The sequence below is a fragment of the Bombina bombina genome, chromosome 7 (genome assembly GCF_027579735.1).
Source record: "Bombina bombina isolate aBomBom1 chromosome 7, aBomBom1.pri, whole genome shotgun sequence".
Lineage (NCBI taxonomy): Eukaryota > Metazoa > Chordata > Amphibia > Anura > Bombinatoridae > Bombina > Bombina bombina.
Window position 1 is genome coordinate 398,597,795 of NC_069505.1, and position 72,089 is coordinate 398,669,883.

Here is a 72,089-nt window from a genome sequence, read left to right on the forward strand (position 1 = left end):
TTTGCAGAGGAGGTAGGACTTACTTAGCAAATGTTTTTTATTTCTTTGTGTAATTTCGGATTGCAACTTCAGTGTGGTAGTAGTTGTTTGGTGGGGCCAGGGGTCCATAAAAACAATTTTTTTAGCAGCAGTGTATTTATGATTATTTGACAATGCTGTAGGAATTCTATATTTAAAACCATGCAGAAATGTTTCCTCCTCAATTCACAAATGGTTGGTGCCCTTTTGACAGATATGCATTTTATATATATATATATATATATATATATATATATATATATATTACATTCCAGTTTACTGCCCCTTTATGCAAGGACTTTCCAGATGCAAGGAGGCATTTTATCTAAGATTTTTTTTACATCTGCATAAAATGTTATACTCTCAGACTTAGATTGCTCAGTGTTTGAAATGAGACAGGTTAACTTAAAACTGTTCAGTTTACACTACAGCTGACTTAATTTTTAAATATATACCAACAAGCCTATATCCTGCATTTAACCAGATCTAATTATATGAGTACCACAGCTTATGGTTTCACCAAGACCATATAGAGTACAGCATTTTCAAAATCCATAAGTACAGCTGACAGATCATGGGAACATTTGTACACTATATTTGAAGTGGTGCTCTTGGTTGGGGAAAATGGGGAAAAACAAACAGACATATGTCAATCTTTTAAAAGTACTTTTCTTCATCTAGCCATCTACCCAGATCATTAATGTACAATTTTGAATTCACAGAATTATTTTGTTTGCACATTTACAAATATGATTTTTTAAAAAGTGATCTCTTAATTTCTGCAATTTTTTTTATCATGCATGTCACACACTGTTGATTTAGGGGATGCAAGGTGCATAAATGTTTCCCCCTGTGAGTGTTTCTGTGGGTGTCTGTGTTTATGTCTTTGGGCTTTGGTTTGTGTCTCTGAGTGTGTATGTATTTTTTTTCTGTGGGTCTCTCTGTGAGGGTGGGTGTGTATGTCTTTGTGCATTTTCTGTGGATGTCTGTGATGGTGTGTGCATATGTCTTTGAGCTTTTTCTATGGGTGTCTCTGTGAGGGTGTGTGTATGTTTGTCTTTGTGAATTTTCTCTGGATGCCTCTGTGAGGGTGGGTGTGTATGTCTGTGTTTTCTGTGGATGTCTCTGTGAGGGTGTGTGTTTTCTGTGGGTGTCTCTGTAAGGGTGTGTATATGTCTTTGTGTGTTTTCTGTGGATGTCTCAGTGAGGGTGTGTATGTATGTTTTTCTGTGTTTTCTGTGGATGTCTCAGTGAGGGTGTGTATGTATGTTTTTCTGTGTTTTCTGTGGGTGTCTCTTTGTGTGTGTGTGTGTCTTTGTGTGTTTTCTGAGGCTGTCTCTGTCGGTGTTTCCTTGGGTGTATGTGCAAGTTTGTGTGTGTGTGTGTCCATTGTCTGTTCCTTTTTAGGACATTTTGACCTTACTACTGATTATTCACATCTTTCTACAGACTTTGAGCTAACAAGACCTTTCCGGAAGTCACTAACTCACCATTTAACCTTTAAATCATTATTTAGGCAGTTCAGGGCCCTTCCTTTCAGCCACTGCATGCTGTTGTCATCATTTAGTTGTCATCTTCCTTTACAAAAAGATAATCAGAACTCCATATTTTGTTTTCTAAATCTCCTTTTTTTTTTACAAAACTGTAGTTTACCTCATTACTTGTCAGGTCAATGTAATCAAGTGCTGAGTGTCTGTTTGGGTGCCTGAGTGTGTTTCTTTGCGTGTCTGCTACTAGAGTGTCTATATGTGAATCCTTATGTGTGAGTGTGTGTGTGTTTCAGTGTATGAGTGTGTCTGTGTGTCTGTATGTTACTACCTTTACAACATTTCCAAGTTTAAATAGACACTTAAGAATAAAGTGCATATACGTTTTAGTCACTTGGTCAAAAATTGCACGTGTCAAAGTGGGGGGGGGGGCCCTGATCAATGGTTAAGTCAGGGGCCCCAAAATTTCTAGTGGCGGCCCTGGCTGTCTGACCGCAAATACTCACCGCTCATACGCTCCACTGCGTCATCTGCATCCTCTAAATCACTTACTAGTGTCTACTCATGCCCTTCTTTAACATGGATGCCCTGTAACGCAGCTTTGTCATTCCTGCATGCACTTTACAATCTACCCGTCAGATTGTTGGACACTTTTTTAATTTCTGACATGCTGGGATCGGAATGCAATGACGCGGTGGAGCGCATGTGCGGTGAGTATTTGTGGTCAGACAGCTGATGCAATGTCACTTCCATTAGCTGATCTGACAAGTTTGCTAATCTGACAAAACTTGTGCACACTCTCTTGCTTGCCCTGGGACAAGCATCCTGACTGGGTGTGAATACTAGGTAAAGTTAATCTTCCTTTTTTACACAGAGATATTCAGGTGATATTTTCTATTCAGCTTTTTACAGCTATGCTATATGTTCCTTTTAAAAAGTCTTATAAAATCCATAGCTTCTAACTGAGACTCTTTGTTGAGTAGCAAGTGTATGTTAGGGTTTCAAAATTCCCATTTTGACAGTTTCTTGTCACCACTTTAGTACATTTTATTTAATTACTAACATTATTGTCTAACAACATTTCTCTGTTACACTTACTAAACCCCCAGGCATTGTTTCTATATACACACAGGTGTGTCAGCACCCCACACTGTTTTCAGCACTATAAGCACACAAAAAAAGCAGTAGTGTTTTAAATAAAGATGAACATTTATTGCATACATTAAGAAAAGGTTTTGGTCAGTAAATATATGTTGTAATAATGAAGTAATATTTTTTGAGTGGGTTTAAATAATAAAAATAAACTTTGGTATTGTGGATATAAAAATGATACAAATATATGATAGTATAATGACTGTTTTTAGTTTAGAAAATCAAGTAGATTTACCAAAGAGTAATCCTTTTTTTGTTCTGTTTTTTTTTTTTTTAGATGGGAGGTTTATTTCCTTTGTGAATGTGGAAGTCCATTAGCAAATTAAGCTATTTTCTTTGGCTTTAATAGATAAGTGCATTGGAGTTAACCCATGTAGTGTATATGAATATATCTTCCTAATGGCCCGCAATAAATTGTATAAAGATTTGCTATTAAAAGGATATCAAACACTAAATAAATGCTAGATAGAATGATGCAGTCAAAGAAAAGATTAGTCTGAGAATAACAAGTAGATGTGTTTTTTTTTTTAAGTTTTATTAGGTGTTTAAATGTTGACAAAATAAGTGTATAGTTTTAGTGTCTATAAAACAATGGGAGCTGCCATGTTGTAACTTAGGTTACCTTCTCTGCTGTGGCCAATTAGGGACAGTTATAAATAGGTCACTAGAGTGTGCAGCCAATGGCTGTGTGGAATATAACAGTGTTCTGCACTTCCTTTTCTAACAGTAACTGAAAAGCTCATTTTTGGTTCAGCACCTGGGTAATGCTTCCTGATTGGTGGCTACATTTAGCTACCAATCAGCAAGTGCTACCCAGGTACTGAACCAAAAATTTGCCAGCTCTTAAGCTTACATTTCTGCTTTTTCAAATAAAAATAGCAAGAGAACGAAGAAAGATTGACAATAGGAGTCAATTAGAAAATTGCTTAAAATGCTGCTCTATCTGAATCATGAGGAAAAAATAATTGGTTTTAGTGTCCCTTTAATTAAAAGCATGTGTTTTTTTTATCAACTACTACACTTAGATGGTGTTCTCTGTATTTTCTGTTTTTCAGATTTGATTAATTCAAGACATTCTCGTATGTAGAATCCTCTTCTTGATGGTCAAACAAGTTATTTCTTTATGGGGGGAGCAAGTAACTGGGATGTAAGGAAAAAATATATCTCTGTACTGAAATTTATAGTAAGATGTCTTTTTAATCAGAAGAAAAGCAATAAGGATGGGGGAACGTGCTTCAGTAAGTGATGGTTCGACTAGACAGGTATGGAACAATCTGTTACTTGGTGAAGATCTTGGTGATATCAAGATGGAGGGGTCTTTTGGGAACATTCTCAGAGATATTGGTTTATAAGTGAGGTTGGAACAGGGTTGTTTACTAGTTGGAGGATTCTAATAAATAAGCATTTTGTGAAGCTGGGGCAGTTTTACATGTTCATGACATAATGTTACAGTAGTTAGATGTTCCCCTTAGTTACACAAGCAGCCTTTTCAGTTGGGGAGTAATAAAAGTGTTGACTAAGGTACTGCTCAATGATGGGGGGACTTGGGAAGTCAATGGACAGGACTTGTATAAGAGGTTTTGAGTGGAGTTTAAATGTAGGTTGAGATGTAAAGGGACATGAAACTCAAAATTGTTCTTTTATGATTCAGATAGACCATATGGTTTTACTTCTATTATCTAATTTGTTTTGTTCTCTTGGTGTCCTTTATTCAAATGGTGGCTGCACAAATATGACTAATGTTATTGGCTCACCCAATGTTTTCAGCTAGTTCCCAGTAGTGCTCTGCTGATTCTTCAACAAAGGATACCAAGAGAATGAATCCATTAAATAATAGAAGTACTTTGGAAAGTTATTTAAAATTGCTTTCTCTATCTGAATCATACGGGGGGAAAAATTGAGATTTCATGTCCCTTTAAGCCTTTGCAATAATGGTAGATGATGTATCTTCTTTATGGTTAAGGGGGAAATACTACCTAAGCAAACTTCTCATCACTAGTTTTGGGGCAGAGAACTTTCATTTTTTTAGTGGTTCTACTATTTCGCATGGAAGTAATGACTCACTCATGATGTGGTGATTATTTCAGTGTGTGTAGTTTTTCACCTATTGAGAGAAGATGTTTAGAAGGTAGAATATGAAGATATAGAGACTCTATTCAATGGTGTTAGGGAATAAACAGTGGTGGTTTTGCGGGAGGAGCAAGGGGTGCAAAGCAACCCCAATATTCTATTCTGCACCTCCATTGGGCTGAGGAGGCGTAAAAACATGGAATTGACTACTCCCTGCCCTTGTCCTTTAAGGAACGCCACGTCTAACAACTGCCTAAACCCACCCCCAGACCACCTGGCTCTGCCCTCAGAACACCTGTGACTGCACCTTCCCCAGCCCTGGCCCTGCACATGGAACACACGTAACTATACCTTCACCCACCCTCTCCCCATCTGTGAAACAACCGTATCTCCACCAAAAAGTGTTTGCCCCCCCCCCCATAATAAGGTTTCTAGAACTGCCACTGGGCACAAGGGGTCTAGTACTTTGATGATATAAAAGATTTTATTTAATCAGGACTCTCATATGTCACTGGACCACTAGTTAAGGATTCTAGTAAATTATATTGAAATAGGAGTTAAAAATAGAGGACCTTAAAGATTGGTTTGCTGTTACGTTAGAAGGGACTCTATTCATTAATGTTAGGGCAGTGGAATTTAGTAGGTGGGGGAACTTAGAATAAACAGCCGCTCCTCTTCCTTACGAATCCAGCGCAGGAGGCGGGAAATACCACTCACAGCTGATGATTTGGTTCCCAAAGGACTAAAACATACATAGAGTTCAAATGCTTCTGTGACCTGTGGAGAAGTAGGGTAGAGGTTAGAACCCCAATATCATTAGCTTGCTCACCCAATCATGACTCTGTATATTCTACATGCACCACAAGCCGCATAATACCAGACCCCACCTTTCTGCAAACCTATTAACAGTTTCTTAGCTATATGAAAGATCCTTTAATTCCGTAAACTTACCCAGGCCAAAATATTCTCCTGCAGTCCCATGTGATAGATGGTGGTGAGTGGACGGGAGCTGCAATGTGCCTTACTGTGTAGATACTGGTAGAGAGACACAAGTCGCCTCATCTCTTGATCTGTATCATAGGGGGCATCCATCGCTGGACTGTGGGAATATTAGCAAATTGTTATATATCCTTACTGCCAAAGTGCTTTACTTATATACAAAGCAATGCATAGTATGGTACTTTTATACAGAGCGAAGCATAGTATGGTAAATATGTACAGAGCTAAGCATAGTGCAGTACTTATGTACAGAACATAGTTGTACATTGACTGCACACATCAGAGGTGACCAATCAGTATTTCCTTGGTAACAAACAAACCATAATGTAATTATATCAATTTGACTGTCACCTGTGAGCTGTAGATTATAAAATCCTGATGTGAAATATGCATACATGGAAAACGCCCATTACATACAAAGATCTGTCTAGCCTGCATATAGTGTGCACTGTATGTAGTGTGCTTACAAGCAGCAGTGTACAACTGTATATAGTGAGCTTTTAATCAAACTGTGAGCATTTAGTCAATCAAGTAGTACAAATATGCATGTGACTGTTCTTTATAAGCCAACATATATATATATTATTTTTTTTGTCTCTTTCTCTTTCTTTCTCTCTCTTGTGTGTCTCACAGAAGAGTCCTCTATATCGGAGACCCTATTTTCTACCTCAGATAATCTAGAGGTAAAACCTTTCATTTCAGAAGAGATTTCTAACAATTCAGTTTTAATTTGATCAAACCGTGGAAGTAATATATTAGCCACTTGTTTTGAGATTTCTGATATATCGGAATTATTTATATTAATACTACCAACATCCATTTTAGCTTCAGAACTAGATTCAAAACTAGTCCTAGCTTTCCTCTCTCTATTTTTTACTGGCATTGCGAGTGTTTTAGGTGAGAGATATATTTCCATAAAAATAATAAGTGGAGATATAGAAACCGAAAAATGGTGTATGCGTGTAAAAGTGTAAGATTTTTAAAAAGAAAAATAGAGTGTGAAAGGATAATATGTGTTCATCGATTAGATGGTAGGGAAGTGAAATTAGTGAAAGATAAGTATGGTAGGGAAGTGAATAAGCAAGCCAGATATGCTAGATTCTATAGGTTTTAAACACTAAAGAGAGGCTTATATAGGAATGTGTCAATACAATTATGTAAGTACTCGTAAGAGGTCTTGTATTATATTATCTGAACAGACAAGGAACATGTGTGGCAATCTTAGAGTTTTTATTAATTACATCTAGGCCAGATGATGACTAAAACTATACCTTATCGATGCATATACAGTATATATATATATATATATATATATATACATACATAGTAAGAAAGACAGAAAGCTATTAGGATTAACCCCTCTAGCTAACCCTACAGCGCTCCTGAGGTCTAGAGACACGTATTTACAGTTCTTAAATACCCCTATATACGTAGAAATGCACCTGTATTCTCCCACTAGCTGCCAGTCTCCAAAAGGTCGGAGGAGTTCCCAAAACCTCCCAAAGAAATATGAATACACAAGATGTATAGAGATGGCGCAGTGTGAGCAAGGTGATGAGTATAATAGCCTATTTAAGGGCTATAAATATTGTATAGATCAATACTAAAGAATTACATTCTGATGAAGAAGGGAAGAACATTTATTGAACCCTTGGAAACGCGTCAGGTATTATACAGGGCGAGGATTGCCCTCTATGCACACCGGTACTTTGACTATTAACTCTTGATAAGGAGTGCAGACCTACAACTATTGGGATTGTAACAGTACCATCTAGACTTGGGACTATTTATTTATATGTCTTTGTCATACCTCATTTGCTGAGGTTTTTAAATGTGAGTTTGCATTTCTCTGTCTATACATATATATGTAATATTAATAAACTGTATTACGCTATATATTTCTCGCTGACTTTCTTACATGATATGGTGATTGAGAATCGAAAGTTTCCATATACCAGGACACCAAGAAGGGCACAAGCACCCAATATAGAAAGAAAGTTTCATCTGCCAGTGACTGTATATCCTAGAGGCGACATCCTTGTCCAGCATTTCTGAATCATCCTTACCTCATTCGATTGAGGGTTTTTAATGTAAGTGCACACCCTTAGGGGGATACATACAAGATTGGAAGAAGTTGAAATCTGAATTTTTCATTTGCCTGCTACTTTGGGACATTTTAAGGAACTTTTGATTACCTTATGAACATATAGGTCCTACCCTGGTGTACTTCCTTATCTGTGTTTTATATTGCTATAACCCTAGTACTTTATATTAATGTACAGTACTATTGTTGCATTAATTGTTTTAACATATGTAATTCTTTAGTATTGATCTATACAATATTTATAGCCCTTAAATAGGCTATTATACTTATCACCTTGCTCACACTGCACCATCTCTATACATATATATATATATATATATATATATATATATATATATATATATATATATATATATATATATATATATATAATCCATTATAGAAGAGGACTGCACTCACTGGATTTGGTATATAAAATAAAACATTTTTTTATTAAGGTGACGTTTCGGGGTACGCAGACCCCTTCCTCAGACCAGGTAGGTCTGAGGAAGGGGTCTGCGTACCCCGAAACGTCACCTTAATAAAAAAAAATTATTTTATATACCAAATCCAGTGAGTGCAGTACTCTTCTATAATGGATTATTGATATACCTGACTTGGCACCCTGGCTGATGTCCCTATTGCATTGTGAGTGCAGACACACATGGAAGTTATATATATATATATATATATATATATATATATATATATATATAAATATAACATCAGAAATTTCATGTATAAAAAGGCGTAAATGGGGAGGTAACAACAAAGAGAAATTTAAACTAACAAAACAGAGACCAACTTGCTGTATAACTTCTTATAGCTAGACTGTTAGCAAGCAATTATAACCAGGTCAATTAGTTTATCTCATTAAATTTAAAAGCACAATATATATATATATATATATATATATATATATATATATATATATATATATATATATATATATAGTATTCAAGAAAAAGTACCAGCGCTCAGTTGTTCTACAGACTAATAGGTCGACGTATTTATAAAGGTGGCAAGAGAATATTGTTAAATTACCACACTAGTTGAAAAAATATATATAGGTCTGGGATGTGTGTGTTCCCTGTAAGATCTTAATGTGCTCTTATTGAACTTATATGATTGAAGTATTAAGCTGCATGAATGTATACGATTCAGTGTACCCCTAACACTGTTGAAAAATTGTGTACAAGAGAAATATCGAAAAAATATTCAGCGCTATAAATACTCAGACTGTGTACAAGTTTGAACGGTTTTACCAAAAAGAAATGGTATGCAATGAAATGAAATAAAATAAAATAAAATAAAATAAAATAAAATAAAATGTCTCTTGATTGAAGTAGACAAATTTCCTTAGTCTTATAGAAAAAGGGTTTTTCAGATGATGGTTATGAACAAGTACGATGAATATTTATACGTTCAAGATGTATATTAATCAATTCGACTAAAACGTAACAGTAATACTGGTACTAGAAGACCAGTGGTGTGCCCTTACCAGAGGGTACCTCAATCATATGAGGTAATGTCTGAGTGTCTGGTCGGTGTATCTCCGGTATGTCTTGGCAGTCTTCCCTGTGTTGGAGGATTTTCTTATCCTTTGTTTCTTTTATTTCATGCCAGGCTTGTGTATGGTACTTTCAACCTTAGAGTCTCCTGGTCCCTGATATTGCTGCCTTGGTATCTCTCCGCAGTATGGTAATGCGATATGGGTCTTGGCTCTCACCGTGTAGGAAGAAATATGGCAAGGAAAGAAAAAGAGCACATAGCGTAATACTGTATAAAAAATATATATTTATTACATACAAGGCAGGTGTAAGAAATGCACTCACATTTATTACCCTCAATCCGTATGAGGTAAGCAATGGCGTGTAAGTATATATTTATACACCTTAGGCAGGTGTTGCTGAGGTAAGTGTCTGTGGGTAAATTAATTAGGTATGTCCTGGTAATAAAGTCACTTCACATAGTGTCCTCTGTGTCCCAAAACAGAAAGCTGTTAGGCTTCCCTGTTAGCAAAGGTTATGTCCGTGCAGGTGAAGGTTGGAATGCTGATATGTTAAAGCAGCCTAGGATGAGCTGCTGGTAGCCAGGATGAATACTATTAAATAATTCTACCTTCTTTGCTGAGTCTGTAGTGTAAAATTCGATAGGCCTATAGTCTTACTGACTGTATTGTGAGGCTGCTATCAGACTACTGTGTTTATGCAAATGCGGATATGTCAGGGCTGCATAGAAAATGCTGCCAAAAGAAATGATAAAGTACTTAGAAGTGCCGCGGTTGGCGGTCAAAAAAGTATGTCTGCACAAGTTTGCAAAGTGTCTTATTAGCCGCAGTTAAAAGGCTGATACTAGTTGCAGCCGCTAAGGTAAAAAAAGAGAGAGCTAAGCCACACTCTGTAAAGGTAAATCCTTACGCGTTTCGAAGCGTGGGGTTGCTTCTTCGTCAGAGGAGTTTGTCAGACACTTACCTCAGCAACACCTGCCTAAGGTGTATAAATATATACTTACACGCCATTGCTTACCTCATACGGATTGAGGGTAATAAATGTGAGTGCATTTCTTACACCTGCCTTGTATGTAATAAATATATATTTTTTATACAGTATTACGCTATGTGCTCTTTTTCTTTCCTTGCCATATTTCTTCCTACACGGTGAGAGCCAAGACCCATATCGCATTACCATACTGCGGAGAGATACCAAGGCAGCAATATCAGGGACCAGGAGACTCTAAGGTTGAAAGTACCATACACAAGCCTGGCATGAAATAAAAGAAACAAAGGATAAGAAAATCCTCCAACACAGGGAAGACTGCCAAGACATACCGGAGATACACCGACCAGACACTCAGACATTACCTCATATGATTGAGGTACCCTCTGGTAAGGGCACACCACTGGTCTTCTAGTACCAGTATTACTGTTACGTTTTAGTCGAATTGATTAATATACATCTTGAACGTATAAATATTCATCGTACTTGTTCATAACCATCATCTGAAAAACCCTTTTTCTATAAGACTAAGGAAATTTGTCTACTTCAATCAAGAGACATTTTATTTTATTTTATTTTATTTTATTTTATTTCATTTCATTGCATACCATTTCTTTTTGGTAAAACCGTTCAAACTTGTACACAGTCTGAGTATTTATAGCGCTGAATATTTTTTCGATATTTCTCTTGTACACAATATATATATATATATATATATATATATTGGTACAAAGATTTTACAGCGCCTGTATATCCACTATGGCAGAGGCTATGTATAAATGAAAAATAATAAACTGAACAGTTCATGTAAGTTCTTAGGGTGTATTCAATCCGTGGTGAATCTTCCAAAATACAGCTGATATAAAGTAATAGGTGGTATTCAATACCCTTACCAGATATTACCCCAATCTAATGAGGTAAGTATGCCGCACTGGGGGTATGTGTAGATAGTTGGATCACCTCCTTGCATCCGAATAAGATGGCTATTTCGGTTTCGTTAGCCTCCTGGAGTATGTAGGGATGTGCTTGCTGGTTTATACCAAGACAGAGAAGCACTCCAAGAGGCCAACCACAAATCTACACAGGAAGCTTAAGGGATACCTTCACCATCAGAAGCACATCCCTACATACTCCAGGAGGCTAACGAAACCTAAAAAAACCATCTTATTCGGATGCAAGGAGGAGATACAACTATCTACACATACCCCCAGTGCGGCATACTTACCTCATTAGATTGGGGTAATATCTGGTAAGGGTATTGAATACCACCTATTACTTTATATCAGCTGTATTTTGGAAGATTCACCACGGATTGAATACACCCTAAGAACTTACATGAACTGTTCAGTTTATTATTTTTCATTTATACATAGCCTCTGCCATAGTGGATATACAGGCGCTGTAAAATCTTTGTACCAATATTTACTCTTACTGACTGGGGTTACACATCTCATCCAGTATCTGTCTCATATAGCTGCCTTCAATATCCTACTCCTTTCAGACTAGCGCCAATTATAGAATAACGCTTGTGTCTACACAGAGTACTGAGTGGCCGCATTCTACTTGCACCTTATATATTATATATATATATATATATATATATATATATATATATATATATATATATATATATATATATATATAGTCTAAACATTATGTTTATATTGCATTAAATTGTTGGATAACTTTTGCATATGCTTCCTCTGTAATTCTTTACTATTGAGAACAATCAGGTAAAGTACTAAAAAATAACAAAAATCCTTCGCATTAGTATCACGCTAAAAGATTATCAATCTGAGTATTTTTAAAGAAGGTCAGCCAAATAAATATACTTAATCATGAAGCAGTGAGGCACATGACTATGCAGTTATCAGATAATTCACTCCATTAAGAAATAGGTAAACACTTGTTTTTATCTTCTACGCCCAGCACTTATTCAGTGTACCTTTACGTACATATGGAAAAATAAAGACATTATATATTATTCAGATAGGGAAGGAAATGTTCAGCTATAGAACATTGTATTCCACTTCTACAGAGAGTTCAGCTTTGTCACATATTGTAGTAAGGCTATTAGATCAATTAGCATCCACCGTTCAATTGTATAGACAGGTTACTGATGCAGGTACATAATACTAATATGATAATTCCTCTAGCGTGTCTGTTTATAGGGTATCCGAATATTTGAGAAATAAATGCTCGTTTTGTCTTCCCCGCAGAGCACTATTCAGTATGTTCTTACATATGTATTAGTAATTAGTGTATACATTGTATATCCTTCAGTCAGGGAAACAAATGTTGCATATTGTATCCAGAGAACTAATACACAGTTCAGCTTTGCAACACTGTATTCTGATTTTACACAGAAAGTCAGGCTTTATTACTGAGCATAATAGGGCTACTAGATCGATTATCAGCCACTATACAGCTATAAAAAAAGTTTGCTGATACAGGCATCGAATACAAATATAATAGTTCCGCTGAGGATTATGTTTATAGAGTATCGGGGTAAATAGTTAGGGATTTCCTACCTTCCAATCGTCTTATCAAACTTTAGGCAACTCCTTGCATCAGGCTCTATCCACTTTGTAGGCAAGGCTCACCGCTCCTATCCCGGAGACTGCACCGCTGATCCAGCTATCCCACCGAAACAGCCGATGATGTCTGTCTCTACAGGAACCACGGGGTCTGTGGGTTCAGCCACTCTGTTATGCTGTTTGATGCTTCAACCTGTTTAGCCAACAGTTAAGCTAGATATGGCATCTAGCAAACTCCTTCCACAATACTTTTGGCGTCCTTCGTCTCGAGCCGTACCAGTAAGTCTGCTTGAGGGGTATAAACACTGTCTTTACCAGGGACTCTGACGGAGTCAGCAAACAGAAGGCTTCTTCACGTCCTTAGATCGTGACCTTAACAAGCGAGTTCCCCTTTATCCTGGGAGATACAGATTTCAGTGCCTATGGATACACTCGGGTGGCGGGTTTAAACACGCTCCTTTTTCGCACACTTGCATCACGGGCTCTTGACTCCCAGCTCCTAGTGCCGTGATACCTCCCACCTGAAGCCCTCCAGAAGCGCTCCTATAAAATCGTCCCTTAACTGCAGCTGTGATTATGTGGTCTCTCTAGCCCAGTGCCTTTCCCTTAAAGGGACACTAAATACAGTAGAATTGCATAATTAGCAAGTGCATAATAAAAAGACAATGATTTAACACCTACTCAGAATTTTTTTTCTGAGAAATTTATTTTTTCTCCCATTTTCTGGGCCCCTGTGTATCATGTGACAGACATCAGCCAATCACAGACTAGTATACGTATATCCTGTGAGCTTCTGCACATGCTCAGTAGGATCTTGTTCCCCAGAAGTGTGAATATAAAAAGACTGTATACAATTTGATAATGGAAGTAAATTGGAAAGTGACATTAAAACTGCTGCTCTGAATCATAAACATTTATCTTTACTTGAGTGTCCCTTTAAAGAGAAACAGATTTAAAAATCGATGTGCATATCCAAACTGTATTAAATACCCACAAAGCTAACCAGATAAAGAACAGTTCAGGAGGTACTGCCTCCTAATAGCAGTGAACAAGCAAAAATAAATAAAAATAGCCCCAAATACCAAGCTCCCCACAGCACCCCCCTTTCCTGGCTGGGAGTCTATGACTTTCAGTGCATACAGGCGCCATTATCAAGTCTGGTCACAGGTGGTCTCTTAATTAAAGAGACAGTAAAGTCAAAATTAAACTTAAATGGATTGGAGAGAACATATAATTTAATCTACTTTCCAATTTACTTCTATTATCAATTTTGCTTAGTTCTCTCTTTTCCTTTGTTTATAAGTAATCCTCAGTGAGCTCAGTAGTGTGCACGTGGCTTTAGCCATCTGGCAGCAGTGTTTGCAACAATGTTTATATGAATGTTAAATATAGTTACATAAAAATAAGTAAAAAATGCTTAAACATACTGTAAAATATAAAGAAATATTCTATGGATTATTTAGGACTATTTTACAGTATTTGTATTAGTTTTTAATACATTTTTAAATATTTGATATCTAATATTTCAATAACACATCTTAAGATTACTAAATTCTCATGTGTGCTAATCAGACCACATTAAAATCTAAATCGCGAAACACAATGCACAAAAAGCATATTTTACATTCTTATATTTTTATCTTAGAAAATAATGTACTTTTTATTATTAAATGCATATATATATATATATATATATATATATATATATATATATATATATATATATATATATATATATATATATATATATATATACACACATACATATACATACACACACACACACACACACAGTATATATATATGATACTGGGCATGTAAAATACATATCTATACAAATATATATATATATATATATATATATATATATACCTACACACACAGAGACATACCTAGTTTTATTGCGCTTTGCAGATATTGCTCTTTTTACATATTGAAGGTTTGTGGCAACCCTGTGTGGAGCAAGTCTATCGGTGCGATTTTTCCATCACATATACACATATAAACACATAAATAAACATATAAACACATGAATATACATATACACACACCGATATATACACACGACCAGCAAAAGATTATAATTCACTGAAGGCTCAGATGATGGTTAGCATTTTTTTTTTTAGCAATAAAGTATTTTTTAATCAAAGTATGTAAATTGTTTTTTTTAGACATAATGCTATTGCCCACTTAAGTATATAGTGTAAATATAACTTTTATATGCACTGGAGAAAATTTTTTTATTGTGACTCACTGTATTGCGGTGGTCTTGAACCGAACCCGCAATATCTCCGAGGTACACCTGTATAGGTATATACAGATGTATATAAATATGTATTTAAAAAATAAATAGAACATATTTTGCTATGTGAAGAAAATTGGAATGTGAAATATTCATATTTCATGGCAGGTTCAGCGCTCTTGAATACACATGGTCTTGTTAGCGCGGTGTTAGTTTTTTTTAAGTTTTCATGCTCCAGACTTCTATGTGAGAAGTTAATGCGGTCGCAATATTTTTTTGCACACGTCGGGTTTACTCTTGCACACAAACTTTTTGCAACCTAATGCGCTTCCATCTTGTTAAGTTAACACGTGAGCGGGAGCGCTAATTGCTAATTTGTGTTCCACTCATAACCTAGCACTAAGTTGGATCTACAGGCGTTTTTGTGAGAGAGCGATTTGTCAAATGTAGTTATCAGTGTATGTGTTTGTGTAAATGTTTAATAGTGTTTAACACTTAGTTATTATTTTATTTACTATTCATATCATCTTACATTACCATTCATTGTAACAATGACTCCAGTCAACTCAAAGCAGAAGATCAAAATCTGAGAGCCCCCAAGGTGGAGACAGACTAAACTATACAAGAGAGATCCTTATTGGATACATTATCTTGATACATTACAGCCACAAGGCATGAAGACAGGCACATTTCTGGCAGACGTTTTTACATTTAAATTACTGCTGAGTAATCTGGAGAGACAATATAATCTCCTAATGTGTATCTTCACCCACAAACAAACAAAAGGTTATACATGGATTCATTTTAAATTGATCATAGCCATCTGCAGCTGTCACTGTACATCATTTTATTTAAAGGAAATTGTATTCACAGGGTTGTATCTAAATCACAACCCGATCGATAGCGCTGTTCACTTTAATGTAGCATGATCAGGTTCTGACTGTGTGACGGTTAAAATAAAATAAAAAATGCAGCACAGGTGGTCTATGAAGAATAAACCAAGGCTGTTTTTTTTGGGGGGGTATGATTTAATGCACCACACTCGCTGTCTAGCACTGTCATAAATGTAAAATTCAATAAAAGATAAAGGCTGGGGTCTCATAGTAGATAGCTTCTGACAAAAAATAGGTCCACACAACTACAACACAGAGCCCATTTTTGGGAACTTTAATCTGACAGATACTCTCACACACATCTACACACACAGGGGTAGATTTATCAGCATTTAACATTGCACAAGCAGTTCTGGTGAACTGCTTGTGCAATGCCGCCCCCCTAGAAGGATATTTTCTAAGTGTTCAAAAATATGTAAACCTATGGCTGAACATTTCTATTGGAGTGCTACAATTTAGCTTAATTTCAATTACAGTCTGGCATCAAAACTGTGACTACATACAGAAAGAGAAGCAGTCTGCCAGGAACAAACAACAGCTCAATACAGGTGGCCCTCGTTTTACAACGGTTCAATTTACACCGTTTCAGAATAACAACCTTTTTTCCAGTCATGTGACTGCTATTGAAAAGCATTGAGAAGCAGTGCATTTATTAAAATAGCCAGTAGGTGGAGCTGTCCGCTTGTGTCGCAGCAAAGCCAAACAAGCTGAAATTAATCCGTTTTTAATCAGCCATCGGGCAGCTTTCAAAGGAACAAGACCTTCCTGTCTATAAATCAGTCCAGATTAGAATGCATAGAACTCTTTGCAGAAAAATGCAAGTGAAGTATGTGTTGTGTGATTATTTTATTAGGTTTATAATGCTGTCTAGCAAAAGTTTTTGTTTATTTAACTTAAGTTTACTAATATATTCTGTGTTGTGTGATTATTTTATTAGGTTTATAATGCTGTTTAGCATTTAAAGTCTTCATTTCAAAGCTTTAAACATAATGTATTAGGTGTTACTTATGACAATTTTGAGAGGGGCCTGGAACCTAACTCCCTCACTTCCCATTGACTTACATTATAAACTGGGTTTCAATTTACAATGGTTTCGATTTACAACCATTCCATCTGGAACCTAACACCAGCGTAAACTGAGGGCTACCTGTAGTTTGTTCTATGGTCCGGTTGCCACCTGGGAGTAGCTTATTTTTGCCCAATTGTGCTTTTCACAGAGAAGAACTTTCCTGAAGTATATCACTCTGATCCCACTTAGCAAGTTCAGTCCAACCCAACCCAATTCTCCTCTGAACAAAGGAAATGACAACCCCAGACGATCGTTTCGGCCTGCTTTGGGCCTCATCAGTGAGGTGCAGCCATATCCCTCTAAGCACATTGGGCAAGGAGTCCACGTCTGGTTTCTTAATCACCATTAGGGAGAGTTTCCCCATATTACAATTACAAACAGAAAGCTAAGCAATCTTCCAGAAATGAACAGCTCAGTGGCTGGCATCAAAATCTGCCCAGCATATATCTGTCCTGGGGACGCAATAATCATATATATGACCCAACTCTGTAATTATTATTTATTTTTCATGTTTATGCAAGGCTAGACTATAAAATATTAAGGATTTCACTTATATCATTAGCTGTGAATATTTTTTTTATTCATCACCCAATAATCCTCTATTACTATTTGCACAGGTGATTTTCTATAGAATGTTATTAGTTTAAACTTTTTGGGCACTAATTTTTACTTTATTTACTATTAAAATGTAAATATATATATATATATATATATATATATATATATATATATATATATAAAATCCAAATTAAAAGAAAAAAGTAGTGAATAGTTATAGTGAATAAAGAAAAAGATAGAAAGAATATATTTATTATAGATAGAGGTTCATTGATTTTTGTTTTAATATAATAATTTATTGAAATTCTCTCAGTGTCGGTGTTCTGTCGACTTTTGCTCCCTTATAAAATTTTGATACCTCAATGTGTGCATGCGCACAATTACGTAATCGCACTCCACATATGCCACATCAATGTGCGCATATGCACAGTTACGTAATCGCACTCCACATAAGTTGCAAAATAATGCGTGGAATGCGATTATGTCATTAAAAACATGCGCACATCGTTTGGTTGCAAATTTCGACAGACAGCCTTATCTTCGCCTTCATTGTTAAAGCGGCGTCCACGGACATGCGCGCATGCTCAGTTCAAGGTAGCAAATTTCAAAATTTGCTACCAAATGATGTGCGCATGCTTTTAATTACATAATCGCATTCCACACATTCTTTTGAAACATATGTGGAGTGCGATTACCTAACTGTGCATATGCGCACATGGAGGTAGCAAAATTCGATAAGGGAGCAAAATCCGACAGGACACCGGTCTTTGTTTGGCCTATTTGTTTTTTTACCGGGTACTAAGGATGTTGCTTTTAATGAGAGAGGAGTGTGCCCCTATTGTTGGTGCTTTATCTATCTATCAATATATATTACAAGTATAGACACAGCTGGAAAATTCCACTAGTCCCAGACACGTAATAAACATTGAACAAACTAGTAACACTTTCCCTCTGGAATAGTAATTTTTCTCCTCTGACTTGTAAACTATAGTGATATTCTTTCAGCTCTGTATATGGATATTATATATGTATGGAACAGATGGTACAGCAGCTGATTGGCTGTAGAGCCTTTCAGTTCAAATGTAAAAAAAAATCTTTCTGTAGGGTGTGGCACGGACTAACACTGAGCATCTAGCAGGGTACAAATGTAGCCTTTTGGAGCCGATTCAGTACCCCTGGAAGTAAGCATTCAGTAGACTTTTAAAAAGGTTTCCGCATATTTTTAACCCTTTAAGGACAAGTCTTTCTATGGGGATTGTGTTATTAGCGCACTCTTTCCAATTTACTTCCATTATCAAAATGTGCACAATCTTTTTATATGCACACTTTCGGAAAACTTTTCTTCTACTGAGCATGGGCAAGATTTCACAGTATATACTTATATGCGTTTTGTGATTGGCTGATGGCTGTCACATGCTACAAAGAGAAAATAAAATGCAAGTAATGGTTTTATTGCATTGTCTTTTATTATGCATTTATTGGCTATGCAATTGTACTGTATTTAATGGTCCTTTAAGAACCACATGAACAATATATACTTAAATATAGTATATTTACACAGAGCTATTCATACCCTTCTATGGTGTGTGCCCAAACATGAATATCTGAATACACTATGTACTGCCTAATCTATTTATATCTATACATGTAGTTACAATGTCTGTACAAGCACCGATCACATGACATTTTGAAACAATATAATATGAAGATACCCTTCACCACCCAACTTACCTGGTATAGAGACCAGAGCTTTTAGATTTATATAAGAAATGCCTAAGCTCAGGTACTCCAACTTGGGCTACATTATAGAAAGGGCTCTCTAGTGCCTCCCGCAGGGGCCCCCAGCCCCCACGCTTTTCAAGCCGTTCCACTACACGTCTTTTGCAGTCAGAGACTGTGAAGAAGTCCTCCCGATCTGTTGAAACCAGCACAAGACAAAGCTCTGGGTTCTGGCTCAGGTAAGAGATGTGAGCATGAAAAAAGCCTGATGGATTGAATTTGGGGAGGCAGATGGGGGTCCAGGCCTCACCTTCCTTGAAAGAGCTTGAGGAAGTTACCAGGTTAAATAGTAGGTGAAGGTCAATAGGGTGTAGGAACTGCTCCTTTTGCCTAACCAGACTAACCAGCTGGTTCTTAGCCATCAGAATGGAAAATACCAAGCTTTTGGCCTTGGCCTGCTGAAGACAAGAGCTGATAGTGTCTCTCACCGCTGGGGCAAGAGGTAGGCACCGAACTGCTCCCAAGAGGAAGCTTGGGTCTGTGTCCATCAAGTCAAGCAGGCTATCAGTAATACGTTCTGAACCAGAGAGCAATCGCCGTAGATCGTAACTAGGCCTCTGCTGGAAAAGGTGATGAAGCTGCGTCCCTGTCAGAAGGCTGAGTATTTGGTAATAAACATAAAGAAGCTCCTGAGCGATCTCTTGTTCTGACTGTCTAGTGTGAGACACCGATACAAGCACCAAAGGGGTCCGTCTCACAAATACCACCTTGTATCCATCTAGAAGAGACAAATGGAATCCACAGTCAGCTCACTGTCTTCATGATCAGATGACTTACAGTAAACATTGTACAGGGTTTATTAATTGGTTACAGCATGTAGCTGTATCACTAACAACCATGCACCTCTTTGTAACAGGGTTAAACACATAATTAAATAGCACTGGTGGTCCCAAATGTAAACTGCAGCAGAGCCAATTAACAGAGCTAGACTCACAACACAGCTGTGCAATTCGTGCAGCATTTTTCTCCTGGGGCCAGCAGAACTTTAAACTATGTTTTTGAACATTAAAGGGACAGTCTAGACCAAAATAAACTTTCATGATTCAGATAGAGCATGTAATTTTAAACAATTTTCCAATTTACTTTTTATCACCAATTTTGCTTTGTTCTCTTGGTATTCTTAGTTGAAAGCTTAACCTAGGAGGTTCATATGCTAATTTCTTAGACCTTGAAGCCCACCTCTTTCAGATTGCATTTTAACAGTTTTTCACCACTAGAGGGTGTTAGTTCACGTATTTCATATAGATAACACTGTGCTCATGCATGAGAAGTTATCTGGGAGCAGGCACTGATTGGCTAGACTGCAAGTCTGTCAAAAGAACTGAAAAAAAGGGCAGTTTGCAGAGGCTTAGATACAAGATAATCACAGAGGTTAAAAGTATATTATTATAAATGTGTTAGTTATGCAAAACTGGGAAATTGGTAATAAAGGGATTATCTATCTTTTAAAACAATAAAAATTCTGGTGTAGACTGTCCCTTTAAACGTCATGAAATGTTTAATTTTCCATAGCAAATAAAAAAAAGAAAAAAGATGCAGTATACTTTCATTATTTAATTTTGCTCTATTTTCCAGTAATTAAATCATTTGGATCAGTAATCCTGACCCTACAATATGCTACAATGATCACTTTATCTGTGCAAAAACTCATTTTATATTAGTACCTAATTAATACAAATAGCAAACGTTTCAATGGATATATATTTACCCACTCTGAGGCAGTAGAACCATGCAAATTTCAGTTGTGTTCAAACATGTTAAAAAGTACAATATTTGGTGACACAGTAAAACCATTATCAAATGCACAAACACATTCTCTCATTCATGTACCGAAAAAACATGAAAACTGACCATGTCTCATCCATGAATGCCCCAGATCACTCAGCAATGCCTTGGACCAATCCAGATCGCTGAAATAACTAGCAACCCTGGTCACACCCATTATGACTGGTCCTGGGCTATAATATAGTTAAAAAAAAAAAAAAAAAAGGATGTATACACTAGTCGCAAGGGCATGCACAAAACGGTTATCGTAGTGCTGAGCACTTGCATCACTGAAATGAGCATAAAAAGTGTGCTTATGCACCAATATTATATGAGACTTAGCAATAATCATTCTTTGCATGCATTTACCAGTGTTGCGTATTTACCTTAGACCCATATCCAGCCTCTGATTGGACAATCAGCTGCATGTAATAGAGGGGTGTGGAAATCTCACTAAGAAGACATTTTTTTTTAAATAAATATATATCATTAACATGTACATCTATATACTGCCCTTTGCTTTTAATAGGATAATAAGGTCAAAATTGAAATTAAATGGGTGCATTTCAGTTTTAAATAGAAGCATTTTTTTGCAATATACTGAAGTTATCAAACATGCTTCTAGTAAAAGTTATTACTGATTTTCAGCGGCATAAGCACGTATGCTGTGAGGGCACGTGCACCAGTAATCAAGCTCAGAGAGCGTGTAGGTGTTAAACGCATAGAAGAAGAAAGGGACTTTGACAAAAATAGAGCATTTGATTTCTACACTATAATGTTCCTTTAAACAACAATGAATCTACATTGTTTAAGAACAGCATATGTAAATATACAGCATGAAAAAAAAAAAGTGATTTACTGTCTTTTGTAAGGGATATGAAAGTCAAAATTAAAATTAAATAATCCAGAGCAAGCAATTTTAATCAACTGTCTAGGTTACTTCTATTAGCAAATTTATTTTGCTATCTTGGTATCCTTTGTTGAAGAGTATACCCAGGTATTTTCAGAAGCGGGTATGTGTCCTGAGCACTATATGGCTGCAGTATTCAAAACAAAATTTGTAAGAACGTTATTTATTGTTGTAAACAATTCTACCCTCTAGTGATTAACAATGTATAATATTGTTAAAAAACATTGCTGCCATATAGTGCACACTCCCGAGCAAACCTCAGTATGCTCTTCAAGAAAGGTGACTAGAGTAACAAAGTAAATTTGATTATAAAAATACATTAGAAAATTGTTTAAAATTGTATGCTCTGTCTGATTCACAAACGTTTCAATTTGACTTCCATGTTTTAAAGTGTCTACTCATCAAAAGAAATACTTAATCACCTGCATGGATGGATCGTATTGCATTCTTGTCTGTCTCTAAGAAAGATACTAGCGCCATCATGACGCCGGCAGTGCTGGACAGGGCTTCCTCAGACTGGTAACGGGAGTACACAGGCTTCCCCGCTTCACTCAACACAAAGACGTGTTTCTGGTGCTGGTACCAGTCATCCAGGGCCCTTGTTCCCAAATCACTCTCATCCCCACAACTAAAGGAACGGGCAGAATCTCTCCGGCCCAGGTCAGAGACCGATTCCCTGCACTGTTCTTCACCCTGTGAAGAGGTGACACTCAGATGAGTGCTGAGGTTGCTGAAGTCTCGACTGATCTGCTCCATGCTGCAGGGTTCCACGTCATCCTCTGCCCCGGGGGTTCCAGGACCTGAGACATCCACTTCTCCTGTGAGATCCTCATAGGACTGGGCATGCACAAACATAGCTTCATCCTGACTGGCTCCTAGGGGTGCAGGTCAAAGAGGATGAGAGAGGATAAGAGAGCATGTCCAAAAAGAATCAGAAAAGCAGGGGAGGTACTGTAACTGAAGGAACAGCTTAAAAATGATCAAACAAACAAACACAGACAGAAGAAAATAAATGTAATCAGCAAAAAAAAAAAAAAAAGAAGAAGGATAAAAAGGGGACAAATAAAGAAACATACACTTGTGCAGGTAGGTTACTAATTTACTCTGGCGTACAAAACTGCCATCTCTTTTTTATTCAGACAGAAAAAATGCATTCCTAGTTTTTAGTTAAAGGGATCTTTTTATGTAAAAATAAAATTCTGTTTCATTAGAACATTGTATGTGTAATCAGGGTTTTACTTCCTTGCAGGAACTGTCTGACACCTATGTGTAATCAAACTTGTGCATGATATCTGCCAAATTTGAACATGGGTTTGTGTCCGTGTGTAGAATTAATGAGTGCGAGCCCACACAGTAGCAGACCTACTCAACAGAGGGCCCTGGTGCAACATTTTATTTGGGTCCACCAAAGGAAACTCAGTAAATAATAACAATGATAGATGATAGATAGATCAGCACTTATAAAAGGCTCCCTGCATTAGGCTTGTACATATTCTGCACACACCTATGCATAGACTGGCTGCTATGGACCCACCAGCACTTGGGCCCAAGGATTGCAGGTTTGATCCCTGGCAAGGTCCGCTCAGCCTTTCATTCTTCCGAGGTCGATAAAATGAGCAGCGCTTTGAGACCCTTATGGGTGACTAGCTGTGCTTTACAAGTACCCAATACAAACAATCTCTATTGTCACACAATTGTTTTTCCCCCCTAAGAAGAATTAAGACTGCTCTACAAAATAATAATAATCTTTTAATGCAATAATTTTAAGAAGACACAATATCATCCTTTTTTTTTAAAAAAAAACAAAAAAACTTTATTTCATGTTTAGCCTTATTTTTACTGTGTTTATATGCATATATCTCAGCTATATGATCCTTTACCACCCCTGCTGCTTACAAATATTATGTATCTACTACTCCTATAATAAGGAACAAATGGAAGATATGTCAGGGGATTTATACAAAAAGGATAAAACAGATTTTCTTTTTATGTAGAGAGAACGAAGGAAAGAGGAGAACTTTATCTTACCCGGTTCTGTCCCTTGAGTCAGTGTAGGTGCTGGACTCTCAGACCTCTGGGTGCTCAGATTGTCTGATGAGGATACAGCAGCTAGGGTGACTAGACCCTGGCATGGAGCTGTCTTTTGTACATCCGAAGCCATGTGCTCCATATGGGACGAAGATGCCCAGGTCATGTGCAGCTTTATTAGGACATCATCGCTCTGCAGAGACAAGGCAACCACTTAGCTAATGCTGACAGCCTGCGGCAACTCACCCTCCCCTCTCCCTAGGGAGAGAAAATGCTTTGTTAAATTTGCAACAATAAAATGCACTGGCTCAGAGTAGAAGTAACTACAGCAGTGAAAAGAATAATGCTGTCCTACAATACATGTTGTATTTTATGCCATCCTTGATGTGTTTTTCTTTCTTTATTTATGATTGTATTTTGATGTTCTTAAATTACCAGACTTTTGTAAATGTTTAATGTTGAATATCCACTTTATTTGTGTATTTTTAGTACCCAAGCTTCAAAAATACACGAGATAAGCATAAGACTGACCTTAAAACTCATTAAGTTACACTTTATATGAAATATATACAGACTAGTTGGCTTTGTGGTTCTTATTTGACATTAAAATCTCTGTTTCTATGTATCTTTAATTAGAATGAACACATATAAAGCCCCATTGACTTTGAAATGACCCCGCAGTATTTAACCCATGATTCAGATAGAGCCTGAAGTTTTAAGCAACTTTCTAATTTACTTCTATTATCTTCATTCTCTTGGTATCTTTATTTGAAATGCAAGAATGTAAGTTTAGATGCCGGCCTATTTTTGGTGAACAACCTGGGCTGTTCTTGCTGATTGGTGGATAAATTCACCCACCAATAAAAAAAAAAGTGCTGTTCAGAGTTTGAACCAAAAAAAAAAACTTAGATGCCTTCTTTTTCAAATAAAGATAGCAAGAGAACAAAGTAAAAATTGATAATAGGAATAAATTAGAAAGTTGCTTAAAATTGCTGCTCTATCTGAATCGTGAAAGAAAACATTTGGGTTCAGTGCCCCTTTAACCCCTTAAGGACCACCGCACTTTTCCATTTTCTGTCCGTTTGGGACCAAGGCTATTTTTACATTTCTGCTGTGTTTGTGTTTAGCTGTAATTTTCCTCTTACTCATTTACTTTACCCACACATATTATATACCGCTTTTCTCGCCATTAAATGGACTTTCTAAAGATACCATTATTTTCATCATATCTTATAATTATTTATTTAATAAAAATAAGATGAAAAAAAAAAACACTTTTTCTAACTTTGACCCCCAAAATCTGTTACACATCTACAACCACAAAAAAACACCCATGCTAAATAGTTTCTAAATTTTGTCCTGAGTTTAGAAATACCCCCTCCCCCAAAAAAATGTAATGTAGCTGCCCCCCCTCAATACCCTACCCCCCTCCCAGATCCCTTTCCCAACACTTATTCCCCCCTCTCCCTCTTTCCCTTACACTTATTTGCCTTAGTGTAGCGGTCCCACCCGCTCCAACCCCCTCATGCACACTCCAGGACCCATCATCCCCACTAACCGGATCTCCACCAGCGATGGTGGCCCACCTGCCTCCCTGCTATCCCTCCCACGCCACCATCGATCGGCACCATCGCTGGCCGATGCAGAGAGGGCCACAGAGTTGCTGTCTCTGCATCGGTTGCTTAAAAAAGGGTATTCCAGGATGCCTCAATATCAAGGCATCACTGCAATACCCTAAACGTGTCTGGAAGTGATCACGATCGCTTCCAGCGCTTGAAACCCCTGAGGCGTGCAGGGGTTAAAAAAAACCTTATATATATCCTACAAAATATTTAAAGGGACATGAAACCCAAATGTTTTCCTTTCATGGTTCAGATAAAGAATATAATTTTTAAAATGTTTCCAATTTACTTCTATTATCAAATTTGCTTTGTTCTTTTGATATTCTTTGTTGAAGAGATATCCAGATAGGTAGCGTGCACATGTCTAGAGAACTACATGACAGGAAACAGTGCTGCCCTCTAGTGCTCTTGCTAATGTATAACATTCTTGCAAAACTGCTGCAATATAGCGCTGTAGTCACGTGCACACTACCTATCTGGATATCTTTTCAACAAAGAAGAACAAGAGAATGAAGCATATTTGATAATAGAAGTAAATTGGAAAGTTGTTTAAAATTGTATTTTCTGTCTGAATCATGAAAGAAAATGTCCATGTCCCTTTAAATATGGTATATGAGAGTGAATGGATTAAACAAGAAAAGCAGACAGAGCGCAAGTGTTTGTTTACTGGACATTTTTTTCTACCCTGTTGGAAAAGATGGAAGTAGCCCCTAATTTCTGTTACTAGCCCACTACTGTGCAATACAGCTTTATCTTCTTTATATACAGGGCACATATAAAGGGATTTTGCTCCCCGCTGCACTTAATCAGGAGACCAGATTTACTAAGAGTAGAGATATCTCTTCCATAGGGAGGAGTAATGGAGCTCATTCAATTAACCTCTTCCTGTCTGGGAGTTAATGTGTTGCAAGAGCTCTCAAGCTTTTAGAAACAGCCCTCAATTCTTAGTGAATCAGTCAGTGATTTGTTTTATATTTTTTATTGCTTCCTGCTCTTAAACTTGGTCATCAACATAAACACATAAAGCTGCCGTCTGTTATGGTAACTAAACTATTATTTTTATTAAAAACTCTTGGCAAAAAAAACACACAAAGTATCAAATTACAAAAATAAATATTTTGTGCCATAATTTGACAATGTATTAAAAATAACTATGTAATACTCAGGAGCAATAATAACAAAGATTTTGGCTCTGTTTGAGCTGCCTTACCTTAAATCTTTACTTGTGTGATGTAAGTATCCCAAACCAAACCCTCATGCTAGGGGATCCACTCTGTTAATTGTCACCTACGTCCCATAAGAGTCTCCCTGTCTGCTCCAGCAGTACAATACCCTTTCACATTCTTCTGGCTTTGAAAGGTCAGCGGCTTTTCCTTTGCACTGAATTCTGGGAAATGTAGTTTCCTGTCAAAGTGGTCCTGGAAGCGTTTATTAACCACTTCTTTGTTTTCACTATTGTACAAATGTCTGTAAGTTATGTTCCTATCTATCTATTTCTCTCTATACATTAGATTATATAATATATATATACACACAAACACACGTGCTTTAAATCGCCACAAAAAAATATAAAAAAAGTAATTTAATATTCCAGCCAAATTTGGAATCCACATGAATGCATTTCAGTTTTGAATATAAGCATTTTTGTAATATACATGACATGCAATGCTTCTAATAAAAACCATAGATGTTTTAAAAGTGTATTCAAGTATGCACTGTCATTTTAAACACAGCACTTGCTCAGAGAGCATAAAGTGCTTGTACCCTCTGGTAATGAATAACTTGTTAATTTCTGACATGACACAAGCCCCACTGGTGCTCTGAGCAGCTGCAGTATTTAATATGCTGGTGCTATGCTTCACATGCATGTTCTGAGAAAAATGTTATTACTAAAACGGTGATAGTTCTTAACAGATATTTGTTTCTATAAAGTTGTAAAAATAAAATTAATCTTAACTTTTAAAATAACTTTATAGTTTTCATGTATTATATATATATATAATATAAGGGATGCGAGGATCCGGAGGCATGCTGGTCACGTATGTGCCTCTGGTCTGTATGGAACACAGAACCACGGCTAAATGTGTAGCCTATGCTGGATGTTGACACTGGCCGCGTTCGGCAAGCGCTCAGAGCCAGCGCCGGGCACTTCTGCTCCAGCAATGACATGGTGCTAGGAGACGTCACGAGTGAGGGAGCTTAGAAAAAAACGTTCCCATGCGCAAAGGGATCTGCTGCACAATATTGGAGTACTCAAATATAATTCATATGTGAGACGCTTCTATTTGCATGCAATATTTCTAATACCTTTAAAGTATTAGAAATATTGCATGCAAATAGAAACGTCTCACATATGAAATATATATATGTACTCCATTATTGTGCAGCAGATCCCTTTGCGCATTCGAACGTTTATTATAAGCTCCCTCACTTATTTATTACATTTATATAATTATTGTAAACATGGCAGCCTCCACGAGCAACACATGTGTGTGTATATATATATATATATATATATACACACATATACACACGCACACGTGTTGCTTGTGAAGGCTTCCATGTTTACAAGCGTCTGAGCTTGCTCTGAAAAGTCCCAGCTTTTCCAGCACGCTGGAAACGCTGGAACTTGCGTCATCAGAGCGCTGAGCGAACGCCCAGCGTTGAAATTAGAAGTCTACACAAAATGCTCCAAGTGAGCTCTGAGTTGCTTGGAGCGCTTGCCAAACACGGCCACTGTGAATCAGTCAGGAAGGGTGTTTGGAATTAATTTTAACCCTTAAATAGCTGTTGAAAACATATTTTGAAGGCTGCGAACTATCAGAATTGTTTTTTATGAGGCAGAAAGAGCCAGAGGAGTGAATACAGCCAGGATGGGCTATTGGGGAAGGCACGAGTGTGAATCAGTGGGGAAGTGTATTTAGAATTTTTTTTAACCCTTAAATAGCTGTCGAAAAACAATTCTGAAGGCAATTAACTATCAGAATTGGGTTTTCTTGTGCTGCAAGAGGCCAAGGAGTGAATATACAGCTAGGATGGGCTAGTGAGGAAGGGACGGGCGGCAACCCTACACACATATGTGTGCACATATATACATTAGGGTTGCCACCTCAGCCATGTTTTCCTGGACACTTATGAGTTACACATGCTGCAGGGTGTGCAGGGAGGAACATGTATTGTGTTTCTGGACAGCACTATTCATATTCCTCCCTACACACCCAGCAGCATGTGTAACTTATAAGTTTTCTGTATTTTAAGGGATGGGTGGCAACCCTAACTTACTAGTTTATTAGCAATATAAGTATTGCACGTGTAGTTCCTATCACCCTGCATTAGTTTCGCTGTATCACTCAGTAGAATACTATTCATTCTCTGTTAATCAGTACTGAACCTACTACTACTAGTATGTTCAGTACTGGTTAACAGAGTTGTAGGTACAGTATTGGTTAACAGAGTTACGACTGAGTGATACAACAAAACCAATTCAGGGTGATAGGAATGATACAAGCTTTGCATTTAATATTGGGGTGATGTGATGATGAAGCAGATCCATAGGCAAGGCAAACCTAGTGCCAAGCTGTTTCTGTGACCCACCTGATGACAACCAATCAGTGCCAGTGCTAGGATTTTTGGATACACAGGCAAATACATTTTACCCTTCCCCCCCAAAAAGAAAAGAGTTAAGCAGCTTTAGATATCAATATTCTCTATCATTTCAGATAAAATAGCTATCTGTTACCACATTAATCTGATTTATTATATCTGTAATATCTATAATGGTTAATTTCCGCATGGCGTAATAAGAGAGAAGGGGGCAGGGCAGAGAGACAGAGAGAGAAAGGGGGGGAGGCCAGACAGAGAGAGGAGGGTAGAGCAGAGAGAGAAAGACGGGAGGGCAGAGAGAGAAAGGGGGGAGACCAGAAAGAGAGAGAGAAGGGGGCAGAGCAGAGAGAGAAAGACGGGAGGGCAGAGAGAGAAAGGGGGGAAACCAGAAAGAGAGAGAGAAGGGGGCAGAGCAGAGAGAGAAAGACGGGAGGGCAGAGAGAGAAAGGGGGGAGACCAGAAAGAGAGAGAGAAGGGGGCAGAGCAGAGAGAGAAAGACGGGAGGGCAGAGAGAGAAAGGGGGGAGACCAGAAAGAGAGAGAGAAGGGGGCAGAGCAGAGAGAGAAAGAGGGCAGGGCAGAGAGAGAAAGGGGGGAGGGCAGAGAGAGAAAGGGGGGAGGGCAGAGAGAGAAGGGGGGAGGGCAGAGAGAGAAGGGGGGCAGAGAAAGGGGGGAGGGCGGAGAGAGAAAGGGGGAGGGCAGAGAGAGAAAGGCGGAGGGCAGAGAGAGAAAGGGGGAGGGCAGAGAAAGAAAGGCGGAGGGCAGAGAGAGAGAGGGGGAAAGACAAAGGGTAAGACAGGCAGAGGGGAAGGTGAGACAGCCAGGCAGAGGGGAGGGGGAGACAGAGGAGGAGAGAGAGGGGGAGAGAGACTACTAAAAAGGACGGGGGAGAGATCACTGAAAGGAAAGGGGGGAGACCACAGAAAGGGAAGGGGAGACCACTGAAAGGAAAGGGGAGAGACCACTGAAAGGGAAGGGGAGAGACCACTGAAAGGGAAGAGGAGACCACTGAAAGGGAAGGTGGGGAGAGAACACTGAAAGGGAAGGTGGCGAGAGAATACTGAAAGGAAAGTGGGGTGAGACCACTGAAAGGGAAGTGGGGAGACCACTGAAAGGGAAGGGGGGAGACCACTGAAAGGGAAGGGGGAGAGACCACTGAAAGGGAAGGGGGGAGACCACTTAAAAGGGAAGGGGGAAACCACTAAAAGAAAAGGGGGGAAAGAACACTAAAAGGGAAGGGGGAGAACTGAAAGGGGTATATATCCTTGGGGTCAGTTTCCCTCTGTCTCTCCCTCATATCCATGGTTGATGGGTCACTTTCACTGCTCTATCCCCTATAACCCTGCCAGTCTTGCAGACAGCCCCTCCTCCAGCTATAAACCTTACCTTATATGTGCTCTTTGAGACTCACTTTTGGTATTCCCCTACTAGAGCCCTAACTGCCTCCCTTGTCTGTCACACAGCACGGTACCCAGCTCACCCTCCTTCCTACCTGCAGGTGAACTGTTGGATCCAGCCTCTAATTGGGGGAATTTTCATAAACATGGGCAGTGCTGCTCTGAGAGCCCTCTTTCTTCTTCACTCACTTTCAATATTTAGCTCCAGGTGAGAGCTCCTCCCTCCATCTCTGATTTAAAGTACGGCAGAGTGTTCCCACCAATGTGCTCCCCCCCTGCTCAAACTTTCCAGATTAGTCCTTTCTTACTTCTAAGACCTCCATCCTGTTCCCTCTCACCCTGATGGCCTGGCCTCATTAGTGACAGTGATAGAGAGAGGTTGAGCAGAGAATAGGGACAGTGGTAGAGGAAACAGGAAGAATGACATTCAGTCCGTCTGAATGGGGAGGTATGGCCTGTTCAGATATTCGCCTGACCCACGGCGTCAACAGAGCAAAGGTTTTTTGCCTATAACCCATCACGCTTCCTCCTGGCCCCTGGGTCCTAATCACTGTGCTGCCACCTACAAAAGACACAACACACTCTTCTGCCTGCAGCAGCACTGCTTGGGCGGTAAGGGTCCGTGACTACAGTTACCCCTGATGGCGGCCCTGGTGATATACGGTGAGTTGACAGCAATCAACCCCACTGCATGTTAATAAAATTAACAATTGTGCTTTTTTTTTTTTTTTAGCCGTCCTGCCCATGCATTAAATTTGAAGTGTCACATGTCGTGTCTGTAACACCACACGGCATGTTATGCTTTAGGCAACACACATGACATGGGCACAGCAGCTAAAGAAACAAAAGCATCACAATTGGTAATTTTATTCTTTCCTCCAAGACTCCATTTAACCACTATAATTACGGCTATAATTATGGGCCCAACCCAAGCCTCGGACCCCGGTGCAGTGGCACCGTCTGCTCCTCAGGTAGTTCCACCCCTGATTATAACACATCACCAAATGTTTATCAGATCTCTTTTCGCTTGATATATCTAAGACTCTTTATCACGGCTTTTACCCCATAGAGAACCTATTCTGACCCCTATAGTGCTGATCGTGTAGACTTCTCTTGTGTTGCTGACAATCTCACGTATCTTCAGGTCACACTGTAACAAATGCGCTGATTTCATCATTTTATTAAATGCTAAAAACATAATTTATGTAAGAACTTACCTGATAAATTCATTTCTTTCATATTAGCAAGAGTCCATGAGCTAGTGACGTATGGGATATACATTCCTACCAGGAGGGGCAAAGTTTCCCAAACCTTAAAATGCCTATAAATACACCCCTCACCACACCCACAATTCAGTTTAACGAATAGCCAAGAAGTGGGGTGATAAGAAAAAAGTGCGAAAGCATATAAAATAAGGAATTGGAATAATTGTGCTTTATACAAAAAAATCATAACCACCACAAAAAAGGGCGGGCCTCATGGACTCTTGCTAATATGAAAGAAATGAATTTATCAGGTAAGTTCTTACATAAATTATGTTTTCTTTCATGTAATTAGCAAGAGTCCATGAGCTAGTGACGTATGGGATAATGACTACCCAAGATGTGGATCTCTCCACACAAGAGTCACTAGAGAGGGAGGGATAAAATAAAGACAGCCAATTCCTGCTGAAAATAATCCACACCCAAAATAAAGTTTAATGAAAAACATAAGCAGAAGATTCAAACTGAAACCGCTGCCTGAAGTACTTTTCTACCAAAAACTGCTTCAGAAGAAGAAAATACAACAAAATGGTAGAATTTGGTAAAAGTATGCAAAGAGGACCAAGTTGCCACTTTGCAAATCTGATCAACCGAAGCTTCATTCCTAAACGCCCAGGAAGTAGAAACTGACCTAGTAGAATGAGCTGTAATCCTATGAGGCGGAGTCTTACCCGACTCAACATAGGCAAGATGAATTAAAGATTTCAACCAAGATGCCAAAGAAATGGCAGAAGTTTTCTGGCCTTTCTAAAACCGGAAAAGATAACAAATAAACTAGAAGTCTTTCGGAAAGACTTAGTAGCTTCAACATAATATTTCAAAGCTCTAATAACATCCAAAGAATGCAACGATTTCTCCTTAGAATTCTTAGGATTAGGACATAATGAAGGAACCACAATGTCTCTACTAATGTTGTTGGAATTCATAACTTAGGTAAAAATTCAAAAGAAGTTCGCAACACCGCCTTATCCTGATGAAAAATCAGAAAAGGAGACTCACAAGAAAGAGCAGATAATTCAGAAACTCTTCTGGCAGAAGAGATGGCCAAAAGGAACAAAACTTTCCAAGAAAGTAATTTAATATCCAATGAATGCATAGGTTCAAATGGAGGAGCTTGAAGAGCCCCCAGAACCAAATTCAAACTCCAAGGAGGAGAAATTGACTTAATGACAGGCTTTATACGAACCAAAGCTTGTACAAAACAATGAATATCAGGAAGAATAGCAATCTTTCTGTGAAAAAGAACAGAAAGAGCAGAGATTTGACCTTTCAAGGAACTTGCGGACAAACCCTTATCTAAACCATCCTGAAGAAACTGTAATATTCTCGGTATTCTAAAAGAATGCCAAGAAAAAATGATGAGAAAGACACCAAGAAATACAAGTCTTCCAGACTCTATAATATATCTCTCTGGATACAGATTTACGAGCCTGTAACATAGTATTAATCACGAAGTCAGAGAAACCTCTTTGACCAAGAATCAAGCGTTCAATCTCCATACCTTTAAATTGAAGGATTTCAGATCCTGATGGAAAAAAGGACCTTGAGACACAAGGTCTGGTCTTAACGGAAGAGTCCACGGTCGGCAAGAGGCCATCCGGACAAGATCCGCATACCAAAACCTGTGAGGCCATGCCGGAGCTACCAGCAGAACAAACGAGCATTCCTTCAGAATCTTGGAGATTACTCTTGGAAGAAGAACTAGAGGCGGAAAGATATAGGCAGGATGATACTTCCAAGGAAGAGATAATGCATCCACTGCCTCCGCCTGAGGATCCCGGGATCTGGACAGATACCTGGGAAGTTTCTTGTTTAGATGAGAAGCCATCAGATCTATTTCTGGAAGTTCCCACATTTGAACAATCTGAAGAAATACCTCTGGGTGAAGAGACCATTCGCCCGGATGCAACGTTTGGCGACTGAGATAATCCGCTTTCCAATTGTCCATACCTGGGATATGAACCGCAGAGATTAGACAGGAGCTGGATTCCGCCCAAACCAAAATTCGAGATACTTCTTTCATAGCCAGAGGACTGTGAGTCCCTCCTTGATGATTGATGTATGCCACAGTTGTGACATTGTCTATCTGAAAACAAATGAACAACTCTCTCTTCAGAAGAGGCCAAGACTGAAGAGCTCTGAAAATTGCACGGAGTTCCAAAATATTGATCGGAAATCTCACCTCCTGAGATTCCCAAACCCCTTGTGCCGTCAGATACCCCCACACGGCTCCCCAACCTGTAAGACTTGCATCTGTTGAGATTATAGTCCAGGTCGGACGAACAAAGAAGCCCCCTGAACTAAACGATGGTGATCTGTCCACCATGTCAGAGAGTGTCGTAAAATCGGTTTAAAGATATTAATAGAGATATCTTTGAGTAATCCCTGCACCATTGGTTCAGCATACAGAGCTGAAGAGGTCGCATGTGAAAACAAGCAAAGGAGATCGCATCTGATGCGGCAGTCCTAAGACCCAACATTTCCATGCATAAGGCTACCAAAGGGAATGATTGTGACTGAAGGTTTTGACAAGCTGATATCAATGTTAAACTTCTCCTGTCTGACAAGGACAGAGTCATAGACACTGAATTTATCTAGAACCCAAAAAAGGTTACCCTTGTCTGAGGAATCAATGAACTGATTGGTAAATTGATCCTCCAACCATGAACTTGAAGAAACAACACAAGTCGATTCGTATGAGATTCTTCGAAAATGAGAAGACTGAGCAAGTACCAAGATATCGTCCAAATAAGGAAATACCAAAACCCTATTCTCTGATTACAGAAAGAAGGGCACCGAGAACCTTTGAAAAAAATTCTTGGAACTGAGGCTAGGCCAAACGGTAGAGCCACAAAACTGGTAATGCTTGTCTAAAAAGAGAATCTCAGACACTAAAAGTGATCTGGATGAATCGGAATATGCAGATACACATCCTGTAAATCTATTGTAGACATATAATGCCCTTGCTAAACAAAAGGCAGGATAGTCCTACAGTAACCATCTTGAATGTTGGTATCCTAACATAACGATTCAATAATGATAGATCCGGAACTGGTCTGAAGGAATTGACCTTCTTTGGTACAATGAAGAGATAAAATAAAACCCCAGCCCCTGTTCCAGAACTGGAACTGGCATAAATACTCCAGCCAACTCTAGATCTGAAACACATTTCAGAAATGCTGAGCCTTTGCTGTGTTAACTGGGACACGGGAAAGAAAAGAATCTCTTAGCAGGAGGCCTTAACTTGAAGCCAATTCTGTACCTTTCTGAAACAATGTTTCTGAAACCAGAGATTAAGAACGGAATTGATCCAAACTTCTTTGAAGAAAACGAAATCTGCCCCATACCAGCTGAGCTGGAATAAGGGCCGCACCTTCATAGGTACTTAGGAGCTGGCTATAGGTTCTATAAGGCTTGGATATATTCCAAACTGGAAATAGTTTCCAAACTGATACCGCTCCTGAGGATGAAGGATCAGGCTTTTGTTCCTTGTTGTGAGGAAAGGAACGAAAATGATTATTTACCCTGGAAAGAAAGGGAAAGCAAAGTTGACTTAGAAGACATGTCAGTATTCCAAGTTTAATCCATAAAGCTTTTCTAGCTAAAATAGCTAGAGACATATACCTGACATCAACTCTAATGATATCAAAAGATGGTATCATCAATAAAATTATTAGCATGTTATAGAATAATAATAATGCTATAAAATTATGATCTGTTACTTGTTGCGCTAAAGCTTCTAACCAAAAAGTTGAAGCTGCAGCAACATCCGCTAAAAATATAGCAGGTCTAAGAAGATTACCTGAACATAAGGAAGCTTTTCTTAGAAAGGATTCAATTTTCCTATCTAAAGGATCCTTAAATTAAGTACTATCTGCCGTAGGAATAGTAGTACATTAGCAGGAGTAGAGACAGCCCCATAACCTTAGGGATTTTTGTCCCAAAAAACTCTAATCTGTCAGATGGCACAGGATATAATTTGCTTAAACGTCTAGAAGGAGTAAATAAATTACCCAAATTATTCCATTCCCTGGAAATTACTTCAGAAATAGCATCAGGGAGATAAAATACTTCTGGAATAACTACAGGAGATTTAAAAACCTTATTTAAACGTTTACATTTAGTATCAAGAGGACCAGAATCCTCTATTTCTAATGCAAATAACACTTCTTTAAGTAAAGAACGAATAAATTCCATCTTGAACAAATACAAAGATTTATCAGCATCAACCTCTGAGACAGAAACCTCTGAACCAGAAGAACCATTATCAGTATCAGAATGATGATGTTCATTTAAAAATTCATCTGAAAAAAGAGAAGTTTTAAAAGACTTTTATGCATACTAGAAGGAGAAATAACAGACATAGCCTTCTTAATGGATTTAAAAAATAAAATCTCTTATGTTATCAGGAACACTCTGAAAATTAGATGTTGACGGAACAGCAACAGGTAATGTAACAGTACTAAAGGAAATTTTATCTGCATTAATAAGTTTGACATGACATGCAATACAAATAACAGCTGGAGAAACAGATACCAAAAGTTTATAGCAGATACACTTAGCTTGGTAGCTCCAGCACTGTGCAGTGATTTTCCTGAAGTATCTTCTGACTCAGTTGCAACGTGGAACATCTTGCAATATGTAAAAGAAAAAAACAACATATAAAGCAAAATTGATCAAATTCCTTAAATGACAGTTTCAGGAATGGGAAAAAAATGCCAGTGAACAAGCTTCTAGCAACCAGAAGCAATAAATAATGAGACTTAAATAATGTGGAGACAAAAATGACGCCCATATTTTTTAGCGCCAAAAAAGACGCCCACATTATTTGGCGCCTAAAAGCTTTTGGCGCCAAAAATGACGCCACATCCGGAATGCCGACATTTTTGACGCAAAAAAACGTCAAAAAATGACGCAACTTCCGGCGACACGTATGACGCCGGAAACAGAAAAAAATTTTTGCGCCAAAAAAGTCCGCGCCAAGAATGACGCAATAAAATGAAGCATTTTCTGCCCCCGCGAGCCTAACAGCCCACAGGGAAAAAGTCAAAAAAATTTTAAGGTAAGAAAAAATGATGGAAACAAATGCATTTATCCCAAATATGAAACTGACTGTCTGAAAAATAAGGAAAGTTTAACATTCTGAGTCAAGGCAAATAAATGTTTGAATACATATATTTAGAACTTTATAAATAAAGTGCCCAACCATAGCTTAGAGTGTCACAGAAAATAAGATTTACTTACCCCAGGACACTCATCTACATGTTTGTAGAAAGCCAAACCAGTACTGAAACGAGAATCAGCAGAGGTAATGGTATATATAAGAGTATATCGTCGATCTGAAAAGGGAGGTAAGAGATGAATCTCTACGACCGATAACAGAGAACCTATGAAATAGACCCCGTAGAAGGAGATCACTGCATTCAAATAGGCAATACTCTCCTCACATCCCTCTGACATTCACTGCACGCTGAGAGGAAAACCGGGCTCCAACTTGCTGCGGAGCGCATATCAACGTAGAATCTAGCACAAACTTACTTCACCACCTCCATCGGAGGCAAAGTTTGTAAAACTGAATTGTGGGTGTGGTGAGGGGTGTATTTATAGGCATTTTAAGGTTTGGGAAACTTTGCCCCTCCTGGTAGGAATGTATATCCCATACGTCACTAGCTCATGGACTCTTGCTAATTACATGAAAGAAATACTCATTTAAACCATGAAAATGTTCACAAATAAAATATTAACCATTAAATGACTGTTCTTTACTGCAATTAGGTGTTACATGTTATAGGATTTTATTAATATAGTAAAACCAAAAAGACAAGGAAATGTTTATTGGTTATTGGTTGTTAATGTGATGTTCATATGTCTGTGAGGTTCCTCTCCAATTTATCAGTCACAGTAATGGCCGCTGTAGGTAATTTACATGATGATTTGATAGCGGTGGTGTTCTTCACCAATTTATCAGTCACAGTGATGGCCGCTGTAGGTAATTTATATGATGATTTGATAGCGGTGGTGTTCCTCACCCATTTATCAGTCACAGTGATGGACGCTGTAGATAATTTATATTATGTTTTGATGGCGGTGGTGTTCCTCACCAATTTATCAGTCACAGTGATGGCCGCTGTTGGTAATTTATATTATGTTTTGATGGCGATAATGTTCTTCACCAATTTATTAGTCACAGTGATGGCTGTTGTTGTTGGTAATTTTTATGATGTTCCGATGGCTGTGATGTTAAAAGCCAATATATATCAGAGTGATGTTCTGTCTCTGATATGTGCGCGGATGTTATTAGTTTGCGCTGGTGCAGCAACATAGTCTTTTTAAGACTTTACACATTCGTTGCCTCCTAGTTAGTTTGTTTTGTGGGTCTTTCCGTGGAATGGGGTGGTTCTGACGCCTGTTGCTGTTAATGACAAAATAAAATCTTATTGTAACCAATCCTGGTTCCTTTATTTATAAACTAGACCTAACGAAACAAGTATAACATTTGCTAAAATTCACTAATTGTCATTAACAAAATAAGAAATATTTTGGAATTGGCTTTTTCTGACACCATCTGACCAATCGACTGAATTAACAATACAATGACATTCAATCCTTACAAGAAGCCATAAAGGGCTCAGTTTATTTTATAAACGTGACCTACGCCTGGGAAGGTTATAGCAAATCTAACAGGACAAAATGCATTTGCCCATTTATATGAGGTCTGTAACTTGCTTTATGTCATTAGCCTTTACAGGGCTGGTTAAAGGGACATAAAACTCAACATATTTATAAAATAAAATAAAAAACTTTAGAATTTGAAGCATATGAAATTGATGCAGCATAACTGTAAAAATCTGACAAGTAAACCTGAGTATCTATGGAAAAAAGGAAGTATTTTTTACCTCAATATTTCCTAAGTAGCCACTTCCCATTGTAATAGGACTTTAAGCAGCCAATCAGGATGCTAGTCCCTGTACTTGCAAAGGAGCATGCCCCTGGCATGTCCAGACGCTGTCATGTTATATCCCTTCTCAGTTTAAGGAAGTTTACTATGAAATATCACAAGTTTTCATTGAAATCTCACCAGATCACAGTAAAACCAATTGTTACATGAGCACTGGTTAAGCTGATTCTCTGGATTTTGCTAACAGTAGCTGAAGTATAACTGATCACAGAGCACTTACTATGGTGAGCTGAATACATTTTGAGGTACAATTGTTAGTTGAACAGCATACCTATGTATGCTCAGACACATGCACATCTCTAGAGCCCTATATGGTATTATTTTACAATGGTTTTAACAGTCTTATACACTTTTACTAACTAGAGTGTCAATCACATTACTTTAGAAAAACGTATCTAATGATTATCACCAGTAAATCACCATTAAAGTCTATGGGAATTTTTGCAAATATATAATTTGACAATTTGTTCTAAAGAATTGTGATCAACCCCTAGATAGCAGCAATGTCTGCAAAATGTATAACATTGCTAAAAGCATTGTTGTAAAACTGATACAATCTAGTGCAACAAACTCGTGGACGCCCCACAGGCTATCTAGGTATGCTCCTCAACAAAGGATACCAAGAGATATTCACAAGGTTTTGCTTTAGTCCTGAGAATATTTTCTTTTATATCCAGAAGGAAAAATGCATTTTATTTTCTTATTTTACGGTATAATACAGTGAATTGTTTTATTGATCAAATCAGTGATTAAAGGGACTGAATCAGTGATTAAAGGGACCTTAAACTGCTGGGTACAACTACAGTATCAGGTTAGTACTCTCTATGCTATACAGTAATGTCACTGATCTGTGCTTCTGTCACAGGATGCAACAATACGCGTGTATCAAGATGGCAGCAGCTAGTAGAAAGATGCAGTAATGTCACTGATCTGTGTTTCTGTCACAGGATACAACAATACGCGTGTACCAAGATGGCAGCACCTAGTAAAAAGATGCAGTAATGTCACTGATCTGTGCTTCTGTCACAGGATACAACAAAACGTATGTACCAAGATGGCGGCACCTAGTAGAAGGATACAGTAATGTCACTGACTTGTGCTTCTGTCACAGGATACAACAATACGCGTGTACCAAGATGGCAGCACCTAGTAGAAAGATACAGTAATGTCACTGATCTGTGCTTCTGTCACAGGATACAACAATACGTATGTACCAAGATAGCAGCACCTAGTAGAAAGATACAGTAATGCTACTGATCTGTGCTTCTGTCACAGGATGCAACAATACGTGTGTACCAAGATGGTGGCACCTAGTAAAAAGATGCAGTAATGTTACTGATCTGTGCTTCTGTCACAGGATACAACAATACGTGTGTACCAAGATGGCAGCACCTAGTAGAAAGATACAGTAATGTAACTGATCTGTGCTTCTGTCACAGGATGCAACAATACGCGTGTACCAAGATGGCAGCACCTAGTAGAAAGATACAGTAATGTCACTGATCTGTGCTTCTGTCACAGGATACAACAATACGTGTGTACCAAGATGGCGGTGCCTAGTAGAAAGATGCAGTAATGTAACTGAGCTGTGCTTCTGTCACAGGATGCAACAATACATGTGTACCAAGATGGCGGCACCTAGTAGAAAGATGCAGTAATGTCACTGATCTGTGCTTCTGTCACAGGATACAATACATGTGTACCAAGATGGCAGCACCTAGTAGAAAGATGCAGTAATGTCACTGATCTGTGCTTCTGTCACAGGATACAACAATACGCGTGTACCAAGATGGTGGCACCTAGTAAAAAGATGCAGTAATGTCACTAAACTGTGCTTTTGTCACAGGATGCAACAATACGCGTGTACCAAGATGGCAGCACCTACTAGAAAGATACAGTAATGTCACTGATCTGTGTTTCTGTCACAGGATACAACAATACGCGTGTACCAAGATGGCGCCGCCTAGAAGAAAGATGTAGTAATATCACTGCTCTGTGCTTCTGTCACAGGATGCAACAATACGTGTGTACCAAGATGGCGGCACCTAGTAAAAAGATGCAGTAATGCTACTGATCTGTGCTTCTGTCACAGGATACAACAATACGTGTGTACCAAGATGGCGGCACCTAGTAGAAAGATGCAGTAATGTAACAGATCTGTGCTTCTGTCACAGGATACAACAATACGTGTGTACCAAGATGGTGGCACCTAGTAGAAAGATGCAGTAATGTCACTGATCTGTGCTTCTGTCACAGGATACAACAATACGCGTGTACCAAGATGGCGGTGCCTAGTAGAAAGATACAGTAATGTTACTGATCTGTGCTTCTGTCACAGGATACAACAATACGTGTGTACCAAGATGGCAGCACCTAGTAGAAAGATGCAGTAATGCAACTGAGCTGTGCTTCTGTCACAGGATGCAACAATACGTGTGTACCAAGATGGTGGCACCTAGTAGAAAGATGCAGTAATGTCACTGATCTGTGCTTCTGTCACAGGATGCAACAATACGTGTGTACCAAGATGGCGGTGCCTAGTAGAAAGATGCAGTAATGTCACTGATCTGTGCTTCTGTCACAGGATACAACAATACATGTGTACCAAGATGGCAGCACCTAGTATAAAGATGCAGTAATGTAACTGATCTGTGCTTCTGTCACAGGATGCAACAATACGTGTGTACCAAGATGGCGGTGCCTAGTAGAAAGATACAGTAATGTCACTGATCTGTGCTTCTGTCACAGGATACAACAATATGTGTGTACCAAGATGGCAGCACCTAGTAGAAAGATGCAGTAATGTCACTGATCTGTGCTTCTGTCACAGGATGCAACAATACGTGTGTACCAAGATGGCGGTGCCTAGTAGAAAGATACAGTTATGTCACTGATCAGTGCTTCTGTCACAGGATACAACAATATGTGTGTACCAAGATGGCGGCACCTAGTAGAAAGATACAGTAATGCTACTGAACTGTGCTTCTGTCACAGGATGCAACAATACGTGTGTACCAAGATGGCGGCACCTAGTAGAAAGATGCAGTAATGTCACTAAACTGTGCTTTTGTCACAGGATGCAACAATACGTGTGTACCAAGATGGCGGTGCCTAGTAGAAAGATACAGTAATGCTACTGATCTGTGCTTCTGTCACAGGATGCAACAATACGCGTGTACCAAGATGGCAGCACCTAGTAGAAAGATGCAGTAATGTCACTAAACTGTGCTTTTGTCACAGGATGCAACAATACGTGTGTACCAAGATGGCAGCACCTAGTAGAAAGATACAGTAATGCTACTGATCTGTGCTTCTGTCACAGGATGCAACAATACGCGTGTACCAAGATGGCAGCACCTAGTAGAAAGATGCAGTAATGTCACTAAACTGTGCTTTTGTCACAGGATGCAACAATACGTGTGTACCAAGATGGCGGCACCTAGTAGAAAGATGCAGTAATGTCACTGATCTGTGCTTCTGTCTCAGGATGCAACAATACGCGTGTACCAAGATGGCGGCACCTAGTCTAAAGATCCAGTAATGTTACTGATCTGTGCTTCTGTCACAGGATGCAACAATATGCGTGTACCAAGATGGCGGCACCTAGTAGAAAGATACAGTAATGTTACTGATCTGTGCTTCTGTCACAGGATACAACAATACGCGTGTACCAAGATGGCAGAACCTAGTAGAAAGATACAGTAATGTCACTGATCTGTGCTTCTGTCACAGGATGCAACAATACGTGTGTACCAAGATGGCGGTGCCTAGTAGAAAGATACAGTAATGCTACTGATCTGTGCTTCTGTCACAGGATACAACAATATGTGTGTACCAAGATGGCAGAATCTAGTAGAAAGATACAGTAATGCTACTGATCTGTGCTTCTGTCACAGGATGCAACAATACGTGTGTACCAAGATGGCAGCACCTAGTAGAAAGATACAGTAATATTACTGATCTGTGCTTCTGTCACAGGATACAACAATACGTGTGTACCAAGATGGCGGCACCTAGTAGAAAGATACAGTAATGTCACTGATCTGTGCTTCTGTCACAGGATACAACAATACGTGTGTACCAAGATGGCAGCACCTAGTAGAAAGATACAGTAATGCTACTGATCTGTGCTTCTGTCACAATATGCAACAATACGCGTGTACCAAGATGGCAGCACCTAGTAGAAAGATGCAGTAATGTCACTGATCTGTGCTTCTCTCACAGGATGCAACAATAAGCTTGTACCAAGATGGCAGAACCTAGTAGAAAGATACAGTAATGCTACTGATCTGTGCTTCTGTCACAGGATGCAACAATAAGCTTGTACCAAGATGGCGGTGCCTAGTAGAAAGATACAGTAATGCTACTGATCTGTGCTTCTGTCACAGGATGCAACAATACGCGTGTACCAAGATGGCAGCACCTAGTAGAAAGATGCAGTAATGTCACTAAACTGTGCTTTTGTCACAGGATGCAACAATACGCGTGTACCAAGATGGCAGCACCTAGTCTAAAGATCCAGTAATGTTACTGATCTGTGCTTCTGTCACAGGATGCAACAATACATGTGTACCAAGATGGTGGCACCTAGTAGAAATATGCAGTAATGTCACTGATCTGTGCTTCTCTCACAGGATGCAACAATAAGCTTGTACCAAGATGGCAGAACCTAGTAGAAAGATACAGTAATGCTACTGATCTGTGCTTCTGTCACAGGATGCAACAATACATGTGTACCAAGATGGTGGCACCTAGTAGAAATATGCAGTAATGTCACTGATCTGTGCTTTTGTCACAGGATGCAAAAAACATAATTTATGTAAGAATTTACCTGATAAATTAATTTCTTTCATATTGGCAAGAGTCCATGAGCTAGTGACGTATGGGATATACATTCCTACCAGGAGGGGCAAAGTTTCCCAAACCTCAAAATGCCTATAAATACACCCCCTACCACACCCACAATTCAGTTTAACGAATAGCCAAGAAGTGGGGTGATAAGAAAGGAGCGAAAGCATCAACAAGGAATTGGAATAATTGTGCTTTATACAAAAAAATCATAACCACCATAAAAAATGGTGGGCCTCATGGACTCTTGCCAATATGAAAGAAATGAATTTATCAGGTAAATTCTTACATAAATTATGTTTTCTTTCATGTAATTGGCAAGAGTCCATGAGCTAGTGACGTATGGGATAGCAAAGACCCAAGATGTGGAACTCCACGCAAGAGTCACTAGAGAGGGAGGGATAAAAATAAAGACAGCCAATTCCGCTGAAAAATAAATCCACAACCCAAATCAAAAGTTTTAATCTTTATAATGAAAAAAACTGAAATTATAAGTAGAAGAATCAAACTGAAACAGCTGCCTGAAGTACTTTTCTACCAAAAAATGCTTCTGAAGAAGAGAAAACATCAAAATGGTAGAATTTAGTAAAAGTATGCAAAGAAGACAAAGTTGCTGCTTTGCAAATCTGATCAACAGAAGCTTCATTCTTAAAAGCCCAGGAAGTAGAAACTGACCTAGTAGAATGAGCCGTAATCCTTTGAGGCGGGGATTTACCCGACTCCAAATAAGCATGATGAATTAAAAGCTTTAACCAAGATGCCAAAGAAATGGCAGAAGCCTTCTGACCTTTCCTAGAACCAGAAAAGATAACAAATAGACTAGAAATCTTTAGTAGCTTCAACATAATATTTCAAAGCTCTAACCACATCCAAAGAATGTAAAAAATCTCTCCAGAGAATTCTTTGGATTAGGACACAACGAAGGGACAACAATTTCTATACTAATGTTGTTAGCATTCACAACTTTAGGTAAAATTTAAATGAAGTCCGGAAAACCGCCTTATCCTGATGAAAAATCAGAAAAGGAGACTCACAAGAAAGAGCAGATAATTCAGAAACTCTTCTAGCAGAAGAGATGGCCAAAAGGAACAATACTTTCCAAGAAAGTAATTTAATGTCCAGAGAATGCATAGGCTCAAATGGAGGAGCCTGTAAAGCCCTCAAAACCAAATTAAGATTCCAAGGAGGAGAGATTGACTTAATGACAGACTTGATACGAACCAAAGCCTGTACAAAACAATGAATATCAGGAAGATTAGCAATTTTTCTGTGGAACAGAACAGAAAGAGCAGAGATTTGTCCTTTCAAGGAACTTGCAGACAAACCCTTATCTAAACCATCCTGAAGAAACTGTAAAATTCTAGGAATTCTAAAAGAATGCCAAGAGAATTTATGAGAAGAACACCAAGAAATGTAAGTCTTCCAAACTCTGTAATTAATCTTTCTAGATACAGATTTACGAGCCTGCAACATAGTATTAATCACAGAGTCAGAGAAACCTCTATGACTAAGCACTAAGCGTTCAATCTCTATACCTTCAAATTTAATGATTTGAGATCCTGATGGAAAAATGGGACTTGAGATAGAAGATCTTGCCTTAACGGAAGTGGCCAAGGTTGGCAACTGGACATCCGAACAAGATCCGCATACCAAAACCTGTGAGGCCATGCTGGAGCCACCAGCAGTACAAATGAACGCTCCATTATGATTTTGGAAATCACTCTTGGAAGAAGAACTAGAGGCGGAAAGATATAAGCAGGTTGAAAACTCCAAGGAAGTGTCAACGCATCCACTGCTTCTGCCTGAGGATCCCTGGACCTGGACAGATACCTGGGAAGTTTCCTGTTTAGATTAGAAGCCATCAGATCTATTTCTGGAAGCCCCCACATCTGAACAATCTGAAAAAACACATCTGGGTGAAGAGACCACTCTCCTGGATGTAAAGTCTGGCGACTGAGATAATCCGCTTCCCAATTGTCTATACCTGGGATATGGACCGCAGAAATTAGACAGGAGCTGGATTCCGCCCATGCAAGTATCCAAGATACTTCTTTCATAGCTTGAGGACTGTGAGTCCCACCTTGATGATTGACATATGCCACAGTTGTGACATTGTCTGTTTGAAAACAAATAAACGGTTCTTTCTTCAGAAGAGGCCAAAACTGAAGAGCTCTGAGAATCGCACGGAGTTCCACAATATTGATTGGTAATCTCGCCTCTTGAGATTTCCAAACCCCCTGCGCTGTCAGAGATCCCCAGACAGCTCCCCAACCTGAAAGACTCGCATCTGTTGTGATCACAGTCCAAGCTGGACGAACAAAAGAAGCCCCTTGAACTAAACAATGGTGATCTAACCACCAAGTCAGAGATAGTCGAACATTGGGATTTAAGGATATTAATTGTGATATCTTTGTATAATCCCTGCACCATTGGCTCAGCATACAAAGCTGAAGAGGTCTCATGTGAAAAGGAGCAAAGGGGATCGCGTTCGATGCTGCAGTCATGAGACCTAAAACCTCCATGCACATAGCTAATGAAGGGAATGATTGAAACTGAAGGTTCCAACAAGCTGAAATCAATTTCAGACGTCTTTTGTCTGTTAGAGACAAAGTCATGGATACTGAATCTATTTGGAATCCTAAAAAGGTTACCCTTGTCTGAGGAATCAAGGAACTTTTTGGTAAATTGATCCTACAACCATGTCTTTGAAGAAACAACACTAGTTGATTCGTGTGAGATTCTGCAGAATGTAAAGACTGAGCAAGTACCAAGATATCGTCCAAATAAGGAAACACCGCAATACCCCGCTCTCTGATTACAGAGAGTAGGGCACCGAGAACCTTTGAAAAGATCCTTGGAGCTGTTGCTAGGCCAAAAGGAAGAGCAACAAATTGGTAATGCTTGTCTAGAAAAGAGAATCTCAGGAACTGATAGTGATCTGGATGAATCGGAATATGAAGATATGCATCCTGTAAGTCTATTGTAGACATATAATGCCCTTGCTGAACAAAAGGCAGAATAGTCCTTTTAGTCACCATCTTGAATGTTGGTATTCTTACATAACGATTCAAAAGTTTTAGATCCAGAACTGGTCTGAAAGAATTCTCCTTCTTTGGAACAATGAAAAGATTTGAATAAAACCCCAGACCCTGTTCCTGAAAAGGAACTGGCACAATTACCCCAGATAACTCTAGGTCTGAAACACACTTCAGGAAAGCCTGAGCCTTTACTGGGTTCACTGGAATGCGTGAGAGAAAAAAAATTCTCACAGGCGGTCTTACTTTGAAACCTATTCTGTACCCTTGAGAAATAATGTTCTGAATCCAATGATTTTGGATTCAATTGATCCAAACATCCTTGTAAAATCTTAGTCTGCCCCCTACCAGCTGCGCTGGAATGAGGGCCGCACCTTCATGTGAACTTGGGGGCTGATTATGATTTTTTAAATAGCTTGGATTTATTCCAGACTGGAGAAGGCTTCCAATTGGAAACCGTTCCCTTAGGGGAAGGGTCAGTTTTCTGTTCTGTTAGGAACGAAAACGGTTAGCAGCCCTAAATTTACCCTTAGATTTTTTATCCTGAGGCAAAAAAGCTCCCTTCCCTCCAGTGACAGTTGAAATAATAGAATCCAACTGAGAACCAAATAATTTATTACCTTGGAAAGAGAGAGATAGCAACGTTGATTTAGAAGTCATATCAGCATTCCAAGATTTAAGCCATAAAGCTCTTCTAGCTAATATAGCTAAAGACATATATCTGACATCAATTCTAATGATATCAAAAATGGCATCACAAATGAAATTATTAGCAAGTTGAATTAACTTAACAATGCTATACACATTATGATCTGGTACTTGTTGTGCTAAAGTTTCCAACCAAAAGGTTGAAGCAGCAGCAACATCAGCCAAAGAAATAGCAGGCCTAAGAAGATGACCTGAACATAAATAAGCCTTCCTTAGAAAAGATTCAAGTTTCCTATCTAAAGGATCTTTAAAAGAAGTCCTATCTGCCGTAGGAATAGTAGTACGTTTAGCAAGAGTAGAGATGGCGCCATCAACTTTGGGGATCTTTTCCCAAAACTCCAATCTATCAGTCGGCAAAGGATACAGTTTCTTAAACCTTGAAGAAGGAGTAAAAGAAGGACCCAGTCTATTCCATTCCATTGAAATTACATCCGAAATAGCATCAGGAACTGGAAAAACCTCTGGAATAACTACATGAGGTTTAAAAACCGAATTTAAACGTTTACTGGTTTTAATATCAAGAGGACTAGTCTCCTCCATATCTAATGCAATCAACAGCTCTTTTAATAAGGAACAAATATACTCCATTTTAAATAAATATGAGGATTTGTCAGTGTCAATATCTGAGGTAGAATCTTCTGAACCAGATAGATCCTCATCAGAGATAGATAAATCAGAATGCTGTTGGTCATTTAAAAATTCATCAAATTTATGAGAAGACCTTTTACGAAGACTAGAAGGTGGTATGACAGACAAAGCCTTCTGAATGGAATTAGAAACAAATTAACAGGAATATCCTGAACATTAGATGTTGAAGGAACAACAACAGGTAATGGATTACTACTAATGGAAATATTGTCTGCTTTTGAAAGTTTATCATGTCAACTAGCACAAACTACAGTTTAAAACAAATGCACTTAGCTTTGGTAGAACCGACATCAGGTAGCAGGTTTCCAGTAGTAGATTCTGATACAGGGTCAGCTTGAGACATCTTGCAATATGTAATAGAAAAAATAACATATAAAGCAAAATTATCAATTTCCTTAAATGACAGTTTCAGGAATGGGTAAAAATGCAAACAAAATAAGCCTCTGGAAACCAGAAGCAAAATGAAATAAGGACTTAAATAATGTCAAAAATCTGGCATCAAGTATGACGCCCACAAGTGACAAAATATTTTTTGGCGCCAAGAACGTCTGCAACAAACACAAGCGTTATTGATGACGCAACTACGTGAAAACTCTCGGCGACAACTAAGACGCCAGAAATTACGAAATTGTGTCAACAAACGTAATTCTCACGCCAAAAAAGTCTTGCACCAAGAATGACGCAATAAATTATAGCATTTTGCTCTCCCGCGAGCCTAACAGCCAGCAATTTAGAAAAGAAAGTCAATTTGAAAAAATCTTCAGGTAAGAATTTTTTTTGAATATATATATATATATATATATATATATATATATATATATATATATATATTTATAAATGCATTTCCCAAAAAATGAAACTGACAGTCTGTAAGAAGGAAATATACTGATTAACCTGAATCATGGCAAATATAATTACAAACATTATATTTAGAACTTTACATATAAAGTGCCAAACCATAGCTGAGAGTGTCTTAAATAAAAGGAAAACATACTTACCAAAGACCCTCATCTACATAAAGTAGATAGCCAAACCAGTATTGAAACGAGAATCAGTAGAGGTAATGGTATATAAGAGTATATCGTCGATCTGAAAAGGGAGGTAGGAGATGAATCTCTACGACCGATAACAGAGAACCTATGAAATAGATCCCCGTTAGGATGACCATTGTATTCAATAGGTAATACTCCCTTCACATCCCTCTGTTATTCACTGCACTCTGAGAGGAACCGGGCTTCAGCACGCTGAGAAGCGCATGTCAACGTAGAAATGTAGCACAAACTTACTTCACCACCTCCATAGGAGGCAAAGTTTGTAAAAACTGAATTGTGGGTGTGGTGGGGGGTGTATTTATAGGCATTTTGAGGTTTGGGAAACTTTGCCCCTCCTGGTAGGAATGTATATCCCATACGTCACTAGCTCATGGACTCTTGCCAATTACATGAAAGAAATATGTGTGTACCAAGATGGCGGCACCTAGTAGAAAGATACAGTAATGTCACTGATCTGTGTTTCTGTCACAGGATGCAACAATAGGTGTGTACCAAGATGGCGGTGCCTAGTAGAAAGATGCAATAATGTCACTGATCTGTGCTTCTGTCATAGGATACAACAATACGTGTGTACCAAGATGGCGGTGCCTAGTAGACAGATACAGTAATGTCCCTGATCTGTGCTTCTATCATAGGATACAACAATATGTGTGTACCAAGATGGCGGTGCCTAGTAGAAAGATACAGTAATGTCACTGATTTGTGCTTCTGTCACAGGATGCAACAATAGGTGTGTACCAAGATGGTGGCACCTAGTCTAAAGATCCAGTAATGTTACTGATCTGTGCTTCTGTCACAGGATGCAACAATACGCATATACCAAGATGGCGGCTTCTAGTATAAAGATGTAGTAATATCACTGATCTGTGCTTCTGTCACAGGATGCAACAATACACGTGTACCAAGATGGTGGCAGCTAGTAGAAAGATACAGTATTGTAACTGATCTGTGCTTCTGTCACAGGATGCAACAATACGTGTGTACCAAGATGGCGGTGTCTAGTAGAAAGAGGCAGTAATGTCACTGATCTGTACTTCTGTCACAGGATGCAACAATAAATGTGCACCAAGATAGCGGCACCTAGTAGAAAGATACAGTAATGTCACTGCTCTGTGCTTCTGTCACAGGATGCAACAATACGCGTGTACCAAGATGGCGGCACCTAATAGAAAGATGCAGTAATATCACTGATCTGTGCGTCTGTCACAGGATGCAACAATACGTATGTACCAAGATGGCAGCGCCTAGTAGAAAGATACAGTAATGTAACTGAGCTGTGCTTCTGTCACAGGATGCAACAATATGTGTGTACCAAGATGGCGCCGCCTAGAAGAAAGATGTAGTAATATCACTGCTCTGTGCTTCTGTCACAGGATGCAACAATACACGTGTACCAAGATAGTGGCAGCTAGTAGAAAGATACAGTAATGTCACTGCTCTGTGCTTCTCTCACAGGATGCAACAATAAGCTTGTACCAAGATGGCGGCACCTAGTATAAAGATGCAGTAATGTCAGTGATCTGTGCTTCTGTCACAGGATGCAACAATACGTGTGTACCAAGATGGCGGTGCCTTGTAGAAAGAGGCAGTAATGTCACTGATCTGTGCTTCTGTCACAGGATGCAACAATAAATGTGCACCAAGATGGCGGCACCTAGTAGAAATATACAGTCATGTCACTGCTCTGTGCTTCTCTCACAGGATGCAACAATAAGCTTTTACCAAGATGGCAGAACCTAGTAGAAAGATGCAGTATTGTCAGTGATCTGTGCTTCTGTCACAGGTTGCAACAATACGTGTGTACCAAGATGGGGGCATCTAGTCTAAAGATCCAGTAATGTTACTGATCTGTGCTTCTGTCACAGGATGCAACAATACGTGTGTACCAAGATGCCAGCACCTAGTAGAAAGATGCAGTATTGTCAGTGATCTGTGCTTCTGTCACAGGATACAACAATACGTGTGTACCAAGATGGCGGCACCTAGTATAAAGATCCAGTAATGTAACTGATCTGGGCTTCTCTCACAGGATGCAACAATACGTGTATACGAAGATGGCAGAACCTAGTAGAAAGATGCAGTAATGTCACTAATCTGTGCTTCTCTCACAGGATGCAACAATACGTGTGTACCAAGATGGTGGCACCTAATAAAAAGATGCAGTAATGTCACTGATCTGTGCTTCTGTCGCAGGATGCAACAATATGCGTGTACCAAGATGGCGCCACCAAGTAGAAAGATGCAGTAATGTCATTGATCTGTGCTTCTGTCACAGGATACAACAATATGTGTGTACCAAGATGGCAGAACCTAGTAGAAAGATACAGTAATGTTAATGATCTGTGCTTCTGTCACAGGATACAGCAATACGCGTGTACCAAGATGGCGGCACCTAGTATAAAGATCCAGTAATGTTACTGATCTGTGCTTCTGTCACAGGATGCAACAATACATGTGTACCAAGATGGTGGCACCTAGTAGAAAGATGCAGTAATGTCACTGATCTGTGCTTTTGTCACAGGATGCAAAAATATGTGTGTACCAAGATGGCGGCACCTAGTAGAAAGATACAGTAATGTCACTGATCTGTGTTTCTGTCACAGGATGCAACAATAGGTGTGTACCAAGATGGCGGTGCCTAGTAGAAATATGCAGTAATGTCACTGATCTGTGCTTCTGCCATAGGATACAACAATACGTGTGTTTCAAGATGGCGGCACCTAGTATAAAGATACAGTAATGTCCCTGATCTGTGCTTCTGTCATAAGATGCAACAATACGTGTGTATCAAGATGACGGTGCCTAGTACAAAGATACAGTAATGTCACTGACTTGTGTTTCTGTCACAGGATGCAACAATAGGTGTGTACCAAGATGGCGGTGCCTAGTAGAAAGATGCAGTAATGTCACTGATCAGTGCTTCTGTCACAGGATACAACAATACGTGTGTACCAAGATGGCGGTGCCTAGTAGAAAGATACAGTAATGTCCCTGATCTGTGATTCTGTCACAGGATACAGCATTACGTGTGTACCAAGATGGCGGCACCTAGTGGAAAGATACAGTAATTTCACTAATCTGTGCTCCTGTCACAGGATGCAACAATACGTGTGCACCAAGATGGTGGTGCCTAGTAGAAAGAGGCAGAGCTTTGTCAACTAGCTTCTGTAATAGGTGAAAATAAGAAAAACGGCTTTAAAGAGAGCTGCAGATATAGCAATAAAGCGATACCATGGTGACTAGTAATTCAATAGCTGTACCCAGTGGTTTAATGTCCCTTTAAGCATCAGAAGAGGGGACTACATTTTGACAGTGAATCCTCCTATTGCATTTTTATTGGTTAAACTGATATCCAATCAGAATTGCTATAAAAGTATATAGGGGGTGTAGGGTTGAGGGTATCTGATATCTTACCTGGGTGACACAAAGCTCCCTGTGATGTCAGCTAAGAGGGAACAGAAGAGATTATAGATGATTAGTGCATGAACTTACAGTGATAATATACAACTACTGCACATGCACCACACTTTAGTACAATTACTTCACATACACCACACTTTAGTACCATCATGAGAGACACAAAAACCTCAGGGTATTTTATTTGTCATTTCTATTTAGTAAAAGTACTAAAATCTACTGCACATCTGTCTCACATGAACAGAACAATGCACACACAAACACACACATATATATATATATATATATATATATTCAAGAAAGGAAGAAACAGTATCTGTACTAAGTGAACAGAAGTATCTTCCAAACATAAAACAGAATTTATGCTTACCTGATAAATTACTTTCTCCAACGGTGTGTCCGGTCCACGGCGTCATCCATAACTTGTGGGAATATTCTCTTCCCCAACAGGAAATGGCAAAGAGCACAGCAAAAGCTGTCCATATAGTCCCTCCTAGTCTCCGCCCACCCCAGTCATTCGACCGACGGACAGGAGAAAAAACAGGAAAAACCATAAGGTGCCGTGGTGACTGTAGTTAAAAAAAGAAATTCATCAAACCTGATTAAAAAAACCAGGGCGGGCCGTGGACCGGACACACCGTTGGAGAAAGTAATTTATCAGGTAAGCATAAATTCTGTTTTCTCCAACATTGGTGTGTCCGGTCCACGGCGTCATCCATAACTTGTGGGAACCAATACCAAAGCTTTAGGACACGGATGAAGGGAGGGAGCCAATCAGGTTACCTAAACAGAAGGCACCACGGCTTGCAAAACCTTTCTTCCAAAAACAGCCTCCGAAGAAGCAAAAGTATCAAATTTGTAGAATTTGGCAAAAGTGTGCAGGGAAGACCAAGTCGCTGCCTTACATATCTGATCAACAGAAGCCTCGTTCTTGAAGGCCCATGTGGAAGCCACAGCCCTAGTAGAGTGAGCTGTGATGCGTTCAGGAGGCTGCCGTCCGGCAGTCTCGTAAGCCAATCGGATGATGCTTTTCAGCCAAAAGGAAAGAGAGGTAGCAGTAGCTTTTTGACCTCTCCTCTTGCCAGAATAAACGACAAACAGAGAAGACGTTTGTCTGAAATCCTTTGTTGCTTCTAAATAGAACTTTAAAGCACGAACTACATCTAAATTGTGTAACAAACGTTCCTTCTTTGAAACTGGATTCGGACACAAAGAAGGCACAACTATTTCCTGGTTAATATTCTTGTTGGAAACAACTTTTGGAAGGAAACCAGGTTTAGTACGCAAAACAACCTTATCTGAATGGAACACCAGATAGGGCTGATTACACTGCAAAGCAGATAACTCAGAAACTCTTCTAGCAGAAGAAATAGCAACCAAAAACAGAACTTTCCAAGATAACATCTTGATATCTATGGAGTGTAGAGGTTCAAACGGAACCCCTTGAAGGACTGAAAGAACTAAATTCAGACTCCAGGGAGGAGTCAAAGGTCTGTAAACAGGCTTGATCCTGACCAAAGCATGAACAAAAGCTTGAACATCAGGCACAGCTGCCAGTCGTTTGTGTAACAAGACAGATAAAGCAGAAATCTGTCCCTTTAGAGAACTCGCTGATAATCCCTTATCCAAACCTTCTTGGAGAAAGGAAAGGATCCTAGGAATTTTGATCTTACTCCATGAGAATCCCTTGGATTCACACCAACAGATATATATTTTCCATATTTTATGGTAAATTTTTCTAGTTACAGGTTTTCTGGCTTGTACCAGAGTATCTATTACAGAGTCCGAAAACCCACGCTTAGATAAAATCAAGCGTTCAATTTCCAACCCGTCAGCTGGAGGGAAACTAGATTTGGATGTTAGAATGGACCTTGTACTAGAAGATCCTGTCTCAAAGGTAGCTTCCATGGTGGAGTCGATGACATATTCACCAGGTCTGCATACCAAGTCCTGCGTGGCCACGCAGGAGCTATCAAAATCACCGAGACCCTCTCCTGCTTGATCCTGGCTACCAGCCTGGGAATGAGAGGAAACGGTGGAAACACATAAGCTAGGTTGAAGGTCCAAGGCGCTACTAATGCATCCACTAGGGTCGCCTTGGGATCCCTGGATCTGGACCCGTAGCAAGGAACCTTGAAGTTCTGACGAGACGCCATCAGATCCATGTCTGGAATGCCCCATAATTGAGTCAACTGGGCAAATATCTCCGGGTGGAGTTCCCACTCCCCCGGATGGAATGTCTGACGACTCAGATAATCCGCCTCCCAGTTTTCCACTCCTGGGATGTGGATCGCAGATAGGTGGCAGGAGTGATCCTCCGCCCATTTTATGATTTTGGTCACTTCTCTCATCGCCAGGGAACTCCTTGTTCCCCCCTGATGGTTGATGTAAGCAACAGTCGTCATGTTGTCCGATTGGAATCTTATGAATCTGGCCTTTGCTAGTTGAGGCCAAGCCCTGAGAGTATTGAATATCGCTCTCAGTTCCAGAATGTTTATCGGGAGAAGAGACTCTTCCCGAGACCATAGCCCCTGAGCTTTCAGGGAGTCCCAGACCGCGCCCCAGCCCACTAGACTGGCGTCGGTCGTGACGATGACCCACTCTGGTCTGCGGAAGCTCATTCCCTGGGACAGGTGATCCTAGGTTAGCCACCAACGGAGTGAGTCTCTGGTCTTCTGATCTACTTGAATCACTGGAGACAAGTCTGTATAGTCCCCATTCCACTGTTTCAGCATGCACAGTTGTAATGGTCTTAGTTCCTTTTGCGCGAATTCATCTATGTCCATTGCTGCAACCATCAACCCTACTACTTCTATGCACTGAGCTATGGAAGGTCGTGGAACAGAGTGAAGAACTTGACAAGCGTTTAGAAGTTTTGACTTTTTGACATCTGTCAGGAAAATCTTCATTTCTAAAGAATCTATTATTGTCCCCAAGAAAGGAACTCTTGTCGACGGAGACAGGGAACTTTTTTCTATGTTCACTTTCCATCCGTAAGATCTGAGAAAGGCCAGAATGATGTCTGTGTGAGCCTTTGCCTTTGAAAGAGACGACGCTTGCATCAGAATGTCGTCCAAGTAAGGTGCCACTGCAATGCCCCTTGGTCTTAGAACCGCTAGAAGGGACCCGAGTGCCTTTGTGAAAATCCTTGGAGCAGTGGCTAGCCCGAATGGGAGAGCCACAAACTGGTAATGTTTGTCCAGAAAGGCGAACCTTAGGAACTGATGATGATCTTTGTGGATAGGAATATGTAGATACGCATCCTTTAGATCCACGGTAGTCATAAATTTACCCTCCTGGATTGTAGGTAAAATCGTTCGAATAGTTTCCATTTTGAACGATGGCACTCTGAGAAATTTGTTTAGGATCTTTAAATCCAGAATTGGTCTGAAAGTTCCCTCTTTTTTGGGAACTACAAACAGATTTGAGTAAAACCCCATTCCTTGTTCCACGGTTGGAACTGGGTGTATCACTCCCATTTTTAACAGGTCTTCTACACAATGTAAGAATGCCTGTCTCTTTATTTGGTTTGAAGATAAGTGAGACATGTGGAACCTTCCCCTTGGGGTAGTTCCTTGAATTCCAGAAGATAACCCTGAGAAACTATTTCTAGTGCCCAGGGATCCTGAACATCTCTTGCCCAAGCCTGAGCAAAGAGAGAGAGTCTGCCCCCTACTAGATCCGGTCCCGGATCGGGGGCTACTCCTTCATGCTGTTTTGGTAGCAGCAGCAGTCTTCTTGGCCTGCTTACCCTTGTTCCAGCCTTGCATCGGTTTCCAAGCTGGTTTGGTTTGTGAAGCATTACCCTCTTGTCTAGAGGCTGCAGAGTTGGAGGCCGGTCCGTTCCTGAAATTGCGAAAGGAACGAAAATTAGACTTATTCTTGGCCTTGAAAGGCCTATCTTGTGGGAGGGCATGGCCCTTACCCCCAGTGATGTCTGAGATAATCTCTTTCAATTCTGGCCCAAAAAGGGTTTTACCCTTGAAAGGGATATTAAGCAATTTTGTCTTGGAAGATACATCCGCTGACCAAGACTTTAGCCAGAGCGCTCTGCGCGCCACAACTGCAAACCCTGAATTTTTTGCCGCTAATCTAGCTAACTGCAAAGCGGCATCTAAAATAAAGGAATTAGCTAACTTAAGTGCGTGAATTCTGTCCATAACCTCCTCATACGGAGTCTCTCTACTAAGCGACTTTTCTAGTTCCTCAAACCAGAACCACGCTGCTGTAGTGACAGGAATAATGCACGAAATAGGTTGCAGGAGGTAACCTTGCTGTACAAAAATCTTTTTAAGCAAACCCTCCAATTTTTTATCCATAGGATCTTTGAAAGCACAATTATCCTCAATAGGAATAGTAGTGCGCTTGGCTAGTGTAGAAACTGCCCCCTCGACCTTAGGGACTGTCTGCCATAAGTCCTTTCTGGGGTCGACCATAGGAAATAATTTCTTAAATATAGGAGGGGGGACAAAAGGTATGCCGGGCTTCTCCCACTCCTTATTCACTATGTCCGCCACCCGCTTGGGTATAGGAAAAGCGTTGGGGTGCACTGGAACCTCTAGGAACTTGTCCATCTTGCACAATTTTTCTGGAATGACCAGGTTGTCACAATCATCCAGAGTAGATAGCACCTCCTTAAGCAGTGCGCGGAGATGCTCTAATTTAAATTTAAATGTCACAACATCAGGTTCTGCCTGTTGAGAAATTCTACCTGAATCAGAAATTTCCCCATCTGACAAAACCTCCCTCATGGCCACTTCAGATTGGTGTGAGGGTATGACAGAGCAATTATCATCAGCGCCCTCCTGCTCTACAGTGTTTAAAACAGAGCAATCACGCTTTCTCTGAAATGCAGGCATTTTGGATAAAATATTTGCTATGGAGTTATCCATTACTGCCGTCAATTGTTGCATAGTAACAAGCATTGGCACGCTAGAAGTACTAGGGGTCTCCTGCGTGGGCAAAACTGGTGTAGACACAGAAGGAGATGATGTAGAACTATGTCTACTCCCTTCATCTGATGAATCAACTTTACTATCTGTGGCAGTATTGTCCTTACTTTGTTTGGACGCTATGACACAATTATCACACAATTTTGAAGGGGGAGACACATTGGCTTCGATACATACAGAACATAGTTTAAAAACAAAACCGTTACTGTCTCTTTAAATTTTAAACAGGGTACACTTTATTACTGAAAATGTGAAAAACTATGAAGGAATTGTTCAAATTTAACCAAATTTTCACCACAGTGTCTTAAAGCATTCAAAGCATTGCATCCCAAATCATAGACCTTTAACCCTTAAAATGACGAAACCGGAGCCGTTTACAGTTTTAACCCCTCTACAGTCCCAGCTACAGCCTTTGCTGCGACTTTACCAAACCCAGGGGGGTATACGATACCAAATGAAGCCTTCTAGGAACCTTTTCAACTACTTTCAGACCCACACACATGCAGCTGCATGTCCTGCTCTCAAAAGTAACTGCGCAGTAATGGCGCGAAAATGAGGCTCTGCCTACTACAGAGAAGGCCCTTCCTGACTGGGAAGGTGTCTAAACCAGTGCCTGACGTAAAAAAACGTTCCCCAAAGTTTATAAAGTGTGAATTTCAACATCAAGCTGTATAAAATGCCCAAATAAAGCAATCGATCTAGCCCATAAAAGTGTCTACCAGTTTTATAGCCCATATTAAGCCCTTTATTCTGTTTGAGACTAAGAAAATGGCTTACCGGTCCCCATGAGGGGAAATGACAGCCTTCCAGCATTACACAGTCTTGTTAGAAATATGGCTAGTCATACCTTAAGCAGAAAAGTCTGCCAACTGTTTCCCCCAACTGAAGTTATCTCATCTCAACAGTCCTATGTGGAAACAGCAAACGATTTTAGTTACTGCTGCTAAAATCATCTTCCTCTCACAAACAGAACTCTTCATCTTTTTCTGTTTCAGAGTAAATAGTACATACCAGCACTATTTTAAAATAACAAACTCTTGATAGTAGAATAAAAAACTACAACTAAACACCACATACTCTTCACCATCTCCGTGGAGATGCTGCTTGTTCAGCGGCAAAGAGAATGACTGGGGTGGGCGGAGCATAGGAGGGACTATATGGACAGCTTTTGCTGTGCTCTTTGCCATTTCCTGTTGGGGAAGAGAATATTCCCACAAGTTATGGATGACGCCGTGGACCGGACACACCAATGTTGGAGAAATAAGGTTAATTTATTAAGTCCATATAATGCATACAGTGGAGGTATTCCCCTTACCAGAAAGTACCTCAATCTAATTAGGTAAGTTGCCGCATCTGTGAGGGAGAGACCTCCGCTGTACTTGTTCCCTATATATATATATATATATATATATATATATATATACTGTATATATACACACATATACATAAATAACAATCACAATTAACTGAAGAGTCTTCATACCTGGTGTTAGCGTGTGGTCTGGGAACGATTTTGTTACCCACTGTGACTTGAGTATTTTCTAGGGTTAGAAAGATTTATTATCAAAACAAAGACATAATCACAATAAAATACACTTTAGTATGGAACTATTGTTATAGCCTGACTGTTAGCAATAATTATACATAATAAACTATAAATAATATATCATTACAATGTCACATGGTTGGTAAATCTTGTGAAATTGTCATGTAATGAATACGTGCACAATAATAACGTATAGGAGCACAGTGATGTGTTGTCTGTCTGTGTAATGTGTTATCACTTATGAGATGTTCTCCCTCCCTGGAGAAGGAGTGAACTTATATCAGCTGAAAGCAATCTGCATCTTACCGCCAATGACCAACGCTTCTTACGCCTCACGGTCAGCATCTGTTTTAGCAGCGTTCTGCACTCTGGGGAAAGACTCATTGGTGGCTGGTAGTTGCCGTCTAGTATGCTGTTCACAAAGTCCTATAAAAAAACAAAATTTATGCTTACCTGATAAATGTATTTCTTATCGGATATGGTTAGTCCAAGGCTCAAGTAATTACTGTTGGTAATATCTCTCCTGGCCAGGACGAGGCAAAGAGCACCACAGTTAAACTGCTAAGTATCACTCCCTTACTCACAACCCCCATTTACTAGACCGAAGGGAAATTGAGAAAAAAAGAGTAACACAAGGTGTAAAGGTGCCTGAGGTTATAGTCAACTGAACAACTGTCTTAAAATAAAGGGTGGGGACGTGGACTGACCATATCCGGAAATAAATAAATTTATCAGGTAAGCATAAATTTAGATATATCCACGGCTTGAGTAATTACTGTTGGGAACCAATACCAAAGCTAGAGGACATGGATAAATAGGGAAGGACAAGACAGGCAGTCCTAAACAGAAGGCACCACTGCATGAAGAACCTTTCATTGCAAATTTGTTCCACAGAAGCTTAATTTTTAAAAGTCCAAGTAGAGGAAACAGCCCTTGTAATAATGAGCCGTAATTCTCTCAGGAGGCTGTTGTCCAGAAGTCTCATAAGCCAAACGAATTATACTTTGTAACCAAAAAGAAAGAGTAGTAGCAGTAGCTTTCTGACCTTTACGTTTCCCAGAGAAACAGACACATAGGGCAGAGGACTGGCAAAAATCCTTAGTCGCCTGTGAGTAGAATTTAAGAGCACGTACAACATCCAAAATGTGTAACAAATGTTCTTTAGAAGAAGAAGGATTAGGACACAGAGAGGGAACAACAATTTCCTGATTGATATTTCTATTACAAACAACCTTAGGAAGGAAACCTAACTTAGTACGAAGAACTGCCTTATGGGCATGAAAAATAAGATAAGGGGAATCCCACTGCAGAGCTGAGAGTTCTGAGACTCTTCGAGCAGAAGAGATAGCAACAAGAAACAAAACCTTCTAAGATAACAACTTAATGTCTATGGAATGCAACGGGTCAAACGGAGCCAGCTGTAAAACTTTAAGAACAAGGTTAAGGCTCCAAGGAGGAGCAACAGACTTAAAGACAGGCCTGATTTTGACCAAGATCTGGCACATCCACCAAACATTTATGTAGTAAAACAGATAAAGCAGAAATCTGACCCTTCAGGGAGCTGACTGAAAATCCCTTCTCCAGGCCTTCCTTAAGAAAAGATAAAATTCTAGGAATTCTAATTCTACTCCAAGAGTAGCCTTTGGATTCACACCAATAAAGATATTTACGCCATATCTTATGATAAATCTTTCTAGTAACAGGCTTGCAAGCCTGAATCATGGTCTCAATGACCTACTCAGAAAAACCACGCTTAGACAGAATTAAGCATTTAATCTCCAAGCAGTCAGCTTCAAAAAAACGAGATTTGGATGAAGGAAGGGACCCTTAATCAGGAGGTCCTTCCTCAGAGGTAGTCTCCAAAGTGGGAGAGATGACAGCTCCACTGGGTCTGCAAACCAGATCCTGCGAGGCCACGCAGGGGCTATTAGAATCACTGAAGCCCTCTCCTGTTTAATACGAGCAATGACTCATGGAAGGAGAGCAAAAACAGAGGAAATAGGTATGCCAACCTGAAAACCCAAGGACGCCAGAGCATCTATGAGAACGGCCTGCAGATCTCTTGACCTTGAACCGTACCTTGGAAGCTTGGCATTCTGACGTAACGCCATCAGATCTAACTCCGGCACCCCCATTTGAGGACTAAGCTGGAAAACACCTCCGGATGGAGTAACCACTCCCCGGGATAAAAAGTCTGTCTGCTCAGAAAATCCACTTCCCAGTTGTCTACTCCTGGAATGTGGATGGCAGATAGACAGCAATTGTGGGTTTCTGCCCATTGAAGAATCCGAGTAACCTTCTTCATGGCTAAGAAACTCTGAGTTTCTCCCTGGTGATTGCTGTAAGCCACATAGGTTATGTTGTCTGACTGGAACCTAAAAAACTGGGCTGAGGACAACTGAGGCCAAGCCAATAGAGAATTGTAAATCACCCTCAACTCCAAGATGTTGATGGGAAGAGCAGATTCCTCCCAAGTCCAAAGGCCCTGAGCTTTTAACGAGTTCCAGACTGCTCCCCACCCCAGCAGGCTGGCGTCCATGGTAACAATTACCCAGGAAGGTCTCCGAAAGCATGTGCCCTGAGACAGATGTTCCTGAAAAATCCACCACAGGAGAAAGTCCCTTGACGACTGATCTAACTCTATTCTCTGAAATAAATCTGCATGGTCGCCATTCCATTGTCTGAGCATGCACAACTGGAGAGCTCTCAAATTGAATTGAGTGAAAGGAATGATGTCAATGTAGCCACCATCAGACCGATTACCTCCATACATTAAGCCACTGAAGGACGAGCAGTAGCCTGAAGAGAGAGGCAAGAGGAAATTATTTTGTTTTTTCTGACCTCTGTCAGAAAAATCTTCATCAATAGAGAATCTATTATGGTCCCTAAGAACACTACTCTTGTAGAAGGGGAAAGGGAGCCTTTTTCCAGATTCACATTCTATCTGTGGGAACGAAGAAAAGACAACAATATCTTTGTGTTAAATTTTGCTTGTTGAAAAAGAAAATTTATGCTTACCTGATAAATTTATTTTTGGATACGATGAGTCAACGGATTTCAACCTTACTTGTGGGATATTCACCTCCTGGTCAGCAGGAGGCGGCAAAGAGCACCACAGCAGAGCTGTATATATAGCTCCTCCCTTCCCTCCCACTCCAGTCATTCGACCGAAGTTAGGAAGAGAAAGGAAAAGCCAAGGTGCAGAGGTGTCTGAAGTTTAACAAAAAATTAATAACCTGTCTCATTAGAACAGGGCGGGCCGTGGACTCATCGTATCCAAAAAGAAATAAATTTATCAGGTAAGCATAAATTTTCTTTTCTTTTTTAAGATACAATGAGCCCAATGATTTCATCCTTACTTGTGGGATACCAAAGCTATAGTACACAGATAAAAAGGGAGGGACAAGACAGGGAACCTAAACGGAAGGCACCACTGCTTGAAGAACCTTTCTCCCAAAAGCAGCCTCAGCGGAGGCAAAAGTATCAAATTTGAAAAATTTTGAAAAAGTGTGAAGAGAAGACCAAGTCGCAGCCTCGCAAATCTGCGCAACAGAAGCATCATTTTTGAATGCCCATGAGGAAGCAACAGCCCTAGTGGAATGAGCCGTAATTCTTTCAGGAGGCTGCTGTCCAGCAGTCTCATATGCAAACCGGATGATACTCTTCAGCCAAAAAGAAAGAGAGGTAGCCGTAGCTTTCTGACCCCTACGTGTCCCTGAAAAAAAAGGTAAACAAATGAGACAAAATCCTTAGTCTCTTGTAAGTAGACTTTAAAGCACGGACTATGTCCAAATTGTGTAACAGGCGTTCTGAGAAGAAGAAATAGGACACAAAGAAGGAACAACAATCTCCTGATTAATGTTCTTGTCTGAAACAACTTTAGGAAGAAAACCAGTTTAGAACGTAAAACCACCTTATCCAATGAAAAATAAGGTAAGGATAATTATATTGAAATGCTGAAAGCTCAGACACTCTTCTAGCAGAAGAAATGGCAACAAGAAACAAAACTTTCCAAGATAATAACTTAATATCTATGGAATGCATAGGTTCAAACGGAACCCCTAGAAGAACTATAAGAACTAAATTTAAACTCCAAGGAGGAGCAAACAGATTAAACACAGGCCTGATGCTAGTCAAAGCCTGAAAAAAAGATTGAACATCTGGCACATCTGCCAAACACTTGTGTAACAAAAAGATAAGGCAGAAATCTGCCCCTTTAGGGAACTTGCTGAGAAACCCCTCTCCAATCCTACTTGGAGAAAAGACAAAATCTTGGGTATCCTATGGATTCACACCAATAAAGATATTTTCGCCATATCTTATGGCAAATCATTCTAGTTGCGGGCTTACGCGCCTGAATTAAAGTATCTATTACTGAATCAAAGAACCCCCGCTTGGATAAGATTAAGCGTTCAATCTCCAAGCAGTCAGTTGCAGAGAAACCAGCTTTGGGAGAAGGAAGGGTCCCTGAATGAAAAGGACCTTCCTCAATGGAAGCTTCCAAGGTGGCAGGGATGACATGTCCACCAGATCGGCATACCAAATCCTGCGAGGCCACGCAGGAGCAATGAGGATCACTGATGCCTTTTCCCATTTGATTCGAGCAATTACCTGGAAAAGAAGCGCAAACATGGAAAATAGATATTCTAGGCTGAAGGATCAAGGAACTGCAAATGTATCTATTAGCTCAGACTGGGGCCCAGGACCTGGACCCGTCTCTCAGAAGCCCGACATTCCGACGAGATGCCATGGGATTCAACTCCGGCCAACCCCATATGAAAATCAGGTAGGAGAATACTTCTGGATGGAGTTCTACTCTCCTGGATGAAAAAGTTTGCTTGCTCGATAATCCGCCTCCCAGGTGACCACCCCTGGGATGTGGATCGCAGACAGATAGCAAGAATGGACCTCCGCTCTCCGGATTATCATGGCTACCTCAGTCATCACTAGGGAACTCCTTGTTCCCCTCTGATGGTTAACATAAGTCACCAGCGTTACATTGCCCAACTAAAAACTGATGAATTGGGCCGAAACACAAGAGAAAGCAGGAGCTTTACCTGGGTTCAAACCCACAACCTCCTGCTAAAAGGAGCGGTGGAGCTAACCACTAGGCTACAGCTCCCAAGCCCGAAGCGCTTTGAAGAACGCCCTCAGTTCTAGAATGTTGATGGGAAGGAGAGACTCTATATTCTAGATTCTATACTCCCAGAGCCTTAAGAGCCCCAGACTGCTCCCCATCCTAAAATTCTGTTGTCACAAATACCCATAAAGGTCTGCAAAAGCATGTCTCCTGGTATAGATGATCCAGAGACAATCACCATTGAAGAGAGACCCTTGTCTCTTGTCTAGGGTAATTTAAGGGGACAAACCTGTATTATCTCCATTCCACTGCCTGAGCATATCTAGCTGCAGAGACCCGAGTTTAAACCGAGCCAACGGTATGATGATCATGCCATCAATCCGACTACCTCCAGGCACTGAGTCACTGACGGCTGACGAAAAGACTGAAGTGCTCGACATGTAGAAAGAATCCTTGACTTTTTGACCTCTGTCAGAAAATTCTCATGGATATAGAGTCGATTAGAGATCCAAGAAGAACACCCTTATCTTCCACCCGAGAGTTCTCAGGAAGGATATTACAATGTCGGCATGGGACCTTGTTTGCTGACAAGATGACTCCTGGATTAGAATGTTATCCAGATAAAACGCCACCGCAATACCCTGCGGTCTTAGAACCATCAGCAGAGATTCCAGAACCTTTGTGGAAATTCTGGGATCCGTGACCAGACCAAAAGGAAAAGCCATGAACTGAAAGTGTTTGTCCAGAAAGGCAAACCACATGAACTTGTGATGATCTCTGTGCATAAGAACATGAAAATATGCATCCTCTAGATCCACTGTTGTAATAAATTGACCCTCCTGGATCAATGGAAAGATAGTACGAATAGTTTCCATCCCGAAAGATGAAACTCTAAAAAACTTGTTTAGAGTCATATAGTCTAAAATAGGTCTGAAGATTCCCTTCTTATTGGGAACTTTAAACAGATTTGAATAAAAATCCTGCCCCTGTTCCTGTATCGAAACAGGGCAAGTACTCCCATAGAAGAGAGGTCTCTTACACAATGTAAGAACGCCTCTCGTTTTAACTGGTCTGCAGAGAATCCTGAAAGCAGAAACCAGGCCACTGTGAATCCCTGAAACACTATTCTCCATTGTCCAGGGATTCTGAAAACTGAAAGTCTGCCCCCTAAAAAAAACTATCCCAGATCGGGGACATGTTCTTCATGCTGTCCTTGATTCAACAGCAGGTTAAATGGATCTCCTTTATTTTTTATCTCTTTTAAAAATTCAAAAGAGATCATCTCCATCAAGCCAGACTCCGATAAGACACCAAGGGGTCGGAGGTATTTAGCACTTTGTTTGCCACTGAATAAGAATTCTACTCCAGGTCTGTAAAAGATTTTATTCAAAGTTTTTAAATAAAAGCTATGTTTTACACCATTACAAACTGGATATGTGAAGCATTTCTTTATCTAAAACCTGTCACAGCATTATTTGCTTAATAATTGACTACAAGTGTTGAAAAATCTATGACAACTTGAAACACATCAACTCATGCAGGTTTTTTATTGTCACAAATATAGAGGAAAAGAGCAAAAAAGGTGTTTGATACAAAATAGGGGATTAATGGTGCATTGGTATCAAGTATTATAGACAGATACGTTGTTTATCTAGCAGAGTGGTTGATATGTATACCATCCCCGACATACTTTGCAATAAATCCTCAGGAATTATATATTATAGCGCAGCTTCAAAGCACATAGCCCCACAGGATTCCTCTACCCCTGGAGACTATCGAAAGATGCAGGAAAAACGAATCTAAAGTCACAAGCCAAATGGTTTACTACTAACATCAATATGGCAAAGTAACAGGACTCCCCTCATAGGACAGTAGGCAAATACCTTATGAATTGTAGTTGCTCCAGCGGTATTCCACGTATCTCACCGGACCGCAACAATGGATTCCACACTGTAGAGAGGAGGCTATTTGTCGATCCCTGGTCCTGCAAAACTGCTGGCTGCTTTCCAAATCCGCCAGATCCACAGCTCACAGCCGTATGTTCAGTGCTCGCTTTGGCCCAAACATGTAAAACAGCACAAACACAAGAAATAGGAGCACCTGACACCAGCCGTTAGTAGTGAATTCAAATTCAAATTTAATGAACAGGGTATTCCACCGCAACTTACGGTATACACGAAACAAAGTATACACAGGGACAGTGTCCCTAGTAAAAGTCAGTTGATACAGAGGAGCTTAAAGTGTTGAGTGTAAACAAAGCTGGTTACCAGAAAAAGGGCTAACGCGTTTCGGCGTGAGCCTTACTCATAGCCTCATAAAACACACATTCACCGTGAAAGTTTAAAACACCTAGCACCCAGCCTGATTGGTTGGTGTGAAACACATCCTACATACATATGGACCAATCCGTAACTAAAGTTCAACAATATATGTACACACACACACACCCCTATTACCCACCCCTTAACACTTACACTAAAGAACACAGAATAATGAAACTTCTCATGATATTCACGATATTCACTGTAAACATAATGAATAGAGCCCTATTCCCTTGATCACTGAGTACTCCAAAGCCACGGATCCTGTCAGGAAGCGATCCCGTAGCAAACAGTGCACAAACCATGTCAACCTGTCACGGAGATTCTCCGTTCAGCAGATTATCAGAATCCGAGTTGAGAGCTCAAAGTGGGAGGGAATAAGTCCAGTACACCTCCCTGATAGGATAACACAAGACCCCGGCCAATAGCTGAGCCGGGGCACGCCTCCCGAGCATACGTCAGTGTTGTTGATCAACAACAGCAACGGACAGAGCGCTGAAGCGCATATATATACACCACGTAGTCCCACTCCAAGGGACCGGATAGGGGTCAAATCCTATAAACTTCGGGTAAGGTGACTGCACAGATCGAGATCTCAAAGGGACACATAAAAAGGTCAATATAAGCACAAAGGTGCAGCCAAAAACCGTTCCTAGACAATGACCTGCGTCCCTCTCAAAAGCTCCTACTAATGGAAAAAATATATATGTTTAACCACCAATCTCTCATCGATATGCATACAGAAAAGGTTAATAGATGTGAAATATATATGAAATATATAATATAGTCTGATCAGATAATGAACATAATAAGGCCATATAAATAGGAATATAAAATATAAATAAATAATTAAATAATAATAATTCTTTGTTGTGTGTGTGATCACCTCATCACCACCAATAGTGGTATGGATGGAGAGTGCATGCAAAGCACAAAGGTAAATTGCTCACACACTAGAGCCCATGCTACAAAGTGTGATGAGTGCTGTCCAATGTCCCGGCACTCAAATCTGCCTAAGATCACCACAGATTCCAAGAACAGCCTATATTCATCTAAATACAATTGCAAAGATAGATGCATTTAAGAGGAATTGTACATTCTACATTATTTGATTACTTTAATTCTTCAAAATTATAATTGCATAAATAGTACTACCGGATAAAGAAGGTAACAAACCTAATGGGACCAAAAATTGATTAGATCAAACTCCGAGTTTAGGCCCCCTGGAATCCTAGTCTTTAGCTTAAAGATCCAGAAGGCCTCCTTCTCTCCAAGTTTGTTGACTCTATTTCCCTGTCCCCTTTTCAAGGGAACCTTGTCAATAATAGTCCACACAAAAGACCTTAGTGACTTGTTATGAATCTCCACAAAATGTTTCACTAGGGGGGTCGTTTTGGAACCAGTTCTAATGTCTGACATGTGTTCCTTTATGCGTGTTCTTGCCTCCCGCGTCGAAAGTCCCACATATTGCAGTGAACACAGGCTGCAGGTGATGAGATACACAATATAGGTTTGTCTACAGTTTAGACAATACTTAATATTAAATCTCTCTCCACTCATTGTGGAGACAAAAGTGTCTCCCACAATTAGTTTTTCACAAGCCACACAAGTGTGATGGTGGCACTTAAAGGCCCCCAATGATGTCAGCCATGAGGAGGTCCGATTTGGAACATCACTCCAAATTTTCGTAGGAGCAACCATATTCCCTATCGTCTTGTTTCTCCTATAGGCAAATCTTATTCCTCTTTCCACTGTGTCTATCAACCCATCGTCCGCCAATAGGAGGTTGAAATGTTTATCCACTATTCGGCAGATCTCATCATATTGTCTAGAGTACTCAGTGATGAAGGACACCCTATAACCAAAACTGTTAGTGTCTGAATCACCCTCCTTATTCTTATGTCTCTTCCCCATGGTGAGAAGTTTCTCCCTGGGGATCCTTTCTACATCTTTCCTAGCCTTCATGATCACAGTAGAATCATAGCCTCTTTCCTTTAGTCTCAGAGCCAGGTCATCCGCCTGTTTCTCATAAGCAGTTCGAAACGTGCAGTTCCTCTTGAGGCGGATGAACTGGCTCTTAGCCACACCCCTGAATACTCTTCTGGGGTGACAGCTAGAGGCGTGTAATAGTGAATTCCCCGCTATGGGTTTGCGGAAAACCTCCGTTGTGATCCCCTGGCCCTGCACACCTTCCAGTGTGATATCTAGGAAGTCAACACGACTTTCCTGTATCTCAGAGGTGAAGCTCAGTCCACAATCATTGATCTCCAAGCTGGCCACAAACTCAGTAAGCCGATGCTCGGTTCCTCCCCACACAAACAACAGATCATCAATAAATCGGCCATACCAAATGATGTCTGATCTGAACATGTTCCGATCTCCAAAGACGTGGGACAGCTCCCACCATCCCATGAAGATGTTAGCATAGGATGGGGCAAATTTTGCTCCCATAGCTGTCCCACGCCTCTGGAGATAGAACTGTCCCATGAACTCAAAATAGTTATGAGTGAGGAGGAACCGAGTTACCTCCACCACAAAATCCACAAACAGGGGATCCCCCCCATAGTATCTATTTAGGAAGAACCGTACAGCCTCCAACCCTTTGTCATGTGGGATGGACGTATAAAGGGACTTAACATCCACAGTGAGCCATCTGTAGTTTGTCCCCCATGTTATTTGACTCAAGAGATTCAAAACATGTTTCGTGTCCGCCAGGTGACTCCACAGAGTGCTCACTAGTGGCTGCAAGATATCATCGAGCCATTCCGAGAGGTGTTCAAGTAACGAACCAATACCACTCACGATTGGCCTCCCCTGTACATTTACCAAGGATTTATGAACCTTGGGTAAATGGTTGAAAGTAGCGATAGTGGGATTCGATACAAGGAGATATTCCTTCGTATCCGGATCAATAAACCCACCCTCTACCCCATCGTCCACCAGGGAGGCCAATCGTGACCGGTAAGCCCAAGTAGGGTCCCCTGGCAATACCGTATAGTCCTCTGTGTTAGTAAGTTGTCTTAGGGCCTCCGAAATGAAGTCCCTCCTATTTTGCAAAACTATGGTGCCACCCTTATCAGCAGCCCTGATTATAATCGCCTCATTTTTGCTAAGCTTCTCCAATGATTTTCTCTGTTTCCTCGTGATATTGCTCTGTTCCCCCCTCACTGACTTGTAATACAAACTAGTGAGGTCTTCTTCAATTCTGCTCTGGAATTTCTCCAAGAGGTTACCCCTGCACTGGATAGGGTAAAAATTTGACCTTTCCTTAAATGTAGGTAGTCCAGAGCAGGTGGTTGAGTTGAATTCTCCACCCTCTGAGAGAGATTCCAAAGTCCCTATGTCACAGAACTCTTGGAAATTGAGGGAATTGTCCCTCAGGGCTGTTGCATGCGTAAGTCTCAACCCCTTCTGAATGGCAACGTGACTCTCATCTTCCTCCCTTACGGGATACATCTTAAAAAATTTCTTTAAAGAAAGGTCACGTATAAGCTTATTTACATTAAGCAATGTCCTAAACAAGTCGAAATCTGCTGTTGGCACAAAAGTCAATCCTAAGCTGAGAACCTCAAGTTCATGTGGATCAGGACTGTATTCGGACAGGTTGATAATATTCAAAACCTGTAATTCCCTCTTCCTCTTCCCCTTCTCTGGGGGTACCTCCGTTGTTCTTTGTACTGGTGGTCTGCACCTTGGTTCGTGTTTGGGTTTCCTCCTCCCCCCCCTTCTGGTACTTTTTGGGGGATGGAAAAAACCTGTTCAAGCTGTGCTTGATCCCGGGTGCGGTTATCACCCCTTGTTTCAGTATCTATAATCGATTCCTCTCTATAGTTCGACTGAGAGAAAAATTGTTTGGTGGGTGCTTTGAGGATGGGAGGGGTTTCCCTAGGTCTCACACTCTGGACAGGGGGATAATCCTCTCCTCCTGATCCTGACCCTGAGCCCTCAGATTCACCCTCACTCTCATAAAAGTTCACCCTCCTTCCTCTGTTCCTTCTGCGCCTGTGGCCACCTCGCTGTTGGTTGGGATGGAAGGTACTTTTGTTTTGTTCCCTTCTGAGTAGTGATCTATCTCTTTTATTCCATATATACACCCTATTGAGATCGTAGTCCTGTTGATCTCGTAGGTATTTTTTGTGTTTGATTTGGAGGAGTAAAGTTTTCGCCTCTGCCACCACCCGTTGTAGCGTGTCATTAAACTTGAGGAAATTTGTGTCCTCACATCGGGTGTTGAGCTCCTTCTGTATCTCCCTGATTTTTAGGGCTGTGTCCTCTAACTCCTTTTGCTTATAATCACAAATTAATTTCATCAGTTGAAGAGAACATTCCGATAGTTTGCTGTTCCACAATTCAATAAAAGTCTTATCATCCGTTAGGAAGGTTGGATATTTGTTCAATCTTAACCCCCTGGGTATGATTCCCAGCTCTTGATATTTGTTTAGGGTATTAATGTCCCAAAACAGTTTGTCCTCCTTTAATAGTAGGAATTCCAATTCCTCAAAAAGTGTTATGAGATTGTAGTTTCTTTTGTTGGTTGAGAAAATCTTATAACAATCCTTAGTATTGAGATCTCTCTCTTCCACAGACCTTAGTGCAAATAAGGTGGGGGCTCCCTCTGTATTGGTTATACCCTCATTGTCCATAATGGCTGTGGATCTGGTCGGTAATGTACAAACACCTGGAGTCAGGCCAGACCCCACACTTCAGTGTATACGTTCCACAAATATAGAGGAAAAGAGCAAAAAAGGTGTTTGATACAAAATAGGGGATTAATGGTGCATTGGTATCAAGTATTATAGACAGATACGTTGTTTATCTAGCAGAGTGGTTGATATGTATACCATCCCCGACATACTTTGCAATAAATCCTCAGGAATTATATATTATAGCGCAGCTTCAAAGCACATAGCCCCACAGGATTCCTCTACCCCTGGAGACTATCGAAAGATGCAGGAAAAACGAATCTAAAGTCACAAGCCAAATGGTTTACTACTAACATCAATATGGCAAAGTAACAGGACTCCCCTCATAGGACAGTAGGCAAATACCTTATGAATTGTAGTTGCTCCAGCGGTATTCCACGTATCTCACCGGACCGCAACAATGGATTCCACACTGTAGATAGGAGGCTATTTGTCGATCCCTGGTCCTGCAAAACTGCTGGCTGCTTTCCAAATCCGCCAGATCCACAGCTCACAGCCGTATGTTCAGTGCTCGCTTTGGCCCAAACATGTAAAACAGCACAAACACAAGAAATAGGAGCACCTGACACCAGCCGTTAGTAGTGAATTCAAATTCAAATTTAATGAACAGGGTATTCCACCGCAACTTACGGTATACACGAAACAAAGTATACACAGGGACAGTGTCCCTAGTAAAAGTCAGTTGATACAGAGGAGCTTAAAGTGTTGAGTGTAAACAAAGCTGGTTACCAGAAAAAGGGCTAACTTGTGTGGCTTGTGAAAAACTAATTGTGGGAGACACTTTTGTCTCCACAATGAGTGGAGAGAGATTTAATATTAAGTATTGTCTAAACTGTAGACAAACCTATATT

The 72,089-nt window shown here is 39.9% G+C and overlaps 1 protein-coding gene across 2 annotated transcripts; it reads right to left on the reverse strand.

The window, feature by feature from the left end:
* Positions 1 to 2,693: 2,693 nt before the first annotated feature.
* MON1A (MON1 homolog A, secretory trafficking associated) lies at positions 2,694 to 27,056 on the reverse strand. 2 transcript variants are annotated; one of them, XM_053721152.1, is made up of 6 exons: positions 26,920 to 27,056; positions 24,088 to 24,280; positions 22,482 to 22,934; positions 19,338 to 20,103; positions 5,679 to 5,826; positions 2,694 to 5,504 (listed from the first exon to the last, which is right to left on the reverse strand). In XM_053721152.1, the coding sequence occupies exons 2-6, from the start codon at positions 24,251 to 24,253 to the stop codon at positions 5,364 to 5,366; spliced, it is 1,674 nt and encodes a 557-aa protein (XP_053577127.1). In that variant the 5' UTR covers positions 24,254 to 24,280; positions 26,920 to 27,056; the 3' UTR covers positions 2,694 to 5,363. The 2 variants fall into 2 exon arrangements, with proteins under 2 accessions (XP_053577127.1, XP_053577126.1); XM_053721151.1 differs by having other exon boundaries at positions 24,088 to 24,345; positions 26,920 to 27,048.
* Positions 27,057 to 72,089: the final 45,033 nt, after the last annotated feature.

Coding starts and splice junctions, on each gene's coding strand:
- MON1A (XM_053721152.1), bottom strand. CDS start 24,253: ATGACCTGGGCATCTTCGTCCCATATGGAGCACATGGCTTCGGATGTA. Junction 22,935..24,087: donor GACTCAAGGGACAGAACCGG/GTAAGATAAAGT, acceptor CTGCACCCCTAG/GAGCCAGTCAGGATGAAGCT. Junction 5,827..19,337: donor AGCTCTGGTCTCTATACCAG/GTAAGTTGGGTG, acceptor ATATTCCCACAG/TCCAGCGATGGATGCCCCCT.